The 72,089-nt window shown below is 43.3% G+C and overlaps 2 protein-coding genes and 2 pseudogenes across 4 annotated transcripts; 2 read left to right on the forward strand and 2 right to left on the reverse strand.

The window, feature by feature from the left end:
• Positions 1-7,801: 7,801 nt before the first annotated feature.
• Positions 7,802-42,886, reverse strand: TMEM185A (transmembrane protein 185A). Its single transcript, XM_081126117.1, has 7 exons — positions 42,834-42,886; positions 21,992-22,168; positions 19,650-19,857; positions 14,868-14,951; positions 11,261-11,437; positions 10,600-10,723; positions 7,802-9,457 (listed from the first exon to the last, which is right to left on the reverse strand). Exons 1-7 carry the CDS (start codon positions 42,869-42,871, stop codon positions 9,213-9,215), a joined length of 1,053 nt encoding a protein of 350 aa, XP_080982243.1. The 5' UTR covers positions 42,872-42,886; the 3' UTR covers positions 7,802-9,212.
• A 6,109-nt stretch (positions 42,887-48,995) lies between these two features.
• LOC308550984 (melanoma-associated antigen 10 pseudogene) lies at positions 48,996-49,622 on the reverse strand (annotated as a pseudogene). The gene has a single exon. The product of its transcript is annotated as a melanoma-associated antigen 10 pseudogene (transcript).
• A 1,788-nt stretch (positions 49,623-51,410) lies between these two features.
• On the forward strand, positions 51,411-52,037 carry LOC308550985 (melanoma-associated antigen 10 pseudogene; annotated as a pseudogene). Its single transcript has one exon. The product of its transcript is annotated as a melanoma-associated antigen 10 pseudogene (transcript).
• Positions 52,038-59,865: 7,828 nt separating this feature from the next.
• Positions 59,866-61,166, forward strand: LOC308550986 (heat shock transcription factor, X-linked member 3-like; the record flags this gene model as incomplete). Its single annotated transcript, XM_081125387.1, has 2 exons — positions 59,866-60,324; positions 60,696-61,166. The coding sequence occupies 2 exons, from the start codon at positions 59,866-59,868 to the stop codon at positions 61,164-61,166; spliced, it is 930 nt and encodes a 309-aa protein (XP_080981513.1).
• Between the last annotated feature and the right edge of the window lie 10,923 nt (positions 61,167-72,089).

Here is a 72,089-nt window from a genome sequence, read left to right on the forward strand (position 1 = left end):
AAATAAAAATAAAAATAAAAGAGAGAGAGAGAAAGAAAAATACATAAAGAGTAAAGGATATTACTGCTAATAAGTAACAAAAAATTAAAAAATGATAATAAAATAAAAGAAAAAGTTAAAAATAGAGAAGCTACTGGGAGATAAAATTGCCAGAGAAAAGATTCTGAAAGAAGGGTGAGCAAAAAACTAAGGATAGAGCATAGGAATAGGGAAAGTGTTGAAAAATAAAAAATATAAAATACAATAAAACGACAAACAGAAACAAACAAAAGGAAAGGAAATCAGAAGGGAGAAAAAGAAAGAAAGAAGAAAGAAAAAAAATGTTATGCCAATGGAATGAGAAGAGAGAGAGAGATAAAGCAGGGGCACAGAGGGAGTTCAATAAGAGATATTGAGGAAACTATAGAGAAAAGTGGTAAACTTATTGGTTATAATGACAATGTCCCAGCAATAAGCAGAGAATATCAATAAAATCTTGATAATAAAACAAAAGAGAAAACAAAGTAAAGCAAAAAAAAAAATCAAGCAAAATTAAAGAAATTAAAAAAATAATTTAAAAATTTAAAAATAATTTAAAAAGAAAAAAATCTTTTCTTTTTTTCTAAAAAAAAAAAATAGTCAATCAGGTCAGTTTCATCTGGGCAGCTTATGTAGTCTGAGGCTCACTGTTTTGTTTGCTGATTTTGGTTCTCCTGGGAGGTACTTGTGTATCAGCCAATGACAGGAGATGTCCAGATTTAGCTCTGGTGTCCTTAGGTAGTTGGATGATCTGAGACGCTCTGTGGACCATCTCCACTTGTCAGCTATTTTGCCTCCCACTTGTGGTTGCCTGATATTACTTCAGAGTCTTCTGAAGAGTCTTTAGGGTGCAGACCAGCTAGTGTAGCTTGGGATATTTCTCCCTTTAATTAGAGGTTTCACTGTCAGGCACTCACTGTGGGGAAGTTAGTCTCTGCTTCAAAGCCAGCTCCTCAGTCTCTACCCTATCCTCCAATTCTAGTTACCCACTCAATGGCCTGCTGCAGTTTCAGATTGACTTCAGTCTGCTACTTTTTCTGTATGGGCAATTTCAGCAGCCTGGGCTCAGTGGGTTGGATTCAAAAACATTCCAGTGAGCACTTTGTCTGCCCAGCCCCCAGAAGGTGTTTTAAGGTTTTATTCAAGTTCCCAAACAATAGTTCCTGAGAGATTTATTCTTGTATTGTCGTCCTGTGAGCTGTTCTCCCCTCCCCCTCAGGACTGTGCCCTGTGGGGGAATATCTGGGGTTTAAGTTAGCTGAACCAGCCCCTTTCCTGTTAGGATGGTGCTCCTAGTCTGCAGGAGAGGTAGGTGTGCTCCACTCCTCCTTTCCCAGATCTGGTTGGCTGATGTACGGGGTGGGGTGCTTATTTCAAACTCCCCACACTGCAGACACAAATCCCTGCTCTCGCTGGTCTGTCTCCCCAATGCAAGCCTGGAAGATGGATGCCCATTTGGCCATCAAAAACTCAAGAACACACAAAGCAGCACACAGGCAGAAACTCCAGCCTATTAGGTCCCGTTGCCCCTGCATCTTGGTACCATGCAGGATGGGTGTCAAAGCCAGCCCCCCACAGCTCCCTTGCATAGCTGATCTCAGTAAAGCTAAGAGCAGGCCAAACAGCTGCTCTGGTGGCTGAAGACCAAAACCTCCCCACTGGCAGCTCTGGTGGCTGCAGTCTTCATCTGCCCCACCAGCAGCTCTTGGGGCTGGAATCGGCCAATAGAAGCTTTGTTTCAGAGGGAAGCACAGTCCCGTCTTTGCAGGCACACTGTTACTCTGGCCTCCCCCTGCCCTGTGTGCACAGGTTCTCCTTCTCTTCTCCTCTGGGTTTGAGATCCCAGCTTTTGGTTGGCAGTCCACACTCCTAAGGGAGCTTTGCAGCCTCTAACCCTAGGTCTTCAGAACCCAGCACAGGCTCCAGTAGGGACCCCCCTTTCTATGCCCCCCCTTACCAGACTCTATGATGTTTCTTCTGGGCTCCCTACACAAAATATGACCACTCAGGTATATTTATCTGTTTTTTCCAAGCTGGTTACTCAGTATTTTAGTGGTAAATTGCATCCGTTGCTGGGAGCATGGATGTTCTGCTTCTTGTCACAGTGCTGCCACCTTTCCAGATCCCCAGAATCTTTTTCCGAAATTCTAACATGTCTGCCATCTTGATTTTTAAAATTCAGTTTGAGATATTTCTGTTTCTTGTTATGAATTCTCTTCATAATAAGACCATGGTTTGACATTTTGGATCTTGTACTCCAAAAGGAGAATGGGAGCATCACGTCATCACTGACAGGTAGGGAGTGGAAGAGTACATTCCTCCCTCAGCCTCCATTGACATCCAAGGGTGGTGGTATTCATTACTGTTGGATAGAGGTGGGAGTTCTGGTTCCATACTAGGCTTCCACTGATACCTATCTTCCTGGGAGTCATTGATTTTCTTCATTATTGCTGGGAAGTGGTGAAAGTTCTCACTTTCCACTAGGCCTCTTCTGACACCATCTCCACTGTGGAGAGGAGGTGGTGACTTGTTACCTGTGGGTAGCAGCTCAGGCTACCAACATGCAAAATTATCTCCACAGACTTCATGGGATGAGGGGGACCATGTTACCATGTTGTGAGGATGAACTCCTAGCTCCTTACTCAGTCTTCTCTGACACCATTCTGGTAGTGGCAGTAGTGGTGGTGGTACAATTGGAACACCTTGGTATAGCCTGGTGAGGGTGTAAATTAGGCTACCTACTTAGTGTTTGCTGGCATGAGTGAGAGTAGTCCACAGATGTTTCTGGTAGTATTTCGTGGGAGTAGAGCAGCTGTTGTCTATAAGTTTTCTATCTTGTTAGGTAATCCCTTTCCTAGTCCTTTGGCCAGAAACAGCAGACTTTTGTTAGAGTGGATTTTTTTTTTTTGCTTTTGTTGTTTTGTCTATGCCTATTGGCATTGCCATGTTGCCAGTTTCTTCAGGTACACATCTGGGACATATGAGACCGGGATATATGAGACATAAAAGTAAAACCCAGGGAACAAATTCACCATTGTCATTCCTTGCATCCAAGGTCCCTGCCTTCTTCTCTACACTGCTCAGAGCTTTCTTGTATTTGTTTTATATATTATATCCTGAGTATTTAGTTCTACTTAACAGGAGAAATAGGAGAATGCACATTTACTCCATTGTCCTAGAAGTGGCATTTGAATCTTTACAGAGAATTTTAAAACAGTAATAGAACTGAATTAAAGCCAGTCTTCATTTTTATCACCACTATACTCCAGCTAGCTATATATTTCCAGTGAAAAACTACTCTTCTCCCCAAATCCTTTATCTTTATTCTTTTCAAAAGCTATTTTTTTCCTTGTAGAGAATACAATTTAAAAAACAGCTTTATTGAAGTATAATTGGTATACAGCAAGCTTCCCAAAATGTACAAATTGATAAGTTTTCACATATGTATACACTAGCAAAACCACCACCACCATCAAGATCGTGAGCATAACCATCATCTCCATGACTTTCCTCATAGAACTTTGTATCTCCTCCTTCTTTCTTCCTCTCTCTATTTCCATTCCCAATAAACCACAGATTTGTTTTATGGCATGAGAAATTTATTTGCATTTAAAAATTTTATATGAATAGTAGTGATATGGCTGCATCATATGGTAGGTGCATATCTAAATATTTAAGAAACTCCCTGTTTTAGAAAGTGGTGTACTTTCACCATTAGGGTATAAGAGTTTCCATGATCTACATCCTAGCAGCATTTGGTATGGTCACTCAATTTTAACCATTCTAATAGGTGTGTAGTGGTATTTCACTGTGGTTTTTATTTGCATTTCCATAATGGCTAATGCTATTGAGTTTCTAGTTCTATGATTGTTATCCATACATCTATTTGGGAAAGTGTATATACAGATCTTTGCCCATTTTATTGATTTGTTTGATTTTCTTTTATGGAGATTTGAGAATTCTTTGTATATACTTGATACAAGACTTTTTATCAGATATGTGATTTGAAAATATATTCTCCCAGTGTGTGGCTCATCTTTTTACCTTTTAATACTATATTTTAAAGAAAAGAGGTTTTGAATTTGATGAAGTCCAATTTATCACTTTTGTTTTCATTAATGAATTTTTTGTTGTTGTATCTAAGGTAGTATTGACTGTTATATAAATATGTCAAAAAGCCCTGGCCACTGTGGCTCAGTTGGTTGAGCATCATTCTGTGTATGAAGAGGTCTCCAGTTAGATTCCTGGTCAGGGCACATGCCCAGGTTGCAGGCTCAAACCCCGGTAGGGGGTGTGTAGGAGGCAGCGGGTCGATGTTTCTCTCTCATCAAAGTTTCTCTCTCTCCCTCTCCCTTCCTCTCTCTCTAATATCAATAAAAACATATTTAAAAAAATAAATAAATAGGTCAAAGGTGGCCCCTATGTATCAGCCTAAAATGGCCCCTAATGTCATTTACTTCTTTGCAGAAGGCTTGGGTTGCTAGTCCAATATTCACTGATGTTAAACTCAAATTATTATATATCTAATTGCTGTACATATAGTTCAAGTAAACATATGTTAGCCATTCAGAGCCTGTCTACTTTGCATACCTCACCAAAACACACCCAACACTTGCTAAAAAGAGAGGTGATACAAGAGAATCTATAGATTTAGAAAGACTTAAGGCACCTGAATAGTCAAAATGTATAGAACATATTTTGAAATTGATTCAAAGAAACTGTACTTTAAAAGAAGTATACAGGTACCAGAAAAAATGTGAAAAAATAAGTGGACATTTCACTATATTAACAACTTGTTTAATGATAATCATGTTGGCTTTATGTTTCATAGAGGAGTACTTATGTTTAGAAATGCATACTGAAGTACTTAGAGGTGAAATGGTACGACGTTTTGTAGATGTTTTACAGTATGATATCTGAGATCTGGAACCAGATTGGCAATGTATGGAAGATTTTTGATGCTGGGTTTCAGGTATATGGGGTTTATAACATTATTCTCTACTGTTTACATGTTTGAGACTTTCTATAATAATTGACAAAACAGAAGCAACCAAGATGTCCTTCAGTAGGTGAATGGATAAATAAACTGTAGCAATCCAGATAAGGGAATATTACTCAGCACTAAAAGAAATAAGCTATCAAGCTGTGAGAGGACATGGAAAAATCTTAAATGCATATTACTAAGTGAAAAAAGATAATCTGAAAAAAGATAATCATACATACTGTATGATTCCAACTATATAACATTCTGTAAAGGCAATATTATGGAGACAGTAAAAATATCAGTGGTTGCCAGGGACTGTGGGAGGAAGAATGAATAGACAGAGCACAGAGGATTTTTAGGACAGTGAAAGTCCTCTGTACCACACTATAATAATGGATATATGCCATTATATATTTGTCCAAACTCACAGAATGTACACCAAGAGTGAACCCTAATGTAAACTATTGACTTTGGGTGAAGGTGATATATCAATGTAGGCTCATCTGTTGTTACAAAAGTACCACTCTTGTGGGGGACATTGATAATGGATGAAGCTAAGCATGGGTGGTGGCAAGGGGTTGCTGGGAAATCTCTGTACTGTTTTCTATTTTTCTGTGCACCTAAAAGTGCTCTAGAAAAGACGTCTTAAAAACACACACACAATATGAACAAAATCCAAACAACAAAACATAAAAAGCCCTGGAGGAGGCTGAAGGCTGTGGTGAGCTATGGGGTGGGGACATGGGGGAGAAGGCAAGTTTGGAGGGGCTACATGATGTGGATGACAGGATGGGCAGAAGATTTTAAACTTCTGTCCCTACTTTACCGCACAAATCTGAGGCCTTCAGACCACACATGTCAGTAGCCCTGGGGCAATATCTAGAAAGTAGGAAAGATGGGATGTTTGAGGCATGTGACTCAGAGTCTGTGCTAACAGCCTCGTGAAACAATCTTAATGGGTGACTGGCCTTTCAAAAATTATTATTCTAATAGACTATAAAGAATAGACTAGAAGAAGTATCAGAGTGAATCATGCAGAGTAAGAGTAGGTATTCTTAAATAAAATAACAGTATATTATATATAAATCCATATGACATGAACAAGCATGCCTAAATATTTATGTACATGGCATATACATATATGGGTATATAAGTACATCTAATCTACATTTATGTTATATATAAATAATGCACACATATACTAGGTAGAGATGTAAAATGTCCTATGAATGAGGATCAAAAAGTGAAAATCCCTGCCCTCTACAAGGCAAAGGTAGACAGATAACTGCAAACTCACAGGACCTCCCCGAATCCCTGCCACTGCTCAGCGTCTTTGGTAATAACTAAGCTTTAAAACAGTTTCTCAAGTGTCAGCTGAGCTGGTGAAGAAACACGATGAGAAGGGGGGGCTTCTTCTCTGCCCCTCCCCCACATCCTGGGCACTTCAGAGCCCCCCCTGGCATCTATACTGGTACTGCAGAGATCTCGCAAGGGTTGTGGGGACCCTCCTGAATGAGGACTGAGGAGTCCACACGCCTCAGAACAGAGGGCACTACAGAATTCAACTCCCGGTGTTACTGTCAGCTCTACGGGACCCTGGATGGAGCTCTCAGGCTGAGCAATTCCCCCTGCTTCCACATGCCTGGGGAAATCTGGGGGAGTCAAAGCCTTGGTCTGAGGGATACAGACTCAGATAGCAGAGGGCATGGGCCCAGGTCTTGCTGAGTCCAGGTGGAGACCACCAAGAGGACTTCACTGCCCCCCCAACCGAGCTCTGAGTCAGATTGTGCCCAGGATTTAGAGGGCTTTGCCCTCTCTTCTCTCCCACAGTTATCTCTTCCTTTTCCTCAAAGGAAACCACTAGGTGCCACAGGTGGCTAAGGGATGCGGGGGTGAGTGACCATCCTTAATGAGTCTTGGGGTACAGTCTGATATGCAGCATGCAGAAGGAAAAAGAGGTATCATGGAAATTCTACCATTGGCTGGAGAACAGAGGCATGTGGGGGGTAAGTGAACATCTCTAATGAGTCTTCAGGCACAGTATGAACATGCAGTATGCAAACAGAAAGAGGGGTGTCGTAGAGATACTGTTGACTAGGGAACACGGGCATCTCAGCTTTGACGTTTCCTAGTTGCATGACTCTGGTCCTGTTACTTGACCTCTCTGAGGCTACATTTACTCATGGGGATAATAGTAGTTGCACCTGCTTCATGGAGTCCTTAGGATTCAACAGGATGTACATTAGTAGCAAGGTACCGGACACTTAAATCATAGCTACTGTGGTTACCAAAAAGGGTGTTTTGTCTAACAGCAAGTCTGAAATCTAATGAGCTTTCAAAATGATACATCTGTGGCCTTTGGCTCCTGCAGGAAATAATCTGTCACCAGCAAATGGTGGACTTCCTTGTCAGTTGCTGAAAAGCATGGACTGAAATGCCACCTGATTTAAATGTCCATTAAACTGTACAGGCAGCTAGGGTGAGCTATACAGAGATCACAGACTATTTTATTTCTTCATAAGCAATACTCAGCTGCTGATGTGACCAGGCAATGCCTTGGGACCAGTGAACAGCCAATTTCAGCTTTAAAAGTGTCTTGGAACCCCAGAATACTTTTGTAAGGCCCCTAAGCTGTAACAATTGCAGAACTGCATTCACACTGTACCTGACGACTCATCAGGGATGTTCACCCATTCCCACATGCCACAGCCACCTGTGGCAGCTAGCAGTTTCCTTCCCCTCTAGCTCAGAACAATTCCAGTGCCCCAGACCATATCTAAAGCAAGACCCACACAGTGTGCATGGAAAATGAGGAACCAGTTTATTGAACAGCTAAAGGGAGCAAAAATAGTGGACTAATCTACATTTGTTACACACCAAGCAGGAAAGGCTACACCATTCCATAAGCATCCCTTTCCCCCAGACAGAACAGTCTGGCTGGAGGCCAGGGCCAGGCTGGGGTCAAGTATGTTGTGGACATCAGTAGAACTTGGTTTAGACAAGTTAGCAGATGCCCACCTTAAATCCTCTCTTTATGCCCACTCTTTTCCTGGATGAGAATGCCAGTATTCCCTTTACCTTCCATTTAAAAAATGGCCTATTTGTTCCCAGAGGCAGAAGGTTGTTACCTGTAGGATCTACTTTGACTCATGGGTTCTCCACCAGCTCTTGGAGGAACTGCCCTTCTAGTTAAAAGCACAGGCCCAGCCAGAAGTGTTTTTGTTGAGGCCAGACAAAAAGCCTCAGATCTTCTCAGATACACAATTCCACTGGCTGTTCCTAGACTCAGCAACTTCATCCAGTGTTCCAGTTTCAAGTGCTTTATAGTTTTCCAGCAAGCCAATATTCCCAGAATGTTAGAAAAGCACAGACCATTTCTTGCTTATTGTGGCTATTCTGGCAGTAGAAGCTACTATGTATGTGGAGAAATTCAAGGGGAAATGGTGATGTCCTGTTAAGGGGTGGCAACACAGTGGGTGGGACAGGTGTGCCACTGACTTCTACTTCGGCACCAGAACATGTATGTCTCCAGTACAATCTTGTAAAAAAATACTTTAACAGAATATACTGTACAGAACTAGGATTTAACATGGTATATTGCAATGTTAAAATATTCGTATAATTACTATACAAGCATGGAGTCACTCCATTAGAAAGGGCTCCCCAACAGGGCCATTAAAAAGTGCTGTCAGCATGCCCAAAGAGAAACTACTTCCACAGCAGGAACATGAACAGTAACAATTGTGTGGATACACACATGGTGCCAGAGAGGCCTATTTACAGTTCCTACTGACTACGCCACAACAGGAGAATCTGAGCTAAGTGGCAAGGCTGGCTAGGTTTAAAGAGGCATTTTCAAATAACACTTTTGATATGAATTTTAGCACTTTGAAAACCAGTTCTGTAGATGTTACTTCTCTGGCCTAATCAGCCATCACCAATGGGTCTGAACCAGCTTGATCTCCCCATCTCACACAAGCTCCCTCCATTGCATCCACATCTGTTGGCACACCCCAAACCACACCACATGTTCCAGTTACCTGCCACCTGTGTGACCCATTGTGGTGAGTCACTGGCAGGCATTGAGTGCAAACAAGGCATGAGATGGAAGTACCTGGAGCCCAACTCCAGTTCTGGTTCTAGGGGGTAAACAAAGGTAGAAGGGTGTATGCATCCCGGTGCACTTGCATTCTGCCCCAGGAAGTGGTGTCTAATCTGGCATTTCAATGTTTAATTTGGGAGGTGGAAGGATGTACTTCCCAGGGCTCTGGGTGATAACTACCCTGGTCTTCTTTCGAAACAGAGGAGCAATTTTAGGAGGTTCTGGAACTGGGGTTTCCTCTGTTTCCTCATTATCTTCATGATGAAGGTCATAGGAAATGTTTCCGTATTCTCTCAAAAATGGGAAGATTTCAAGAAGAAACTGACAGAAATCCTTGCGAATACCAAACCACCCTGAAAAAGAAGAATGTACTTTTTCAAATACTAGCCTGCACTGAATATCAAGTTACTTTTCCATCCTGAATGAGAAGTTTTATCCTGATGTCTTAAAAATGAAGACTAAAAACAAGAAGTAATATCTGAGCTCCATGGTTCTCCAAGTGGGGCTCCCAGACCAGCGTGATGGTGTCCCTGGGGTCTTGTTGGGGATACAATCTTGGCCCAGCCCAGAACTCATGAATCAGAATTGGAAGGTGGAACAGTCTGCTTGCACAGGCTCTCCCAGGGATTCTGATGGGTGCTGTAGTTTGAGTACTTGCTCTAGTGAGTCTCAAGTAGCTGTGGAGTCTAGACTTTGTAGACAACCTCTAATCTTCCCCACCCAGGATAAATTCATGTATGGCAAAGAGTGGTATCCATGAAAGCATTTTTGTCATCCTCTGTAATCCAGGAGGAGGAGAGCAGGCACATCTTGGTCTAGGCTAAGAGGCAGCCTGAGCTCATGGCGCCACCTCAAAGCTACTTCTCTGAGGCCCACTCTTCCTGACTCTGTACCACAGGACCATCAGAGCAGTGCTGGCTCTCCTGCGGCACACCTTCCCTCATTGGATTCCAGAAGGGCATGTTCAGGGGCTACACGCAAAGGAGCTCACAGTCTAGTGAGGAAGGGACCCTCTTCATAGATCACTTCAATCCTGGGTATCACAGCATACAGGTGAAGAGGAAGAGAAAGCAAGCGGGGCAACACTGAAAAGACCTAGTGACGTCAGGAATGACACTGGGAAAAGTGAGGAGGAAAAAGAATCTAGGAGGACTCCTGGGATTTGATGGGCATATGGATTTTCATCTAATCCTCAGGACACCCTGAGAAGGAGGTACCTTGATTATAATGTTGTAGTGGATGGGATGGGGCCCAGACAGGCTACCTGCTAGGGTCAGTCTTACCTCAAACTGTAGTGTACTGCTAGGGACGCCATGGTGCAGGGCAGGGGAAACAAGATTGACAGCACACCCTTCCCTTGGAAGATTCCAAACCTTCCTCAGTGCTAGATTTCCCATGAAAACTTCTTAATTGGTGCCCTCGGGCTCACTGTTTCATAGAGCAGGGCTGCAAACAAACACACATGTCAAGGATTTCTGAAACGTTGAGTACATACAGTGGTTTCCTCCCTTCTGTCCAAATGTGGTTGCCATCAGAGTGATCAAGGAAAGCCAAAGGGGGACAAATATTGGGATACAGGAGAATGCATTGTGGCCATCCAGTTTGTGAACCAGCAGGATCTAAGGAAAGAGAAACAATTGAGGTTCTTGGATACAGCATCTGAAAATGGACAATATCTGAAGCCAGAGAGCTCTTCCCTCACAAGGTCTCATGATGGGGAAGGAAGTTCCACAGGGGACCATAGAAACCCTCTACTTTGGGGGAAGCAAAATCCATCCACCTGCAAAGTATCCAACACCAGGATTATTATGGGGAACTCCTCCTAGTGTTGGTTTTGAGGAGTCAGCAGTGCCCATCCTATAACTTTCCACAAAACTCATATATGAACAACAACATCCAACTTTCTTTCTAGAAGTAGAAAAATTGATACATACAGATGCATCATACCAAGAAAGGTACATTTCTCACTGCCAGTCCCCAGCCCTTCCCAAAGAAACAACATTCTAATTTTACTGTCATTCTCTCTTGGCATGCTCTCCAAGAGTTAGCTCATGGTGATTTCCAGGGAGAGCGGACTGCCCTTATAATTATGCAGGATGCTGTTGTAGGAAAGGGTGGCCTTCATGGCCTCAGAAGTTATGCTATTGAAAGCTTACCTCAAATGTAAGGAGGGGAACGACAATGGTCATCCAGCTTAGTGCCATTGTTATGTGTGTTCTTCGCTGTTCTGCAATCACATCCATGGATCGCAGGAACAGGACAGACCACACAATATAATAGAGAACCACCAGGCACAGAAAGGACATGAGAATCCACAGGGGGACACACACAACCTGAGGAAAGGAGAAAAAAATGTCTTTACAGTATTCGAATTTCTCCCCTAGAATCTGAGGGGAGGCATAATCAACCCCTTACTGGGTCTCTGTAAGAGACAGTGTAAGCATGAACAAGGGCAACCTTACATGCTAGGAATGCTGTAAGGACACACAGTGTGCTCACTGTGGGACCTGCTGCCTGCCCTGGAAGTGTTCCACCTTGGATCAGTCTTGGGGTGAAGAACCTTGCAGCTGCTTTTCCTTAGGTATAATCTAACTCAGTCTGCATCTGCTCTGCCAGCATCACCCTCTTGCCACAAACCCCAGAGAAACAGGACAGTGTTGCCATCCCATGCACAATCACCTCACCTCACCCTAATGTACTCTCTTCACAGGCCATTTTTCCATCTTGCCTGAGGTACTTTGGCCAAAGACTGGGGAATGTGTGCCCTGGAAGCTTCAGCTGCCCAGGGTACACAGGCCCTCCACCAACTTGCACACTGATGCTGGGAGGGCTCTGTTACCTGGTCTCTGCTACCTCTCCCATGTGGGTTCTGTGTCTGTTGCTGTCATATCACAAAGACCTTGTTTAATGCCCATACAAGCCCACAGGCTAAGTCCTAGGGGCCTCATGATCTCTTCTCCACCTGTACTGCCCCCTTGGACATGTCTGTTAGCTCTCTGTCTTGTGTTATCAAACAGTACTCTTGTTTTCTTTGGTGTACAGTTCTATGACTTTTCAAGCATGTACTTGTAGATCTTCATAGCTCCGGGTAGGATACAGGATAGCCCCTTGACCCCACAAGACTCTCTCATGCTCTTCCTTCACTGTGTCACCTCTTTACCCCACCTATAACCCCTGGCAACCACTGATCTATTCTCTATCACTACACTTGTATCTTTTCAAGAATGCGCTGCAGATGATCATACAGCATGCCACCTTCTAAGACTCCTTCCCTTCGTTCAGTAGAATGTCTTTGAAAGTCATCCAAGTTGTTGCATGTATCAACAGGTCATTCCTTTTCATTGCTGAGTTGTATTCCACTGGATGGATGTATCACAGCCTGTTCATCCAGTCACCCATGGAAGATTTAGGTGTTTTCCGACTTTTAGCTATCACAAATACAGCTGCTATAAACATGTGTGCATGGGTGTTTGTGTGGTTGTACATTTTCACTTCTCTGGGGGAAATACCCAGGATTGGCACTGCTGAGTCACATGGTAACTCCATGTTTAACTTTGTAAGAAATTGTCAAACAATTTTCCAGAGTACCTATAAAATTTGGCAATCCCCCCAGTGATGTCCCTCTGCATCCTCCTCAGCACTTGGTATTGTGTTATCTTTGCCATTCTGATGTCTGTGTTGTTGTACCTCGTCCTGGTTTTTATTGCCTTTCCCTAACGGGTAACAGTGTCCTTTCTACATGCTCATTCAGTATATGCATATCCTTTTTGTGAATGTCAATTTTTAAATTAGGTTGTTTGGTTTTTATTTTTTAAGTTTTGAGAGTTCTTTAGATGTTTTGGATACAGGTTCTTAGTCAGACACATGCTTTGCAAATATTTTCTCCTAGCGTGCAGCTTGTCTTTTCATTAATTTCATTTCACTTTTGAGCTTCTTTTATAGACAGTGTTGTTGGTGTCATTTCCAGGAACTCTTCAACTAACTCCAAGTCCCAAAGATTTTCTCCTGTTTTCTCCTAATAGTTCTTTGGGCTTACATTTTATTTTATTTCATTTTATTTTTAAAATATATCTTTATTGATTTCAGAGAGAGGAAAGGAGAGGGAGAGAGAGAGACAGAAACATCAATGATGAGAGAGTCATTGATCGGCTGCAGCCTGCAACCTGGGCATGTGCCCTGACCGGGAATCGAACCCCGATCGCCTGGATACTAGGTTGACGCTCAACCGCTGAGCCACGCCTGGTCGGGCTACATTTTCTTTTTTAAACCAATGACTTGGGTTGGTGTATGATTTTTAGTCCTCCTGAGTAGCTTGGAGTTCCTGATCATAGGTTTTACTGTAGAGTCTATGCACAGTCTCTTCACTGTGATCAGACTCTCATTTAGTGGCATGCCCCCTGTGGGTGAAATGTTAGTGGTCCTAATGGCCTCATTTGGTCTCTCTCAATCATTGTGGGAAATGTGCAATCAGACTGTTTCATCTGCTGAGACCTGCACAGGATAGGGCCTAGAAAAATCCCTCTGTTTACCTACAGAAAACACTCACCGCTCCTATTCTTGTGTTTTGTTTTGTTTTTTTCTGATTTGCCTTACACTTAAATTTTGGTCTTACCAAGATTTGTTTCCTCCACGTCACAACAGGAAATCTGAAACCCAATTACTGTTCTCCAGATACAGCACCCTGAAGTTGTAGGATGGGTGCCTGGACAATAATTTCTATTATAAATATTTTATCAAAGACTTTGGGCAGAAGTGATGAGCCTTGTCTTTAGTCATTGTGAAAGCAACATATGTTCCCTTATTTTCTTCCCTGCTGCCAAATGAATATTTTCTTTTTTTTCTATATTTTTTACTTTCAATTTCTCTTTTAAAGTAAACCATGTAAATTACAGAAAATATCTTGTATGCAAAAATACATCAAGCAGCAAGGGGGAAAAAAACTGGCATGACCATTTCCCAGATGCAGTGGAGCCCTTCTACCTTATTCTCATCTTCTTTCTATGCATTAATAGTTGAAACCATACTGTATTCTCTAACTTGTAGCTTGCCATTTATATGTACGTATCTATAAATATATTCATCCATCCATCCATCCATCCATCAGTCCTTCTATCTATCTATGCACAGTTAATAATAATCAAAAACACATTAATTGAAGCCGCAGGTTACAAGCATGACTTAGACCTCACCCTTGGCAGGAGTATAAATGGGCACAGCTTTTTTGAAAAGCAAATTGGCAATGCAGTTTGTATTTCAAAATCTCAAAAAGTTCCCACCCTCTGGGCTTGTAATACTGTTTCTGGAAGTCTTTCCTAAGAAAACAATGAAAAAAATCAGGCAAAGGTTTTATGCACAAAAATATATGCTGCTGCATGATTTATAATAGTAAAACACTGGTAACAAACTCAATATTCAGAAATAAGGGGGTGGTTTGGTAAATGCATTGGAAGAATATTTTCCATCAATTAAACTTTAACAGTTATGTTTTTAAAGACCGTTTATTGACATGGGAAAATGTTTATGATACCTTAGAACAAAAAAGCAGGATATAAAATTATATATGTGGTATGCTCTCAACTATCTTTATGAAACAATAAGCCATAAAACAAGAAAACAAAATACTCTAAACATCTCATTTCCCAGTGGATTATGGGTGATTATTATCTATTACCTATGCTTATCTGTCTTTTCCAAGTTTTCTACAATGAACACAAATTACTTTTATAATAAAAAGTTTATTTAAGAATTTAAAAAGTTACATACAAGCCAGGGCCAGTGGATGATCTTGTCCAGTCTTAAGGCAATGAATATAAACTGGAGAATGTTGACAGAACACAGGATTTCTAACTAAAAATAAAGAGAAGACTCAGTTAAACAAAGTATAAGTTGTATTCAATACTGCAATTATTTGGCTAACATACTAAAAGGCAATGCAAATTACAATATGGTAAAAGTTTTATTAAGTTACACTGGGACTGCCAGATTTTCAGCACAATAGGAGCAAAGTAGTGCTGTGCCAAGGAGAAACCTGCTCCTGGCTTCTTGCCTCAACCCCTCTGCTCAGTGGCTGCACTGCCCTTTATGCTCGCCCAGGCAATGACCTTGTTTCCAGGCTTGCTGAGTACAGAGGCAATCTACAGGACTCCCTAAGCTTCCTTCCTGCTCCTATCCACAAACATCTCTATTCCTAACCATCCTTGTATTTCCTTCTTGTACCCAGGACTCAGCCCCGAATTCACCCCTTTCTTTCCGGCTCCTTGAGCACCTGTCACATCAAGACATCAATTATAAAGACTTTACTGCATCTTTAACCCTGCCTATTCCACTGATCTTTCCCAGAAACAAGTTTAACTCATTCCCATTACACACAAAAGAACCGAAGACCAAATGAGCTCACCCTTCCCTTGATCCAATATGCCCTCTTAGCTCTCGCTTTCTTTCTGTGACCATCAAGCTTTGTGACACATCATGGATACTTAAGCCCCATGGCCTCCCCTGCCATTCCAAGCTCTACACACTCTGATCCAGCATCCACCTCCATGACCACCCAGAAACTGCTTTCATCAAGGTCAGCAATAACCTCTGCAGCATCAGACCACTTCAGTTCACATCTTATTGGTTGTCTCTGCAACATCTGATATTGCTGACCACCCCTTCCTCCTTCTAAGGTCTCAGTACACAGTCTTGCCCACCTCTTGGTACTCTGACAGTTCTTTTCAGCCTCCTTTTCCTCTCCTTAAATGATGATGCTTCCCAGAGCCTTAAACTTGGTCTTCCCTCCCCTCTAGAGACAGAGACACAAACACATTTTTCACTCACTTGCTCTGCCCTGGGGGAGAAGAAATGTCATCCACACCCCTGGTTTGCATTCGTTGGTTCTCTAATCTGTTTTCAATATAGCCTCTATGCTGTGGCATAGGCCCAGCTCTCCTCAAGGCACCTCGGATGAAGTCCCAAATTGAGTTCATTGTTCCCCATACCTCTACCTTTTTACCCTGTCCCACCCCTTTTGATAGCCTCCCATCTCGCTGTAAGGTACCACAGTGGTCTAATTACCCAAACCTTGATGCCAGAAAGCACCCTATATTCCTTTTTCCACATTCTCCTCTTCACTCACCACATCCTGTCTTCTCTCCCATCCAGACTATTCTTGAATCCCCTGCCTGCTTTCCATCCCAATTGCTATTGCTTAGTTAGGCCCTTCTCATCCCTAACCCACTAAAGTACTCCAATAGCCCTCTGACAAGCTTCCCAGCCTCTAGTCCTGAAGGCCCTCAAGTTCCCAATGCCCTCTAGACTGCCTGCCTTCTGCCTGCAGTGCTCACTGCTCTTCAATGGCTCACCAGTGCCTACAGAAGTAAAATCATATGAGGCCACTGGATCTGGGTCAGAGCTTCTCAAAAGTTCTCAGTTCATAGGGCATTTAGTGACTCAGAAATTCTTCTGTAGGCCTCTGGGCTAAAAAAAAGTACCTAATAGTTTCATTTAGTTAAGTAATTAGATCTAAACTTTGTATTTGTGTACTAAGTAGCCATAAAAAAACTCACATAAATCGAAAGAAAAATATTTTTATTTCATTCTTAAATAAGCACAACTAATTGCCAAAGGGATAGGTGTACCTGTTGGGTACTAAATGATTTCTCAAGACATTTCCACCCTCGTTACCTGTTCTTCATACCAATTTTTGTACAGTACTACCTTCTCATCACAGAAACTGCCAACAATCCAGCTTCTTCTGTGACGTTATCAAAAGGAATGTAATGTGAATAATAAAACCATAAACTACTTGGAGTTAGTAGTTCATATGGTGTCCCCACTGATAATCAGCTATCACTGGTTTTCTCTCAAAAATGTCCACTACCTCATGGTTCCCCTGTGAGTTCACTATGGAACCTGGGGTAACTCTGCACATGCTTTGAGGACTGAGGATCTGGCCCCTACTCAGCCCAACCCCTCTACACAGTTTCCCTTTTTCCCAACTGCCACAATGTCTTCCTTTCCACTTTAAGCTCCAGGCACATACTTTTTCTTATGCTAAAATACATAAAACATAAAACTTGCCATCTTAGCCATCTTTGCACAGTTCAGTGGTATTAAGTACATTCATATTGTTGTGCAAATACGACCACTGTTCATCTCCAAAAACTTTGTAACTTGCAAAACTGTACTCCAGTCATATTGGAACCACCACAGTTCACTCAACATGACATGCTTTCTCCTGCCTCTGCCTTTCTATGTGTTGTTATTCCCTCTGCCTGGAAAATAACATCTCCTCCTTTATATGCATAGGGTAATGCTGACCATCCCTGACTCCTCCTTCACATTTCTGTGTGAGCCTATCCCCAAATACCCCTTAGCAGATGTAAGTACTCCTTCTGGGACACAAGAACCAAGGGGGAGTTCAACTCCCCACATCGTATTTCTTCTTGTAGGTAGAAATGCCAAGAGTGTGACTATATGAATGACTGACTTTCTATAACTCTGCATTAGGAAAATACCGTTTCATGCTTAATGTGGTCCTAGCCCTCATATATGCTTTTACCAAAAAAATAAATAAAATAAAAATAAATGAAGCAACAAATTTTTAGTTTTCTTAAACCTCCTCCTCAGCCCCTATCTAACTTAGTACTTTTCAACCTGGGTGACAGCTGCTGCTTTGGGGAAGAGTTAGGCACATGCAGGGGCACTACTGGGTGTCACGAAGACTAGGGGGAGAAGTCCTGCAATATATAGGACAGTCCTGTTCAACAAAATATTTCCTATCCAGAAGGCCAACTGCATCCCCCATCCCCTACTGAGAAATGCTGAACCAAATAGGCAATATCTAGAATGTTTCAGCTCAATGATTTTGTTTAATGTAAACTTTTGCAAATGATTTTTAAAGCTTGGTTTTACTTTGTTTGCTCAGGTAAGCGTGCAAAGCAAGAGAAGCATAAAGTTGAAAGGTAGGATGACTAGGTAGGAATGGTGCTTTTAACTAATTTGGGAATACAGATTTGAATGAAGCTGGATATGAAGTCTGGAGCTAGAGGAGAAATCTGAGTTTAGAAATATGAATTTAGGAGGTGACAGCACATAAGCGGCAGTGGAAACAGGAAGCATACACACTATTTTCAGAGGAAGTATGCACAGTGAAGAGAGAAAATGCCCAAGATTAGAACCCTAAGAAACAGCAATGGAGCAGAAGACAGAGGTGGCAGAATGGTCAAAGGACCAGGGGCGTCTGGAGATGCAGAGTGGCCGGTAGCCAGGAAAAAGTCAGAAAATGGCCCACTGGATTTGGCCAGAGGGTGCTCAGTGCCAGTTCAGGGTGTGCAGGAGCTGAGTAGAGAGCACAAGGTTAGAACAGCACTATTTCAGGGAGCCTTTTTGTGAATGGAAGGAAAAGGCACAACAGCCAGAGGACTGAGAGGGTTTTGGTGTCATTTTGTTTTCTCATTTAGATGAGAGAGACCAAAGCTACCAGAGAGAGAGTGTGGATAAGTTCGGGAGCACATGCTTAGAGGAACAAGAGGGGGAGAAGGGCTGAAGCACAAACATGACTGGCCTGCCTCAGGAGGGAGGATGGACAGGCAGGGATGAGAGAGAACAGACAAAGGTCCTCCTGGGGAACAGGGGGCAGGGAGGGGCACCATGTAGAGATGGCCAGATAGCAGGTTGCAGGGGAGAAAGGAGGCTCTAACTCAGAGCTTCTCAACCTTGCTCAATTACTGTCCCTTCAGGAGTCTTTTTAGACATTTTTGTCTTAATCATACTCCGTCATGAAATTTTAATACCACTGGCAAGCAGCCAAAGGGGGCAGTGCAGAGAAGTGGCTGGATTGTTCAATCTTGGGAAAGTGAGGCAGAGAGTAAAAGTGGGCCTCAGGGGTACTCTGCCTCCACAGTCCACCCAGCACCAGAGGAATCACTCTCCCTGTTCAAGGTCAAGCTCTTCCTGGTGCTTAGGGTCCTGTTCCCTCTATTTCTCATAGGTCCTCACTCCATCACCCTCCCTCTCCATAGGCACCTTCTTCTCAAGGTTCACACACCCTAAGCAAGCCACTTTCCAGCTTCCTTCCAACCCAACTCCCATCTCCTTCTTCCACTTTTACCCATGAAACTCAAAACAGTTTCCATAGTGTCCAATTCTCCCCTGAACCAATCTGTATAGGGCTGCAAACCCACCGCTTCTGTGTGGTTCAGTGAACATGAACTGAAATGTGATCCAGGTCTTCCCCTGAATGAGCCAGGTCCTTAAAATAAATCTCCTTATATCTATACTTATATCTATATCTACACCTACATTTACATCTATCCTATTGATTCTGTTTCTCATGAGAATCTTGACTGAAACAGGTGGATAGGCAAAGATGTGAAGCTGGAACAAGGCTGATGGCCTGGTGAAAAAACAGTGTTTTAATTCAAGAAAGTGCAGTGTGATTATTTCCATGGTCTTTTGTTTCCCTATATACCTTGACCTAGAGTTAATGATCAATCTCTCCCTAACAAAGGGCAAAAGTCTACATTACAATAACTAATCATTCTTAAATATATGAAATCTTACCTCCAGTGACCTGTCATGTCGAAAGCCCCAAACACAAGCTGCAACAGACACTGGGGAAACAAAGAACAGTGGCATGAAGACCAGAAGCCAGAAATGGCTGCCTCGCTCGATCCTGTCACAGACCAGCACTTCAAACATCAACAGGAGTAAGTGGATGCCCACTGCAATTAGCATGGCTTTAAACTCCACACATGTTTCTCCTTCTGCTCTAAAAAAGGACAGAAAAAGAAAAACACCCTCAGTTCAGAGTCTCCATAATAAGCAAGCAGTCCAGGGAAAATACCAACTTACGTTGATAATGTGAGTCATGTTTGTAAATTTGACAAAAAGCAAAGGAAATATCAGGCAGAAAGCTAACTTAAACTTAATATTTAATAGGTGATCTTTCAAACATAGAAGAACTACTACATGACAAGAAGCAAACATTACAACCAAATCAGACTTAAAGTTTTAACTATATAGGGATAGTCCTAGAAGTAATAGCAGTTATTATTTCTCCGATAGTGTACAAAACACCTGTTCATAACTTTAAATTAAACTACTTCCAAGATTATTCAAGCTGATTGTTTCTATTGCTAAAAACTGACAAATATCCCTTAAATCTTATGATCCTCATTTCTTAACAAATTAAAAACCATGTAAACCACATTTCATGCAATGTTATAAAACAACTCTAGCTTTATTAACAAGTGTGGGTTATATTTCAAGAAAATACAGTAACTATGGTTAGGTGATATTTTAAAATGCAAGTAAAAAGTATTAATGCCTTTTTTCCCCTTTCTATTCCATTAGGATGAATTAACACTTGCAGATGAAAGAGAGAAGAAGAAAAGAGCTAAAACTGTTCTTCAACAAAATCAGTTTAATTAGCTGTCTACATATCATGCATGAACTTACCAGATGAACAATAGAAAAAGAATAAGGCCACTAATCAGGAAAATGCTTCATAATATATTTGGAAGGCCTACAATGTTTCATTCAAAATATGGATGAACATTTATGGTGTGTCTTGATGATGATAAATACAACTGAGTTTAGGACATAGAGAAAATAAGGTCAGTGGTTATTTCTGTAAGACTCAACAACGTTTCCTTGACTACTGTTGGCAGTAGAACAACCATAACTGTATACTCAGTACATTAAACTACACACATACAGGTTCCTTTCCTTGTTCTAAAAATCTTAAATTGAACGAAGACAGAAAAGTTCAAATACCTTCTAAATATCAATTAGCGGAACCCAACACATTCAGTGATTTAACTTTTTCATTTTTGGAGTAGTAAATGTTAGATATCTGAAAGTAGCTCATTAAAAAAGATTTGTAGCCACACAGATAATCTGAAAAAAAAAAAATCTAATAACTTTAAAGCAACTACACATGAGTGTCCCCCATCTTCCAAAGTTCTTTGTATGGCTATTTTAAAGTTCTTAGACATGTATGTGGTAATGTGTTTTACACAATCTAAATATTATTTTAATGTAAATAACCAAGAATTAAACAAGCTGAGGTGTGACAATGTCTACACTTTTCTCACAGGAGCAGCTGCATGTGTTCCTCTTTTTTGCCCCCATCTGCCTACATGGCATTCCATCACTTCCCACCATCCAGGTGAAGTTCAGAATAGCTCCCCTCTCATTTCTCCTTTTCATCCTTTCTGAAGTTCCAGTCTCTGAAAGGGAGAAAAGAGAGATTTTCACAGGCCTCAGCAGCTCCAGATTACACACTGGAGTGAGTCAATTCCAGGCACTTGGACTAGCTGAGCCATCCAATAAGAAAGGCACAGAGGAACTGAAGGTAAAGGTCACAGTCTGCCCAACTCCCAAAGGCTCTGCTCTCCTGCACAGCCTCTGGACCTCATCTCTCCCCATTTCAGGGATTCACTGTTTCCTTGCCAAGCTACTTCTCCCATACTGATAACAATCTTAAGTCCCTGAACAAGGAGAGCCTCAGTTCCAGGACTGAACTGGAGAAGGATATATTCCTGATGATCAGAGCTAGAACTTTGGTCTGTAGAACTGCTCCTACAAATATGGTGGTTTCATACTTCCTAGTCTAGCATGGCTATAACACTTATATATTTGGCATGAAGTTTAGATTACATAGACTTTTGTGGCCTGGCTAGGAAATGAATCACCCCAAATAACACTGCTTTTGCAAGAAAAATGCATGTTGAACACCTAATTTTTAATATCTTGGACTAGAACTCAATTTGCCTATATAATAATTCTAATAAAACCCTGGATAAGTAGAGGAGAAAAAAATTCTTTACTTTATTCAAAGTGAAAAACAAGACATTGATCTCTTGGGATAGAGACCAATGGGTTTTATAAAGCAGTATTACCGATACTGGGGATTTCGTGCCCAGATTCCAGTTCCAATGGAGGCTCCAACAATGACCATTAACTTCCACAGCCATATTGGTGCAAAGACAGCCCAGTAACTCCACTGAATGATGCCATCCAGACGAAGAGCCAGCAGCACAGAGAACAGCAGCAGACAGGCATAGATGAGGAATTTACTAGGAGAAAAGTAAAATGATTAAATAGGATTCACATTTACAAATATGTGATACTGAAATGGGGAGTAATAACAGCAGTATTTTTCAGCACATGAAAAGAACCGCTAATTCAACAATCATTTATTGAAAAGTTCTATGTAGAAGACATACTGTGTTAGGGGATAAGAGAAACATAAAGAAGACTAAAATCAGGTCCCTGCTTTCCAGGGCTTCCTGTAGGAGGGAGTCCACAGAGAAACATATAATTGTAATACAGCATGACATGTACCATAATGGTGCTATGGAGGAGGGTGTGATGGGAGCCCACAAGAGAAAATATGGGGCACTGGGAAGCAGAGGTGATGACCCTGGAACTGGTTCCAGAGGATACTTAGAAAGCTGCCAGGCAGGAAAGAATGTGAGATGAGGAAGCATTCCAAGCAGAAGGAACTGGCCATACCAAGACATGGAGACTGGAAAAGGTTGACATATTCAGGAATGGTCAAGTTCTGTCACTGACTAATTATTTGATTTGATTTTTAAAAAGGCTACTATCTGTCATGTTCATATATGCTAGCATTTTAGTACATGTATTATACTTTTCTCAACTGAATACATTCTCTCTCTCCACACACACACACACACACACACACACACACACACACACACACGGAACTTTCTGAAAAGTATATCCATAAAATATTAATTAGAAATTACATTGTTGAGGACTTCTACTTCTATTTTTTTTTTTTAATGTAATAAGAGGAATGGGGTTTTCCTTCCTACCTTAAACAAGAAACTAGGCAAAACATATGAAACAACAGTTTTCAGATCTGGACAACAGGCACTGAAGGACCGTTATGGCAGAAGGAAAAAAAGAAAACAAAGAAAGTAAACTCTATTATTGTCCTAGCTTACTGCCTAGAGGCAGTTTCCAGGCTGTAGCAAGAAAGTGGTAATTAAAACCCATCCTATTGGCAATTACATTAAATGTAAATGATGTAAATACTAATTAAAAGTCAAAGATTGTCAGATTGGCTTTATCAAGCAAGACAACAGTATGCTATCAATAAGAAACCCACTTTATCTATGTATAAAGTCACAGATAGAATAAAAGTAAAAGGACAGAAAAAATTATACAAAGCAAACACTAACCAAAAGATAGAGTGATGGCATTAATATCTGTTTTAGTCTTCTATTGATACCACAAACTTAGAAGCTTAAAATAATACAAATTTATTATCTCACAGTTGTGTATGTCAGAAGTCCAGACAGACTTAGTTGGTTGCTCTGCTCTGAGTCTCATAAGGCTGAGATCAAGATGTCAGTTAGGCCCTGGCAGGTGTGCAAGATGGTTAGAGTATCAGCCCGAGCACCAAAGGGTTGCAAGTTCGATAGCCAGCCAAGGGCAAGTACCTGGGTTGCAGGTTCAATCCCTGGCCACAGTTGGGGCACGTGCGGGAGGCAACCAATGTGTCTCTCACATCAACGTTTCTCTTTCACCTCATCCCTCTCCTTCCTCCTTCCTACCCTCTCTAAAAATGAATGGAAAAAAAAAATCCTCGGGTGAGGATTAACAACAGAAAGATGTCAGTTGGCTGGGCTCTTATCAGGGGACTCTGGAAAGGATTTCCTTCATTTGGACGGTTGGCAATCTGGTTTCTTGTGGTTGTAGTACTGAGATCCCAAATTCTTTGCTGGCTGTCAGGTGGGGGCCACCCTTAGATCCTAGAGGTCTCTCTCTCTCTGATCTCTGCACATAGGCCTTTACATCTTAAAATCAGCAACAACATATCAAATCTTTCTCATGCTTGGAATTCTTCTGACATTTCCTTCTGTCATATTGCTCCTGCTTCCTGAGAATGTTCTTTGCTTTTAAGAGCTCATATGATTAGATTGAGTCCACCTGAATAATCCATGATACTATTCCTATCATAAAGTCTGTAACTGTGGTAGGCAGAGAATTTTAAAAATGTTCCCCAAGATTCCTGTCTCTGATTATTCAATCAAACACAAATCTAGTTACTACCATGAAATAACTCTGCAGATGGAATTATGGTTACTAATCAGCTCACCTTAAAATAGGGAGATTATTCCAGATTATCCAGGTGGGTCCAATGTAATTATATGTGTACTTAAGAGCATAAGGCTGCATATAAGTCAGAGAGATGTGGCAGAAGAGGAGAGATGAGGCAGAAGGTGAAGCCAAAGATTTCAAACGTGAGAAGGACTTGACTTGCCTTGGCTAGCTTTGAAGTCAGAGGAAGGGATCCATAAACCAAGGAATGCAGGCAGACTCTAGAAGCTGAGAATGATTTCTGGTTGACAGTTACCAAGGAAATAGGATCCTAAGCCCTACAACAGCAAGGAACTAAATTCTGACAACAACTTGAATAAGTCCAGAAACAGATCAATCCCCAGAGACTCCAGAAAGGAATACAGTAAATTCTCAGTTAATGTTGATATGTTCTGCGACTTTAAGCAAAAAGACATAAAACAAAACCAATTTTACCATAGGCTAATTGATATAAACAAGAGTTAAGTTCTTATGGCATCTCATCAATATTATAATGAAATGATGTTATTCAAGGACCTGCTGTACAGCCCTTCCAACACCTTGATTTCGACCTTGTAAGACTCTAAGCAGAAGACCTGAGCCATGCTATACTGTACTTCTCACTACAGAACTGTGAGATAATAAGTTTGTGTACTTTTAAGACACTAGATCTGTGGTAAATTGTTCTAGAAACTAATACTGTAAAATTAAATACATCTGCAAAGTTCCCTTTACCATGTAACATAACATATTCACAGGTTCTAAGGCTTAGGGCCTAGATATCTTTGGGGGGACATTTTGCCTACCACAATATAAGACAAGGTATATTTTCGAACTAGGAAAATTACCAGAGACAATTGGGGCAGTTCATAATGATAAAAAGGTCAATTTGTCAAAGAGGACCCAACAACTGTAAATATTTATATACCTAATAACAAAACTTCAAAATACATGTATAAAATATTAATATTTAAAATATTAAGGAGAAATAGAAAAATCCACAATTATTGGAAATTAATACTTCTCTCTCAGTAACAGATAGAACACACAGACAATTATTAAGGCTATACAAGATGGTAATAACACTATCAACCAACATGCCCTAATCAATATTGATAAAGCATTCCTACCAATACCAACAGAATACAAATTCCTTTCAAGTATACATGGAATATTCACCAAGACAGACTGAATTCTGGGCTATAAAACAAGCCTCTATAAAGTTAAAAGGATTGAAATCATACAAAGTAAATATCTAAATACAATGAAATTAAACTAAAAATTAAAAAAAGACATATGGAAAATTTTCATAAAACTTGTAAATTATACAACCCTCTTCTAATAATTCATAGGTGGAAGAAAAAACACACAAGGAAAATCCAAAAAATTCTGGACTAAATGAAAGTGAAAATACAATATACCAAAATTTGTAAGATGCAGATAAAACAATATTAAAGAAAATGTATAGCATCAAATGCTTACATTAGAAAAGATCTCAAGTCAATGATCTAAGATTCACTTTAAGAAACTAGGAAGAAAAGGCAATTTCAAAGAAGTAAACAGAAGGAAGGAAATTATAAATATAAGCACAGAAATCAATAAAATATAGTAGGAAGACATTAGAGAAAAATCAATGAAACTAAAAGCCGGGTCTTTTAAAAGATCAAGAAAATTGGTAAACCTATAGCCAGAATGATCAAGAAAAGATAGTAGACACAAATTAACAATATCATTGATGAAAGCAAACATTACAGAGATTAGAAGGGGATATTATGAACAAGTTTATAAAGTAAATTCCTTGAAAAAAGACATTATCAAAGTTCACACAAGAAGAAATAGATGTTTTCATATCCCTATAGCTATTAAAGAAATTAAAATTATAATTAAAATCATTTTAATAAAGAAAATGTCAGGCTCTGATAAAATCTACCAAACACATAAGGAAGAAATAGCATAATTTTTTCACTAACTCTTGCAAAAAATAGATGAGGGGAAAACATTTCACAATTTATTTCATGAAGCCAGCATGACTCTGACACCAAAATCTGACCAAGACAGAAAACTATAAGCCAGTATCCTTCATGAACATAGATGTAAAAACCCTTTAAAATTTAGCAAATTGAATTCAGCAATATATAAAAAAAAAGATGTTACATTATGATCAAGTATGGTTTTAGCCAAGATTGCAACCTTGGCTTAACATTTGAGATCAATTAATAAAATTCACAGTATTAACAGACTGAAAAAGAAAAAAACCAACATATGATTATCTCAATAGCTCTAGAAAAAGCACTTGACATAATTCACTACACATTCAAGTTAAAAGCTCTAAACAAATTAGGAATAGAAGGGTATCTATTAAAAAACCCCCACAGCTATAATGCTTAATAGTGAAAGACTTAATACCTCCTCCCCTAAGACTGTAAACAAGGCAAGTGTGTCCACTTCAATAGACCTATTCAACATTGTACTGGAGGTCCTAGCCACAATGATAGCATAATAAAAAGAAATAAAAGGAATAAATATTTGAAAGGAAGGAGTAAATTTGTTATTTGCAGACAATATGACTGTGTATGCAGAAAATCTCAAATCATCTACCAAATCAGCTACTAAATCTAATAAGTGAATTAGGCAAAGTTGCAGAGTACAGAGTAAATGTACCAAAAATATTATTGCATTTTTATATGCTAGCAATGAAACACTGAATACCAAAAAATTTTAAACTATCATTTACTGCAACTTTCCTATAAATCTAAAACTATTCTAAAAATAAAAGTTTATGAAAATACTACCATTTACAACAACATCAAAATATCAAATACTAATAGATAAATGTAACAAAATATGTGCAAGACTTGTACACTGAAACCTACCAAACACTACCAAGAAAAATTAAAGATCTAAATAAATGGAAAGATATACCATGTTTATAGGTTTAAAAATTCATCACTGTTAAGATTTACAACTTCTGTGTATTAGTTTCCTATGGTTGTATAACAAATTACCACCATTCTGGTGGCTCAGAACAACACATTTATTCTCTTATAGTTTGGGGGTCCAAAATGGGTTTCACTCAGTTATAACTAAGGTGTTAGCAGGGCCCTGATTCCTCCAGAGACTAGGGGAGAATAAATTATTTGCTTTTTTCCAGTTTCTAGAGCTGCATTCCTTGCACTCCTTCAGCCCCTTCATCCATTATCAAAACCAGCAGTGCAGCATCTTCAAAGCTTCCATCACATTGCCTTCTCTTTTTAATATCTCCTTCTGCCTCTTTCTTATATGAAAACCTATGACTGCATTTAGGGTCCACCTGCATAATACAGGATACTGTTCCATTAAAATATCTTTAATTTAATTACATCTTTTGGCATATAAGGTAATTAACACCTTTTGCCATAGAAGGTAATATGCACAGGTTTCATGGACTACGAAGTGGGTATTTTTGAGGGCCAAATTATTCTAAAGAGTCAGTGCAATTCCAATGAAAATTCCAGCAGCCTCTTCTTTAGAAACTGGCATAGTGATTCTAAAAGTTACATGAAAATGCAAAGGACTAAGAATGGGCAAAACAATTGTAAGAAAGAACAAAGTTGGAGAACCTATACTACATGCTTTCAAGGCTTACTCTAAAGCTACAATAATCAAGACAATGGGTATTAAAATCAGGAGCAACACAGAGAACAGAATAGAGTCCAAAACAGACCCATATATACATGGTCAGTTAACTTCTGTCAAAGGTACCAAGGCAACTCAATGGAAAAAAAAATTATGTTTTAACAAATAGTGCTGAAACAACTGGATAGATGGGAAAAATACACCTAGGCCCTTAACCTCACAGCATATAAAAATTTTATATGAAATGGATCACAGACATAAAAGTAATCACAAAAACTACAAAATGTCTAGAAAACATAGGGGGGAAAATAATTGCCACCTAGGATTAGGCAAAGATTTATCAGGTGGGATACAAAATTGGACTTCTTCAAAATTAAAAACTCTTACTCTCCAAAAGACACAATTTAAAAAATGAAAAACCAAACCACAAACTGGGAGAACATATTCTAAAAACATATATTTGACAGGGTACCCATATCCAGCATACATAAAGAGCTTTTACAATTAAAAAATTTTTTGATTAAAAATAGCAGAGGAGGAGGGAAGATGGCAGAACTGTGAGAAGAAGCAGAGTGCCCCTGTTCCCAGCTACAGACTCGATTTATTCGTAAAATACTAGGTAACCAGCTTGGAAAAACCAGAGACATATACCTGAGTGACATATTGCGAGTAGGGAGCACTGAAGAAACATCATAGAGTCTGGTAAGGGGGGGGGGGCGTAGAAAGGGGGAGTCCCTCCTGAAGCCTGTGCTGGACTCTGAGACCCCAAGGCTTAGAGGCTGCAAAGCTCCCTCCCCTTGAGAGTGTGGACTGGCATCCAAAAGCGGGATCTCAAACTCAGAGCAGAGGAGACGGGAAGCAGTGCCCTGCAGGGAGGGCAGAGGGACCCAGGGGAACAGTGTGCCTGCTAGGAGGGAACAGTGCCCTCCTAGTGAAACAAAGCTTCTAATAGTGGCCCCGACCAGCTTCTTATACTCAGGGTGCTGACCATAGGAAAGGCAGTCCAAAAGTGTGTGGCACCCGAGTATTAAGGGACCAGAGGTCTGCACTGAGCGGCCACATACAAGGACTTTCTGCCTTCCTGTAAGGCACTGTGTTGAGCACCAGAAAGCATTTAATCAGTGTGGGGTGGGAAAGGGGAAGAGAGGCCTCCTGCCCTGAGCTCCCAGTGGGGAGATTCTGGGATTTTTGACCAGCCCTGAGGGGTGCCCTGGTGGCACATGTGGAGCTGCCCCAGCTTTATAGAGATCAGCAGAGCAGGGGAGCCAACTTTGTGTCCCCTCTTGCTGGGTGCCTTGATGTGGGGGGCGATAGGACCTTGCAGGGCTGATTCTCTACTTGTGTGTTGCTTTGTGCATTTTTGAGTTTTTGATCCCTGAAGTGGCTCCCACCCTCCTGGCTTGTATTGGGCGGACAGATCAGTGGAAGCTGGGATTTAGGTCTGCATAGTAGACTGTTTGAGGGGCGTGCCTGGTGCAACCGGCCAACCAGATCTGGGAAGGGAGGGGCAGATATTCCTGCCTCTCCTGCAGCCTAGGAGCACTACCCCCAACAGGAAAGAGGCTGGTTCAGCTCACTGAAGCCCCAGATATACCCCTCTGGGCACAGTCTTGAGGGGGAAGGGAGAACAGCTAAACAGGAGGACACTACAAGAATAAGACACTAAGGGACAGTTGTTTGGGAACTGGAAGAAAAGCTGAAAACCTCTGCTGGGGGATGGGCAGGCAAAGGGTCATTGGAATGTTTTTTAATTTAACCTACTGAGCCCAGACTGCTGAAACTGCTCATACAGAAAAGGGAACAGACTGAAGTCAATCTGAAACTGCAGCAGGCTAGTGTATGGGGAACTAGAATTGGAGCATAGGGTAGAGACTGAGGAGTCGGCTGTGGAGCAGAGACTAACACCCTCACAGTGAGTGCTTGACAGTGAAACCGCTAAGTAAGGGGAGTGATATCCCGAACTACAGTAGCCATCCTGCACCCTAAAGACTCTACAGAAGACTTTGGAGTAAGACCAGGCAACTACAAGGTTGCAAAATAGCTGACAAAAGGAGTGGTCCACAGAGAGCCTCAGATCAACCAACTACCTAAGGTCACTAGAGCAAAACCTAGACAGCTCCTGTACTGGCTGATACACAAGTACCTTCCAGGAGAACTGAAATCAGCATACAAAACAGTGAGCCTCAGACAACATAAGCTTCCAGAAGAAACTCACCTGATTGACTTCCCCCCACCCCTAGGAAAGAGAGAAAGGGAAACTCCCCCTTTTTTTTTCTTTTTAAATTTTAGAATTTTTTTTAATTAAAATTTTTTTTTAAATATTATTATTATTTAAAAATTTTGTTTGGCTTAGCTTGTTTTTTTTATTTTGTTTCTTTGTTTTGTTTATTTCCTTTGTTTTGTTTTATCTTTACTTCTACTATCAAGATTTTCTTGATATTCCCTGCTTAATTGCTGGGACTTTATCTTTATAACCAAGAAGTTTACTGCTTTTCCCTATAGTTTCACCCATATCTCTTATTTGACTCCCTTTACTGCCCTGGCTTTCTCTCTCTCTCTCTCTCTCTTTCTCTCTCTCTCTCTCCTCTCAATCCATTGGCATAACTTTTTTTCCTCTTCTTTTCTTTCTTTTGTTTTTCTCCTTTCTGTCTTTTTTTCTTCTTGTTTATTAGTTTTTGTTATTCTCTTTATTGTATTTTTATTTTTTTCATTTTCAACTATTATCCTATTCTTATTCTCTCCCTTAAATTTTTACTTGCCCTTCTTTCAGAATCTTTTCTCTGCCCTTTTTATCTCTAAGTAGCTTCTTTATTTTTATATTTTAGTTTGGTTTACTGTTATTATTTTCTAAATTTTTGTGACTATTAACAAAAATATACTTTTCTCTCTAGACCTTTACTTTTCTTTCTCCTTTTTTTAACTTTTTTTTTCCTTTAGAATTTGTGTTCTCCCTTCACTCTCCCAGTTCTATTTTCACCTGGGTTGTTTTCATTGTGATTGCCAAGATATTTTGTAAGATACACCTTGTTTACTGGAAGTTTAGTTGTGTATTGTGCTGCTTTGCCAGCACCCGTACAACAGTTTACACGACGAGGCTGAGACACACAGCCAACCTGAGAGGAGAATCCTCCCAAGGACTGGTCAACAACAATCTAGATGAAATCACAACAGGAGAGCCCAAAGAACCCACAAAAGGGACACCTCTAGAGCAAAGAGCTCAGAAGTATAAGGAAAACACAACTCTGGGCTCCACTGAACTCAAACTACAAAATTCCTCCCCATAAGACTGGGAGTCAGCAAACATATCTAATATATAGATACAAACAATAAAAGGCACCAAAATGGGGAGACAAAAAAAACCCAAATTAAAGAAAAGGAAAATTGAGAGGAAAAGACTTCAATGAGATGGAGTTAAACAAGTTATCAGAAATAGAGTTCAGAGTAACGATTATAAAGATCCTCAAGGAAATTAATGAGAACAACAGGGACTTGAGGGTAAGGTGAAGGAACTTAGTGAAAATATGAAAATAGACATAGATATCATAAACAAGATTCAGGCAGAAATAAAGAATACTATATCTGAGATCAAGAATATACTGGAAGAAATGAAAAGCAGACTCAATGAAGCAGAGGATAGAATAAGTACTTAGAAGATAAGGTAGAAAAAATCACTCAATCAGAGCAACAAAGAGAAAAAACACTTCAAAAGCATGAGGACAGTCTAAGGGAGCTTTGGGACAATGTGAAGTGAAACATTCGCATTATAGGAATGCCAGAGGGGGAGGAAAGAGAGCAAGGGATAGAGAACTTGGTGGAGGAAATTATGACAGAAAACTTCCCTATGCTGCTGAGGGAGAAAGCCACACAAGTTCAGAAAGCACAGAGGGTTCCAAACAAGAGGGACCCAAAAAGACTCTCTCCAAGACACATCATAATTAAAATGGCAAATGTCAAGGACAAAGAGAGAATATTAAGGGCTGCAAGAGAGAGACAAGCAGTGACCTACAAGGGAATCCCCATAAGGCTGACATCGGATCTCTCAACAGAAACTCTTCAGGCCAGAAAGGAGTGGCATGAAGTTCTCAAAGTAATGAAAAGCAAGAACCTGCAACCAAAATTGTATTATCCAGCAAGGCTATCATTTAAAATTGAAAGTGAAAGAAAAAGCCTCCCAGACATAAAAAGGCTAAAGGAGTTCAGTACCACCCTACCAGCATTGCAAGAAAGGCTAAAAGGACTGCTCTAAGAAAAGGAAGGAAAGTGAGAGAAAGGTACACCAGCATAAAGGGGAAGAAAGGCATTAAATAAGTATCTATCAATAGTAACCTTAAATGTAAATGGAATAAATGGTCCAATCAAAAGAAATAGAGTAGCTGAATGGATAAGAAAACAGGACCCAGATATCTGCTATTTACAAGAGAACAGCTTGAGAGTGAAAGACTCACACAGGCTAAAAGAGAAGGGATGGAATAAAATATTCCATACAAACGGAAAAGAAAAAAAGGTGGAGTAGCAATATTTATTTCTGACAAAATAGACTTCAAAATAAAGACCATAACAAGAGACAAAGATGGTCACTACATAATCCAACTGGAGGAAATAGCCCTTATAAACATATATGAACCTAATATAGGAGCAACTAAATACATAAAAAATTTCTTGATGGAATTTAAGGGGGAGATTGGCAACACAATCATAGCGGGGGACGTTAACACCCCACTGTCAGCCTTGGACAGATCATCAAGACAAAAAGTTAACAGGGAAATACAGACCTTAAATGACTCACTAGACCTAATGGATTTAATTGAAATTTACAGAACATTTCATCCCAAAGCAGCAGAGTACACATTCTTCTCAAGTGCACATGGAACATCCTCAAAAAAAGACCACATGTTAGGGCACAAGGCAAGTCTCTACAAATTCAAGGGGACTGAAATCATATCAAGCATTTTCTCAGGTCACAATGTCATAAAACTAGAAATCAACCATTATAAAAAACTAAAAAATATTCAAACACACAGAGGCTAAAGAGCATGTTATTAAACAATGAATGGGTTACCAACGAGATCAAGGAAGAAATCAAACACATCCTGGAAAATAACGAAAAGAACAGACAACAACCCAAAATCTATGGGACACAGGGAAAGCAGTCCTGAGAGAGAGTTCTTAGCATTACAGGCCTAGCTCAAGAAACAAGAAAAAACTCTAATGAACCATCTAACACAAGAACTAAAAGAACTAGAACTAGAACAGCAAGAAAAGCCCCAAGGAAGTAGAAGGAAATATTAAATATCAGAGCAAAAATTAATGATATAGAGACTAAAAAAAACCATACAAAAAATCAATGATACCAAGAGATGGTTCTTTGAAAAAATAAATAAGATTGATGTACCTTTAGCCAGACTCAGTAAGAAACAAAGAGAGAAGACACAAATAAATAAAATCAGAAATGAGAGAGGAGATATAACAACAGACTGAACAGAAATACAAAGGATTGTAAGAAAATACTACGAGCAACTATATGCCAACAAACTGGACAATATGGATGAAATGGACAAATTCCTAGAAGCATACAATCTTCCAAAGCTGAATCAGGAAGAGGAAGAAAACCTGAATAGGCCAACAACAAGTAATGAAATTGAAGCAGTAATCAAAAACTCCCAGCAAATAGAAGTCCTGGACCAGATGGATTTACTGGCAACATTTACCAAACATTCAAAGGAGAATTAACACATATTACTAAAACTATTTCAGAAAATTCAAGAGGAGGGAAAACTCCCAAACTCTTTTTATGAGGCCATCATCATCCTGATCCCAAGACCAGATAAAGGCACTAGAAAGAAAGAAAATTACAGGCCAATATCTCTGATGAACACAGACGCTAAAATCCTCAATGAAATACTAGCAAACTGGATCCAGTGATACATAAAAAGATCACACACCACAACCATGTTGAATTTATTCCAGGGATGCAAGTCTGGTATAACATCCGCAAATCAATGAATGTGATACATCACATAAACAAAATGAAGGACAAAAATCAGACAATCAGATCAATAGATGCAGAAAAAGCATTCGACAAAATCCAGCACCCATTTCTGACAAAAACTCTCAGCAAAGTGGGAATAGAGGGATCATACCTCAGCATAATAAAGGCTAAGTATGAGAAACCTACGGCCAACACCATATTCAGTGGTCAAAACTAAAACCATTTCCCTTAAAAACAGGAAGAAGACAGATATCCACTTTCACCACACTTATTCAACATAGTACTGGAAGTCCTTGCCACAGCCATGCGACAGGAAGAAAACATAAGAGGTATCCAAATTGGAAAGTTGGAAAACAAAACTGTCATTATTTGCAGTTGACATATTGTACGTAGAAAACCCTAAAGACTCCATCAAAGTACTACTAGATTTGATAAGCAAATTTGGCAAGGTAACTGGATACAAAATCAACATCCGGAAATTGATGGTATTCTTATACACCAACAATGAACTTTCAGAGAGAGAAACTAAAAAAACAATACCATTCAACACCGCAACTAAAAAAATAGGATACCTAGTGATAAACTTAACCAAGGATGTAAAAGACCTGTACTCAGAAAACTATACAACACTGAAAAAAGAAATAGAGGAAGATATAAACAAGTGAAGGAATATACCATGTTCAGGGATTGGAAGAATTAATATCAATACAATGTCCATACTACCCAAAGCAATTTATAGATTCAATGCAAGTCCTAATAAAATACCATCAGCATATTTCACATACCTAAAACAAACATTTCGAAAATTTATATAGAACCAAAAAAGACCCTGAATAGCTGCAGCCATCTTGAGAAAAAAGAACAGAGTGGGAGGGATTACATTACCGAATATCAAACTGTACTACAAAGCCATTGTATACAGAACAGCCTGGTAGTGGTACAACAACAGACATATAGACCAATGGAACAGAACAGAGACCCCAGAAATAGACACAAGCTGTTATGGTCAGTTAATATTTGTTAGAGGGTAGAGCATACAATGGAGAAAAGAGAGCCTCTTTAATAAACGGTGCTGGAAAATTGGACAGGTACATGCAAAAAAAAAAAAAATGAAACTAGACCACCAACTTTCACCATACTAAAAAATAAACTCAAAATGGCTATAAGAATTAAATGTAAGTCACGAAACTATAAAAATCCTGGAAGAAAGCATAGGCAGTAAAGTCACAGACATCTCAGGTAGTGGAATTTTCACTGATACATCTCCTAGGACTAGAGAAACAAAAGAAAAAAGAAACATAATGGACTACATCAAACTATAATGCTTCTGCACAGCAAAAGAAAACAGCCTCAAAATACAAAGGAACTCCAAGGTCTGGGAAAACATATTTGCCATGGATGTACCTGATAAGGTGCTAATTTCCAAAGTGTACAAAGAACTCATACTACTCAGCAAGAGGAAGACAAACAACCCAATTAAAAAATTGGCAAAGGACCTGAATACACAGTTTTCCTAAGAGGACATATAAATGGCCAAGAGACATGAAAAAATGCTCAAAGTCGTTAATCATCAGAGAGATGCAAATTAAAACCACAATGAGGTATCATTTCACACTTGTCAGAAGGGCTACCATCAACAAATCAACAAAGGACAAGTGCTGGCGGGAATGTGGAGAAAGGGGAACCCTAATACACTGCTGGTTGGAATGCAGACTGGTTTAGCCACTATGGAAAATAGTACAGAGGTTCCTCAAAAGATTAAAAATGGAGCTGCCTTTTGACCCAGTGATCCCACTTCTAGGAATATATCCAAGAATCCTGAAACACTAATCAGAAAGAATAATATGCACCCCTACGTTCACAGCAGCACAATTTACAATAGCTAAGATCTGGAAACAGCTCAAGTGCCCATCAGAAGATGAGTGGATAAATAAGCTGTGGAACATTTACACCATGGAATACTACGCAGCTATAAAGAAAAAGGATCGCATTCCCTTTGGGACGGTATGGATGGACCTGGAGAATATTATGCTAAGCAAAATAAGCCAGGTGGAGAAAGACAAACATAACATGATCTCATTTATGTTTGGAATCTAAAGAACTTAATAAACTGATGAACAGAAATGATTCAGTGACATGGAAACATGGATCAGATTGACAAATCTCAGCATGATGGAGGAGGGCAAGTGGGTGGAGGGGGAGAAATTAACCAAAGAATTTACATGGATATATGCATAACCCATGGACACAGACAATAGTGTGGTGAAGGCCTGGGGTGTGGAGTTGGTGGGGGGTGGAGAGGGCAAAGGGACATATGTAATATTTTCAACAATAAAGATAAAGTAAAAAAATAAATAAATAAAGAAGGCAACGGGACTCTTTTTAGACCATTCGGTATTCTCCATTGAAAGCTGCTGGCACCCTAGCCATTTTGGCTCAGTGGTTAGAGTGTCAGCTCTCGGACTGAAGCGTCCTGCGTTCGATTCCAGCCAAGGGCACGTACCTCAGTTGCAGGCTGGATCCCCGGCCCCACAGGAAGCAACCAATCAATTTGTCTCTCTCACATTGATATTTCTCTCTCTCTCCCTTCCACTGTCTCTGAAAAGCAATGGAAAAAATATCCTCAGGTGAGGATAAAAAAAAAAGAAAAAAGTAAGTTGCTGGTTTAATTGAAGCAGGCACACATGCACACATGTTACCTACGGTGACACATCCCCGTAGGTGCCTCTGTTAACACTTCAGACAACGACCCCAACTGATGATCAACTGACACTGTCCCAAACTGTTAAAGGGACTGCACCTCTCACACTAAGCAGAGCCTTATTGACAAAATTTAATGTGTTTTAGTGGCAATTTTAACTGTTTTTTATTAAGATAAAAATGTTTAAGAGCATCTAACCAATAGATATAAGGAAGCACAAAAGCCAAATAAAAACAAATCATTTTTTAAAAATATATCTTTATTGATTTCAGAGAGAGGAAAGGAGAGGGAGAGAGAGAGATAGAAACATCAATGATGAGAGAGTCATTGATCAAGCCCGCAACCCGGGCATGTGCCCTGACCGGGAATCGAACCCTGATCGCCTGGATCCTAGGTCGACGCTCAACCACTGAGCCACGCCCGGCCAGGAAAAAACAAATCATTTTTAAAGAGGAGTATAAAGAGCCCAGGCTGGCACAAAACTGTGCAGTCGTGGTTAGATCACTCTCGACCTAAGCCTGTCTCCTCATCAGGTTGCTCATATATCAATATATTAAGAAAAGGAAAGTGAAAGCCCTGTGCCAATAATCAATTTTACCTAGTTTCGTTGCTACTACTATTATAAAAGAGAACAGTTATAACAATCTCATTTAGTAATCATTTTTCTCACTATTAGGTCTTAGTATAACCAAGAGACTTTTCTCCCTATTGGGACACAGTACAAATCATCAGTTATCTCCATAGTTCAAGTCAAGGCTTTCATCTTAAATTCTATTCACCTTTTACGGATATGGACTATAATCAGTCAAGGCAATTAGAAACTCCAAGCTCAATATTGGCAAACTTAATCCCAGGAGTCCTAGGAAACTATCTAAAACACCTCCAACCCACTCCCTCTCCCCTGCAACAAAGTCTCCAGTGGTACATGTCTATTTATACTCAACATTACTTATCAGCACGTTTATTGAATGCCTCAACATCTTGGCCTTCAAAGAACTCACAGCCAAGAAAAATATGTGTGTAATTGCCAAGTAATGAGAAAAATGTTTTTAAAACCAGAAATTATGCATTCAAATGAGACTTGTCTCCTTTAAACAGTTCCCCTGGGAGGCAATGCACTAATTCCACTTCATTGCTTAAACCATCTTTAGAGCTTGCCTCCTGGAATCACTTGAGAGCATGCAGTCTGTTCTTCTGAATATCTTCAATGCTGTCAAAACTTCACCAAGAGGGCATTCAATTTTTGGAAACAGCCAAAAGTCAGTCAGAATCAAGTTTAGTGAATAAGATATGTGATGAAACTAGGTGGCATTATTTGGGTTCAAAATGATATATGATTATAGAACAACAAAACTTATTTCCTTATATGATTTGTAATCTGACTCCAAAGGAAATTTCAGATATGCAAAAAGGAATGTGAGCAATGGAATATATATATATATATGTATACATATATATACACATATATATATACACACATACACATATATACACACATGCACACACACACACATACATACAGGGTGGGGCAAAAGTAAGTTTACAGTTGTGAGGATGTAAAAAAATAATTCATTCTTATATTATTTATTATCAATCCCATGCCTTTGCATACTTTGTGCCTCTGAAATCAAAGTTAAAAATGTTTCTAAAAATATTAATTATTGTATTATTTCCCATATGAACAACTGTAAATCTACTTTTGCCCCACTCTGTATATATTTCTCTTTTCCCTACATAACTTCTTTGAAGGATAATATACATTTGGATGTGTAAACTCTGAATAAGGTTCCCTTTGTTTAATCACTTACAACTCATAAATAGAAGGCTCCTTAGTATATTGGACATACTATGTCATGGGGTGGGGGTGGGGCCTGTCACTAAATTAGAGAGATAGCATGACATTCAGGAAAGAGCACAGGCTTCAGAAGGAGACCTACTTGTTTTAGAATCCTGGCTTGGCCCCTTCCTGCCTGTGTGACTTTATGGAAGTCACAAGCTCTCTAAGACTGCAAAATAAGGCTAATATCTAACTTGCAGGGCTGTTGTAAAGATTTGAGATAATAGACACAAAGTACTGACATTGTGCCTGGCATGTGATAGGTGCCCCATAAGTCACAGCTATTATTAATAACCTCAGTATAATCAAGGGACTTCTTACTATAGATGCTTTGAGATGGCAGAATGACAGGTAAACAGACATTTGGGGGGCAAGTAGCTCATTAACAGTACCAACATACACTCAGTGCTGTAGTTTCTAAAATAATATGTTAAGTAATTGTTAACACTACATACAGTATTTTTAAATTACATGACATGTGTCACCAGCAGTGTTCCCAGCACACTGACCTTTCACCACTGTCTGAACATACCACACCCTCCCTTTGCATACTTTGTGTCTTTCCTTGCTCTCTGGGCTGACAAAACCTTACAATTATATCCTTCAAGACCAAGCTGTGGAACTTTCCCTGCCTGCTCTAGACAGAATTAGTGGCTCTGCCTCCTGCATTTCCACAGCATTTGGTTCCTGCCTGTGGAATACCTCATCCTGTGTTGAACTGTAATTTCTCTTTCCATTTCTGTTTCTTCAGCTGGGCTTGAACATGGAGAGGAACTATATCCCATTTGTTTCTGTACTTAGAGCACATAGCACATCTCTTGGCACACAGTAGGAACTCGGGAGATATTTGAGTAATGAATGTTTTAAATATAAGTAGTTTACAGACTGTTAAAGGCAAGGTAGCTGCCTTTTGTTAATAATTGCAGCAATCACATTTCATTTTTTCCTGACTTCAAATAAGAGACAAGATAAGTTAGACTCCAGAATAACTTTAGAAGTTGTAGCACATGGAAGTTTCTAAACACTACCAACCTCCTCAGTACTCCATGCCCATTGGAAGGAATCCCTAGGGCAGGGTTCCTCAGCCTTTTTCTCAGTCCAGCACACCTGTAGGATACACCACACTCTGTCAGGAGCACACTGCAGGCTACTCAGAAGGCCTAGCAGAGTCCTCACAGCTTTCAAGCACTGCTTGGCTACCAGGGCTGAAAGTCCTTCCCTGAGCCAGCAACTCCACCAAGATAGCAGAAAATCCCAATGTTCCATGGGGAGGGCAGGGTACCAGCTTAATGCCACCTACGCCCAGATCTCTACCTCCTAGGAACACCTTGGAGTCAGAGTTTGCCAATTCTGTATACTTCTAATAGTTTGCCAATTCAATGAATAGGGCTCCCTAGATGTTAGGAAGCCTGGGGCATGCAAGGAAAGACTTGGTGGGTCCAGTAAATCTGTTTCAGCAAGTCCTAACCTGTGTAATTAAAAAGAAGTTCATGACCAACCAGTTCTATGCCAGATGGAAATAGGGAGAGGGTCAACTGGCAGTCTTATGCAACTGAGTGTTGTGTTGACACTTTTTTCAGAGTGTTGGCAATATAGCAACCGGTTGAGATGGACCAAGATTAAAAGGTCGGAAAGGAGATCTGGAGCCATGGCCCATGAATTGGGACCCACCAAACTATGATAGTGACTATTTCTCTGACACACATAATCCACAAAGCAAAGACAACCACATTCTACCTTAGTGTCACGGCCTTTCCTGTCTCTGCAATGGAATGGCTGCATTCTGAAGGATGGAAAAGGATGAGAGGAAAGAGAACCTGGCCACAGACCACCAGAAAAGCAGTGGCTGAAAGAAGCAGCTCTAGATTTCTCTCATAGGCCATGGAGAGTAATTCATTCATTAATTCCACAACTATTTTTTGAGCCAAGTACTATCCCAGGTATGCATGGTACCATAATGAACAGAGTCCTGGCCCTGGCCCCATGGAGATTATAGGAGGAAAGTATAGTAGGAGAGCATTTAGTAGGGAAGACAGGCATTAATCAAATAAACATACAGACAAATATAAGGGTACAAATAAGTGCTACAATGGAGGAGAACAGCATGCTACACAGATCATAAAAGCAGGAATCAGTGGACCTGGTTGGGGAAGTCAGAAGAGCTTCCCTTAGCAAGTAACAAATGACCTGAGATCTCAAGGACAAACAGGAGTTAATTAGGTCAGGAGGATAGGAGAAAAGAGGAGAGGGAAACATTCCCAGCAAAGAGTAGAGCATGTGCCAAAATCCTGAGGTAGGAAGCAAATGTTCAACTGACTCTGAATTAGACGCATGGAGCAAGGCAGCAGCAGTAAGACTTGAGGTCCTGGCACAAGATATCTCTTCTCTAAATCCCTCAGTTTGCTTTCCAGCTGTCTGGAGGGTTATCTTCCTCATGGAACAAGACTAAAGAACAATGTCAAAAACTAGGCATGCCCACAAGACATGACATACCACCAGCTAAAAAAAGTCAGACTTGCCAATGTTCCCTGTCTTAGCAGGTACCACTGTGGGGTAACACCTATCACTCCCACTGATTCAGGAAAATGACACTTTATAAAAATTTCTAAACTTTTCAGGTAGAATTAAAGTATTGATAAATATGTTGACGATCACTATAAATCTATTTAGATATATAATATTTCATTGTAATTTTCATGTACCAATTTTTTGGGGGGGAGGAGAAGCTATAGGAAAAAATTATTAAAGATGTTATCTGTGCAGCACTATTTTGATTTGGCAACCTGACAGCCAGTTAGATCACTCCTTGAAGTTCTTTGTGGCTTCTGAATTATCTATCACCTTACAAAATAGTCCTAGATCTTTCTATTTGTAAAGCACTTTGTAGTCAATCATTAATTTGGCCTCTCTATCTTGCTGAGGGATTATACTCATTCTACAGATAAAATGGACAGATAAATGAGTGGTTCAAGGATGCAAAACAATTCAGATTTGACTTATCTTTCTTATCACCCTCACCAAACAATGCAAACACATAAGGCCTGTCCAACTCCAGCACCAATCTGGCTACCCTGAAAACCAGCCCTAACTCCTACAAGCAGCAGAGGAAGACACTGAAGTTTGTTTTCCATTATCTGCTTTCAACAAGATCCTCTTTGCAGAGTGCCTTCAAGGCCAACATGACCATGACTACACTGATTGGAACATTGGCACTCCAGACCCAAATATGAACTCAGTTGTGCTCAAAGTGGAACAAAATCACCTAGGAAGTCACAATGGCTCATAGCTTAAAATGTCACTGTCTCTCAGGAGACTGCCCTCCCAACACTCTCTCTCTTTCTTCCCCCACCCCCATCTTCCTTTCATCCCCTACAAGTGACCCAGAAGTGGGCTCCACTAGGCTCCCACAGTACAATACTGCACAGTGTTGTAAACCGTCTATTTACATGCCTTTCTCCACCCCCAAACTGGAACCTCTTAGCATCTGAAGCACCTGGCATAAAACCTAGCATACAACAGGTTTATTGAATGTATGGCAAATAAGGAAAATAGATACACCCTTCATAGAGTAGTAGGCTTAAGAGATCAGTTAGGCCAACTCCTTATTTTTCAGATGAACAGAGAATAACCTAATTATATATGGCCTGGTCTCCAATCCAGGTCTGCTGGCCTGGTTTAGTTCCCTAATATTTCATAAGTGTTAATTTGTGAGACACAGTGGGAGGTGCTGAGGATAGTGAGATGAGCAAGAGATAGTCTCTGCTTCAGGGGGCTCATAACTTGGCCGAGGGAACAGTTACAGAACATTTGGGCAAGTGCAAGGACAGATGCTTGATTCCTTAGCCAGCGTTCTCTCCACACTGTCCACTGATATTCCCCCTCTGGGATACAGGACAGCAATATCTACTTCCTGCAAAAAAACTTACAGTGAACATATGAGAAAACGCGGATGGAAAACTGTCAGGTTCACCCCCAAAGGCATTACGTAAGGTATAGCCATACTCTGACAGTAACTCCAAGGATTCAACGTTTCAGATATCGGCCCAACAAAGAAGCAAACAAGGGAGGAATGGGCTTACCTCTAAAGGAAAATCTCAAGGACCTGAGAAGACCTGGGGGTAGGGGTGTGTGGGGAAGTGAAATGGCCCTGGCGCGGGGAATGGGGGGCAGGCAGCGGGGTGCAAGAAGCTGGAACGGAGAGGGGGAAGTTGGGACAGCAACGAGGGAGGACATGATGAGAAGAACGGAATTCCCTCTGGGCTGGGCGGAGGCCCTGGCCAGGTGACTCTAGACTGTGCCGTGGGCCAGAAGGACTGAAGGCACCAGGCGCGGGAGGAGGAAGCGGGCCTGTACCTAGACCAACAGTTTTCCCAGTCTCTCACACCCGCAGGGAAGCTCAGGCAGGCGCCCGGGGCTGCAGGTGCCTGGCCATCCACTGCAGCATAGAGCCCTATGCGCCTCCCTAGAGCCCCGCCTGCAGCGCCTCACCTCGGGTTGAAGTCCTGGAAGAGGCCCCTCAGGTTCATGGCGGAGAATTTCACCGCGGCGGCTCTCTCCCCCCCACCCCCCCACCCCGCGCAGCCTGCGCGTTACCACGGGTTCCTGGTGCCCATGCCAGTTGCGTCCCCGCTGCTGCTGCCGCCGCCACCCGGAGAAACTTGAGCCACCACCTCCTGCCCCTCCTTCCGGGCTGCCGTACAGAACTCGCGCATGCGCCCTAGGCCCTGCCTGCCGGCCCTGGGAAGCGCCGGTGACTGAGGGCTGTGCCAAGCCTCGGCCCACTCTCCTCGAAGTGGGCTGAGGAGACTGTTGGATCTAGAGGCAGATTGAGACCACGGTCCTGAGGAAGGGGCAGAGAGCCTAGCGAGGACGCTGACTAGGTGCAGGCTTGCGGGAAAGGAGGAGGTAGTCTAGGGAGCTTGGAGTGAAGTCTTCGAGGACACATGTCACTTTGGCCCATGCTGCCTTCTAGACATTTCCCTTAGTGAGTACTAAGCCTCCTGGGGGAAGGGAGGTAGTGATCAAGGGTGACACCTTGCATTTTGGCGATCTTATCTCAGGCTTCACCTGTCAGATGTGTCAGTGATTCCAGCCGGCTTCTCAGCTTTCCTCCCAAGGCCCAGTTCAGCTCAAGGAGATATGCTGTCTGACCCAAACTCATTTACCCTGCACCAAAGCCATCTTCCCTCCCCAAGGCCTACCCCTCCTGGGTTGCCTCTCTGGCAGCAGACCTGTTCACGAGTTGGGGTGGGTGATGCCCAAACTGGAAATCTTGGAATTATCCTTGCTTTGCTAACCTAATTCAGAGACTCATTGGCTCCTGCTTAGATTTTTTGGTCACCTCACATCTGGCCTCTTCCACCACTCCAGACCATCGTATTTAAACTCCCAGGTTCATCTTCATTGGACAAGTCAACATCTTTGAGCCTCAATTTACCTCCTCTGCAGAGATGATAAAACCTACATTCTAAACGTGTTGGGAAGATTTCATGACATAGCTTTCATATCATACTGCCTGATACACACTTGGTGCTCAAAGATTGCTGTTGCTTTCTGGTGCTCTTACAGTTGCCTACCTCTTCAAGGAGTCTATTTACTTTTGGAATTGGAGAGCAGGACAAGCTCACAGCAAGTGACTTAGTCTACCTTCTTCACCCCCTTCCGGATGATTTAAGAGTTTGCCATGAACACAATATCTTAAACATTAGTTTGGTATCATGGGTAATAGTTGTTACAATACTAGAGTTTCATGAATGGCAATTTTATGCAGGTTAGACCTAGGAGCAGCTTGACATGATCACAATTATGATAATCATACTTTGCCATGATGTATCACATTTTTTTCTGAGAACTTGAAAACATTTCACAAGTAGTGAACCCACTGGAAAATGGATATTATTATATGAGCTGGTTTTAAGGGTGAGTAACCTGAATCAAGTTTATCAGCTGCTGAAGCACCTTGTCCAAAGTTTTTGGTCCACTTCCCCTGCCCAGTCTTCACATGGAGTCAAGTGTCTACCCCTGAGGAGGTTTCCAATGAACATTTAAATATAGGAGAGAATGCTGAGGCACAGAGAAGCTTGTAGAATGTGCCCTGAGCCACCCAGCTAGGTAAGAGTGTAGGAGCAAATATGCAACTTGGGGTCTGGTTGAACCTGCAACCCACATGCTGCTAGAAAGAGGTACTTGACAGTGGCCAGATTGGCCAGCACCATCTTAATTACTGTTGGACTCACTCCAAAAAGGCATTAAGGAGTAAAATTGTTTGTCCGTTAAGACACTTGAATAACGGGAATTATTGCCCTTTCAAGAGTTTCACAGAGACCAGGCAGACTCTCAGTGCCCAGGGCCTCAAGGGCAGGTACTACTTTGGTGAGGTCCCAAGGAGTCCCAGAGTTGAACCCACTGATCTGCAGGACCACAGTCAGTCCAGAGATGAAGAAGTTGGGGCGTACTGTTTAGCTTAGGGAATAGGACACGAATACACAGCAAATTGCCAATGTATTCTTTTGCTCTGACAAACCAAATTGCCAAGGGGAGCATATAGGGCTGTCCATGAGGATATATTAAAAGAATAAGACTATACCAAGGTCTCACATCCCCAATATTCCAGAAGTATATGTACCTGCACTGCTTCAAATTCGCTGCTCTCATGGAAAGCAAAGTTGTCCTACAGCAAGCTTCCCTGGGCAGGCTGGACATCAGGCACATGGCAGGCCAACAGTTTCCTGCAGAGCTCCCACAGGGCCGGTACTCTCATGCATCCACACTGAGGTCTCTATGGGGCCCTTTTGGATAGACCCTCTGGGTGCTGAGCAAACATGGCTTTGCCCCTGATTCTATCTTGTGGATGTCCACTGACATCACATCTTATATCCGGCCACCAGCCCACCCCTATCCCTATGCCCACCGCTAGCTCAGGGGCCCAAAACAGGCTGAGACCTGGGAGTAATTACCTGCTAACCAAGGTTTAAGAACAGCTGCCAGGCATAGTTTCCACAGAGGAGGGTAGGTGAGAGCCAGGCAGTAGGTCAGCCCCTTGCCCAGGAGGCTGGAGTTCAGAGCAGACTATACCCTAGTTGGGAAACGGCAGCTTCTCAAGGGAGCAGGACCATGACTGAGACCTGTCACACCAGTCACTCATGGAGTAGGCTCAGGGCATCTAGAGAATGTGAGAATATTCCTGCTGATGGGTAGTAGAGCTCCTGTGTGCTCTGCCCCACCTTGATCAGGACTGGCTAGACACTTGGGTGGTGTGCACTTGTACAGAGCTTCTATACAGTATGCTGCACTCTGAAAAAGCCTTCCTGAAGGGCCTGGAGGATGCTTGGGACATCCCACTTGCTACTATCCTCAAGTTCATAACCTCCCTGGGCAAACAGTGTCCAACACCAGTCAGTTTCTTCCAAGAAAGAACACTCAAAGTCTCTGCTTCAGTTCTGCAGTGCCCCACAAGGTTCTAGTCCTGCGACTTCTCCCAAGGGCACTCATTTTCAGGATGTTCTCCAGGACTGAAGCTCATCTCCTGCTGCATCTGCCATGAAGATCCTCCGCAGGCCATCCCAGGGCAATTCAGGTGGGATCTGGCAGGTCTCCTCCCTACAACTCTTCAGGAACTGCTGAACCTCTTCACAGCTTGCACCTTGGGACCCCAAAGCCTGCATCTATCCAGGTCTTTTTTAAATCCTCACTTGACTCTGGGGATGTCTGGGGCCTAGGGGAGCATCCTGGTGACTACTCCTGCCATCTGCTAAACCTTTCATCTGCCCAAATTGCCTGTTTGGAACACCAAGGTACCAGCTGGTTTTGTGGGTGACTGACAAGGCACCCCTTCCGCCCTCTGTGCCTCAGCCTCAGATAACAGCACCCCATAATCACCTGAACAAGGCCATCACTTTAATCAAGCATTTGGGAATTACAAAGGGAATTATTTGAAAATATTTTTTAGTCACAGTGATTAGTCACATGTTCTCAAGGCAATAATTATTATTTATCAATCACTAAGGGACTCATGAAGAAAATACATCACTTCCTTCCAGCTTTGCCTGAACCACACTGTGCTAAAAGTAGATGCTCTTCTGAGGGCTGTCATGTGAAGATAATTGTACATGTACATCATAAATGGGGACTGAGCGGTTGTCTGTGGGGACACAGGCAGAGCAAAGCCCCAAGCTGTGCAAACTGGGGCGAGGGTGGAGAGAAAATGGGTTGTGTGGGCAGCAGTGGAGATGGGGGCAATGGGCTGGGCCCCAGAAGGAGGACACCACCATTCCAACAGGGCCAGCTGGCTGCTGGCTTCCTTATCATGACTAATTACAGCACTGAGGGGAATGATGGGAACAGCTCAGGGGCCTAGGGGTGCAGGAGGAATGAAGGAATTGCTGCAGCCAGCTTCCAGTGGGCCAGCTCCTCTTTTGAACACCCTCACCCTTGCCCAAGTCCTTAAAGGCACACAATCTGGCATCTCATGTCTCAGGGGAAATGTACATGACTTAAGTCCTTGGGTGAGCAAACAGAGTGCTTTGTGTCTGCATTCTCAGAGCTTGAGAATGAATCCACGGACCCTGTGCCGCCTTCTATAGAAATGGCTGTGACAAGCAGTGCTTCTGCTCAACATTCAGTGGCAAAGGGTCATCATGCAATACTCCCTAAGTACAAGAGGACTTGCAATGTCCCCATTCATTCAGGGAAGGGGAAGACAAGGTGAAGATGAACACTTGACATCTCTCAATCGACAGTTGCATAGTAGAAGCTCCAAAATGCTATAATCTGTTGTGACAAAATTCCCTGCCTTTCTGGGAGGACTTTCCCAGAAAATCATCTCCCTAGAATTTCTCCACCTTTTCCCAGTGCCCCATACTGTGTAGCAGGCATTTCAAATCCAAACTCACATCTAATTTTCAAAACATTCTATACATTTCAGAAGGAGGCATCACACTCTTCACTCCAGGGCACATTTCTGCACTTACCATGGCACTAGTCCCTCAAAACTCATGGGGCTGTGAATTTTCTCCTTGCTTCCCATGCAAGGTCACAATATTCACCTGTGAGTCCCGGCTGCCTTCCACATTTCTGAGCATGCATGAACAAGGAAACTGGTGTATATTGGGCCTACAGTAGTTAGTAGTTATTTCTGGTATAATTTTGACCCCAGGCCCTACCATTCTCTCCTCTGAAAATGTGTTTCTCTGATCAAAGATCTTGAAGCTCAATTGGGAACTAAATAGGAAATCAGCCCAAATATCTGCTTGGTGAAATTCCCTCCTAGAAGACAGATTATTCTTCTTGGGTGTGGACTATGAACAACAGGATGCAACTTACCTAAAGCCCCCAGAATTTGAGTCCAAGAACAACTGCATTCCTCTTTGCAGCTATCCTTCCATTAAAACCACATATTGTCCTTCATTTCATCTCACTAATATCTAGTGCTTGTTTACAGTTGGCCAAGGTAAACTAAAGGTAACTAATAAATTGTCAATTCAATGGAGTCAGCCATGGCTTTCCCAGGCCAGGGAGAAGAGTGCCTGTCCAGTAACTTAGGGGCATTGTTTCAAGGAGCAAAACCCTTATTTCTCAGGAAACTCTTGCCGATAATGGGGATAAAACACCTATCACTTCACTGTCTTATCCTGCAATGTGACTGAAACACAGGACAGACACCTTCTCTTCCTTACTGGAGTGGACTTTTCTCTCTGGTTTATCCATGATCCAAAATGAACTTCAGAGCAATTCTCGATTTCAGACATTCACTTGCAAGATGCACCATCTGCAAAGTCGGGCCACTGATACCACCCAGCTTCATTGCAATCAACCCCCAAAGAAGGAATCACAGTTTCCCAAAACCCCAAACCTCCCTGGCTCAGATCATGTACATTTGACTGCGCCCCTGGAGCTCCACCCCCCCTTCTTTTACTTGTTCTGTAGGACTTAGGGGACACCTCAACACCTTCTTTATATGAATGTGGCTCCCACACTGTCATTCTGTGGGTGGGTACATCCTGCTTATGTTAGTGTCCACGCTACTAACACAGGGCCTTCCAGAGGAAAGAGGCTCAGTGAATGTCTAGGGAATAAATGAACCACTGAGCAGGGGTCATCTTTATTCAGATGAAATGCCTCCACTTTCTTGAATGAACCAAGCAAATCCAAGGATACTTACATAATTTATCTCATAGAATGACAGACGAGAAGGGATGTTTCTTGACCCCATTGATTGTACTGCTGAGTTCTTTCACATTTCCAAGGAAATCCTGTCCTAATGCCATGTTATCTAGTTCAGAATCACAAACCAAGCTGAAAGATGTCCCAATTTCTTTCACACAGTAGCAAAACTCTTACTCTTGACCCGGGTAATGCAAATACATGTATGCTCAATGTCATTCACAAACTTAGATGCTGAGGCTTATGAAAACTTCTATGAAAAGGAACAGCATTTGAAAAATTCCTACAGAAAACAAGAATAAATTTCCAAATCATCACAGAAGCCCAAAGATGCAGCAGCCCATATTCCCCCAACTCACCCTGGGCCTCACTATCTAGAACACTGTCTGCTCTCTCCTCAAACACAGAGTGGAAAATGGGCCTCACTTCATGCCCAGCAAATGAAGCTGATGAACATGAGCCTGAAATGTGCCTGGATGCAACTATGGCTCAGGCATAGTGGTCCTCATTGCACTCAGGCCCTTCAGGCAAGGATGGGAGGAACCTGGGATCCCTGTCATTAACCTGAAGCAAAAACTTGAGGTCTTTCAACATGGTGGTCTCGGCGTGGCCCCTGGGACCCCACAGGAACTCATAAAATGCAAGATCACTATTGGGCACCTGCCCATACACCAGGTACTGTTCCTGCACCCAAACTTTGGTGGTGAGCTCCCTGGGCTCCCCGTAGAACCAATCCTCCTTCCTGTCATGCATCCCTATGACATTCAGTGCTCGCCAGACTTTCTCTTCAAGGGCACAATCACCCTTTGCAGCAATCACCCACAGAAGTGTGACCAGGGGGCCAGTGTTGGGAAATCTGTGCCCATCGCTCACTATCCCATCATAGGTGAGGCCCAAGGACGTAGGTGGGGTGGTGACCAGGACATAGGTGTGGTCACTGGGGTCTACTTCGTTCACATCAATGCCAAAGAGGACTTGCATGCACTCAGAGGCTGCGCTGAAGATCTTAGGGAAGTGGTCCTGGGACCCTTTGATGATGCTACTCAGCATTTCTGCCTTTGTGGTTGGCTCCCTGGCGCAATACTTCAGGAGCAGGAACTCCACCATTTCTGTCATCTTCAAACGCAGAGCTTTTCTGAGCAAGGAATGGGCATCATCTTCCAGGACCCCCTGAGTTCTTGGCCCTTCCTCATGTTGGCTGCTGGCGCCCTCATCTTCAGATTGGCTCCAGTGGCTGCCATGGCATGGGGTGGGGGGCAGGTACCTTGAGAGCTCTGGGGGGGATTTGGTGTCTCAGCAACAGACACCTCCTCTAAGCTGTCTAAAAACAGGACTGAGAGGGAGGAAGATACAGAGGAGAAAAGAAGCCAGCCTCCTCCTCCTCCTGCATAACCCAGAACAGTTCTGCCTCTACCAGGTGCTGGTTCTCCATTGGTTCCTGATGGTCTTCCTCAGGCTTGCAGAGCTCACTCATCTGATCTCGAGGCCTGATGACTTGTGGGCAATGGGGACCCATGGGCCAGGGGGAGAGAGGGAGTGTGAGGGGCCTCAGCTCGGAAATGCACCCTAGGCGGCTCTCACAAAGGAGACTTACAGGTCTTCCCCTTAGGGGTGCTCTCAGACCTCACAGGGGTCACTCCTGATCAGCCTGTCCTCTAGGAACCTGAAGTAGGAAGTGACATGAACGCTCAAGGTGCAGAAGGCACAGCCCAAGGTTCTGCCTTTTGCTGGCCTGAGGATAAACTCTCAGCAAATGAAGCTGATGAACATGAGCCAGGATAGATGGACCCAAAACTTCGGTCACTCCTTCTTGATCCCCTGGGAGGCTCTGGGCACGTGTGACCAGATATGGAGCCCCCTCACTTTCCTCTCTTCAGTGTCAGGGGTGTGTAGTCTTGTTCTGAGAGTTTATCCTCAGGCCAGCAAAAGGCAGGTGAGGGGCCAGGCCCTGGCAGGGGAAAGGTGAAGACCCTGAGTGCGCAAGGGGAGGGGGCACCTCCCACTCACAACAGAGGGGACCTCACAGAGTCCCGCCCCTGCTGTCAACACTGTGGTCCCAGGGCAGTGCTTGCTGTTTGCATGCTGAGGTGCCCCTTCGTTTCCTCTAGCAGGAGCTCCGCATTCCAAGAGGTGAAGGCCTTGGTCTGAGCTACATATTCTCAGGTCACAGAGCAGCGGAAGGCCAGGAGTGCCAGGAGTTAAGGTGAAGTGCCCACCATGAATATGTACCCAGAGTCTACCCCACCCAGGTCAAAGGGGACCCCACATTGCCCAACACCTCCACACCCTACCATCAGCCATGGAACCTTGGGCTGTGCCTTCTGCACCTTGAGCGTTCATGTCACTTCCTACTTCAGGTTCCTAGAGGACAGGCTGATCAGGAGTGACCCCTGTGAGGTCTGAGAGCACCCCTAAGGGGAAGACCTGTAAGTCTCCTTTGTGAGAGCCGCCTAGGGTGCATTTCCGAGCTGAGGCCCCTCACACTCCCTCTCTCCCCCTGGCCCATGGGTCCCCATTGCCCACAAGTCATCAGGCCTCGAGATCAGATGAGTGAGCTCTGCAAGCCTGAGGAAGACCATCAGGAACCAATGGAGAACCAGCACCTGGTAGAGGCAGAACTGTTCTGGGTTATGCAGGAGGAGGAGGAGGCTGGCTTCTTTTCTCCTCTGTATCTTCCTCCCTCTCAGTCCTGTTTTTAGACAGCTTAGAGGAGGTGTCTGTTGCTGAGACACCAAATCCCCCCCAGAGCTCTCAAGGTACCTGCCCCCCACCCCATGCCATGGCAGCCACTGGAGCCAATCTGAAGATGAGGGCTCCAGCAGCCAACATGAGGAAGGGCCAAGAACTCAGGGGGTCCTGGAAGATGATGCCCATTCCTTGCTCAGAAAAGCTCTGCGTTTGAAGATGACAGAAATGGTGGAGTTCCTGCTCCTGAAGTATTGCGCCAGGGAGCCAACCACAAAGGCAGAAATGCTGAGTAGCATCATCAAAGGGTCCCAGGACCACTTCCCTAAGATCTTCAGCGCAGCCTCTGAGTGCATGCAAGTCCTCTTTGGCATTGATGTGAACGAAGTAGACCCCAGTGACCACACCTATGTCCTGGTCACCACCCCACCTACGTCCTTGGGCCTCACCTATGATGGGATAGTGAGCGATGGGCACAGATTTCCCAACACTGGCCCCCTGGTCACACTTCTGTGGGTGATTGCTGCAAAGGGTGATTGTGCCCTTGAAGAGAAAGTCTGGCGAGCACTGAATGTCATAGGGATGCATGACAGGAAGGAGGATTGGTTCTACGGGGAGCCCAGGGAGCTCACCACCAAAGTTTGGGTGCAGGAACAGTACCTGGTGTATGGGCAGGTGCCCAATAGTGATCTTGCATTTTATGAGTTCCTGTGGGGTCCCAGGGGCCACGCCGAGACCACCATGTTGAAAGACCTCAAGTTTTTGCTTCAGGTTAATGACAGGGATCCCAGGTTCCTCCCATCCTTGCCTGAAGGGCCTGAGTGCAATGAGGACCACTATGCCTGAGCCATAGTTGCATCCAGGCACATTTCAGGCTCATGTTCATCAGCTTCATTTGCTGGGCATGAAGTGAGGCCCATTTTCCACTCTGTGTTTGAGGAGAGAGCAGACAGTGTTCTAGATAGTGAGGCCCAGGGTGAGTTGGGGGAATATGGGCTGCTGCATCTTTGGGCTTCTGTGATGATTTGGAAATTTATTCTTGTTTTCTGTAGGAATTTTTCAAATGCTGTTCCTTTTCATAGAAGTTTTCATAAGCCTCAGCATCTAAGTTTGTGAATGACATTGAGCATACATGTATTTGCATTACCCGGGTCAAGAGTAAGAGTTTTGCTACTGTGTGAAAGAAATTGGGACATCTTTCAGCTTGGTTTGTGATTCTGAACTAGATAACATGGCATTAGGACAGGATTTCCTTGGAAATGTGAAAGAACTCAGCAGTACAATCAATGGGGTCAAGAAACATCCCTTCTCGTCTGTCATTCTATGAGATAAATTATGTAAGTATCCTTGGATTTGCTTGGTTCATTCAAGAAAGTGGAGGCATTTCATCTGAATAAAGATGACCCCTGCTCAGTGGTTCATTTATTCCCTAGACATTCACTGAGCCTCTTTCCTCTGGAAGGCCCTGTGTTAGTAGCGTGGACACTAACATAAGCAGGATGTACCCACCCACAGAATGACAGTGTGGGAGCCACATTCATATAAAGAAGGTGTTGAGGTGTCCCCTAAGTCCTACAGAACAAGTAAAAGAAGGGGGGGTGGAGCTCCAGGGGCGCAGTCAAATGTACATGATCTGAGCCAGGGAGGTTTGGGGTTTTGGGAAACTGTGATTCCTTCTTTGGGGGTTGATTGCAATGAAGCTGGTGTCAGCAGCATATGGTGTGTCTTGGGTGTGAGAGCAAAGTCTGAAATGGAAAATTGTCCTGAGAAGTTCCCTTTGGATCATGGATATACCAGAGGGAAATCTCCGCCTGTTTAGGAAGGGTGGTTTCCTGCATGCCATGTCAGTGCCAGTTGGACAATATGCCCATCATCTGCACGGATTTCTGCAGAAATATGGTTACTGGGCCATGAGTAATATGATCAACACTCTTCTCCTGGCCTGGGAGAGCCAGAGCCCACAACAGAATTAGGTTTGAATGTTAATAATCTTGAGTGTAATTTTGCCCATTATTATCAAGGGCCAGGTTTTGGGTAGGGGTGAGATGAATAAAAGCATTTGTTTGCATGAAAGAGTAGCTTTGATGGAGGGAAATAGTTGTTCCTACACTCTTTTTAGATCAGCTTTGTGTTGTGTCCAGCTGGGAAGGCTCCCCTACACCTGAATTTGAGCATACATCTTTGAATTGGGAAGATTTATTGAGTTTTATTTGTGGAACATCCTTTTTGGCCGATTGGGTGTTCTATGCCCTACTGAGCTGCATATTCTCTAATATGACCCGGATAGTAACTAATCATGGTGCCAGAAGAGAGAGTGGAAGGGTCTGAGATCAAAACAATATTAGAAATAACTGCCATTTATCACAGTTCCAATCTACACCAGGCACTGTGTAAGGTGCTTTACAAACACTCCATACATTCCCTGTCTTACAAAGCAAGGCTTATCAAACCCACCTTCTTCACAGAGGAAAAACCTGATGCTCATTGAGCCAGCTAATTTTCCCAGGATCAAATGGCTAGTAAGTGGCAGGGTGGAGACTGGACCCCTTGCCTGAATTTATCTAGAGTCCATTATATTTCCACCCTTCCCAACCCATGGCCCACCTTCTACCTTGCAATTCATTTCTCTTCTCAATACTATGCATGCCATCTCTCAGAAGACAAATAGTAGGATCCTGAGGCCCAGGCAATAAAAGCAGGCCTAAGGAAGGAAGGTGACAATGAGAGTCAAATGCATTTTGGGGATTGTTTGAGGTTTGTTGAGAGCTGACTCTGCTAGGTGCCGGCATTTCTGCCCTGCCCCAGCACTTTCCTGCATAACAGCACCTGTTCTCCCCCTGAGTGCCCTCCTGTCCATCTCTGGAACATTGTTTGCTGACCTGCTCATCACTGCTAACACCTCCTCTGAAGGTGGCCAGAATATCCTACCCTTGTCCTGACACAGAGGCTTCCTAATTCCTGCAGAAGTCTCCTGCTCTTCCATAGCTCACCCTGGATCCTGTCTGAGAGCAACAGACATTTATCATCTATTATCTATCTATCTATCTATCTATCTATCTATCTATCTATCTATCATCTAATCATCTATCTATCATCTATCTATCTATCATCTATCATCTATATCTATCTATCTATCATCTATCTATCATCTATCTATCTATCATCATCTATCTATCTATCTATCTATCATCTATCTATCTATCTATCTATCTATCTATCATCATCATCTATCTATATCTATCTATCATCTATCATCTATCATCATCTATCTATCTATTATCTATCTATCTATCATCTATCTATCTATCTATCTATCTAATCATCTATCTATCATCTATCATCTATATCTATCTATCTATCTATCTATCTATCTATCTATCTATCTATCATCATCTATCTATCATCTATCTATCATCATCATCTATCTATCTATCATCTATCTATCTATCTATCTATCTATCATCTATCATCATCTATATCTATCTATCTATCTATCTATCTATCATCTATCATCTATCATCATCTATCTATCTATTATCTATCTATCTATCATCTATCTATCATCTATCTATCTATCTATCTATCTATCTATCTATCTATCTATCTATCTATCTATCTATCATCTATCTATCATCTATCTATCATCTATCTATCTATCTATCTATCTATCTATCTATCTATCTATCTATCTATCTATCATCATCTATCTATCTATCATCTATCTATCTATCTATCTATATCTATCTATCTATCATCTATCTATTTTTCATCTATCTATCTATCATCTATCTATCTGTCATCTATCATCTATCTATCTATCTATCATCTATCTATCTATCTATCTATCATCTATCTATCTATATCATCTATCTATCATCATCTATCTATCTATCTATCATCTATCTATCTATCTATCATCTATCTATCTATCATCTATCTATCTATCTATCTATCTATCTATCTATCTATCTATCTATCATCTATCTATCTATATCATCTATCTATCATCATCTATCTATCTATCATCTATCTATCTATCTATCTATCTATCTATCTATCTATCTATCATCTATTATCTATCTATCTATCTATCTATCTATCTATCTATCTATCTATCATCTATCTATCTATCATCTATCTATCATCTATCATCTATCATCATCTATCTATCTATCTATCTATCATCTATCTATCTATCTATCTATCTATCTATCTATCTATCTATCTATCATCTATCATCATCTATCATCTATCATCTATCTATCTATCATCTATCTATCTATCATCTATCTATCTATCTATCTATCTATCTATCTATCTATCTATCTATCTATCTATCATCATCTATCATCTATCATCATCTATCTATCATCTATCATCTATCTATCTATCTATCTATCTATCTATCTATCTATCTATCATCTATCATCTTTCTATCATCTATCATCTATCTATATCATCTATCTGTCTAATCTATCATCTATCTACCTATCTATTTATCATCTATCATCTATCTATCTATCTATCTATCTATCTATCTATCTATCTATCATCTATCTATCATCATCTACCATCATCTATCTATCTATCTATCTATCTATCATCTATCATCTATCTATCTTTCATTTATCTATCTATCATTTATCTATCTGTCATCTATCATCTATCTATCATCTATCATTTTTCTATGAAGATGTAACTGTAAATAGCAATATACTTTTAAATTAAAAAATTTATTGCTGACATTATTACAGATGTCCCCATTTTCCCCTCTTTTGCCCCTCTCCGCCCAGCATCCACCCCCCTTCCCTCTGGCCATCACCACATTGTTGTCTGTGTCCATGGATTATGCATATATGCTCTTTAGCTAATCCCTTCACTTTCTTTCATCCAGTCCCCATCTTCCCCTCCCCTCTGACAGCTGTCAGAATGTTCCATGTCTTTATGCCTCTGTTTCTATTTTGTTCATCAGTTTATGTTGTTCATTAGATTCCACATATAAATGAAATTATATTGTATTTATCTTTCTCTAACTGGTTTATTTCACAGACCATAATAATCTCCAGGTCCATCCAGGCTGTCCCAAAAGGTAAGATTTCTTTCCTTTTTACAGTCACATCCTGTGCCGTTGTGTAAATGTACCACAGTTTTCTTATCCACTCTTCTACTGATGCGCATTTGCACTGTTACCAGCCCTTGGCTATTGTAAATAATGCTTCTATGAACATAGGGGTGCATATATTCTTTTGAATTGGTGTTTTGAGGTTCTAATTTTTTAGGGAAACTCATACTGTTTTCCACAGTTGCTGCACTACATTGCATTCCCACCAACAGTGGACTAAGGTTCCCTTCCCTTCACATCCTCACCAGTACTTGTTGTTTGTTGATTTATTGATGATAGCCAACCTGGCAGGTGTGAGGGGATATCTCATTGTGGTTTTAATTTGCATTTCTCTGCTAATTAGTGATGTTGAGCATTTTTTGATATGTCTATTGGCCATCTGTATGTCCTCTTTGGAGAAGTGTCTATTCAGGTCCTTTGCCCATTTTTCAATTGTATTGTTTGTCTTCCTGGTGTTGAGTTGTATAAGTTCTTTCTTTATATGTTTTGGAGATTAACCCCTTACCAGATGTATCATTGGAGAATGTGTTCTCCTGTGCAGTGGGTTCCCTTTTCATTTTGCTTTTATTATTTATTTATTTATTTATTTATTTATTTATTTATTTATTTATTATCTATTTTTATGGCTGTGCAAAAACTTTTTAGTGTGATGTAGTCCCATTTGCTTATTTTGTGCTGTATTTCTCTTGCCCTAGGAGACATATTGGCAAAAACATTGCTGAGAGATGGCTGAGGTTTTACTGCCTATGTTTTGTTCTACAATTTTATTGATTCATGACTTACATTTAAGTCTTTTACCCATTTTGAGTTTATTCTTGTGTATGGTGTAAGTTGGTGGTCTAGTTGCATATTTTGCATGTACCTGTCTAATTTTCACAACACCATTTATTGATGAGACCATCTTTACCCCATGGTATGCTCTTGCGTCCTTTGTCAAATATCAATTCATAATATAGACATGGATTGACTCCTGGGCTCTCTATTCTGTTCCATTGATCTTTATGCCTGTTCTTATGCCAGTACCAGGCTGTTTTTATTAGAATGGATTATAGTACAGTTTGATATAAGGTATTGGGATTCCTCCAAATATCAGGTATTTGTTCTTTCTCAAAAGGTCCTGAGTGTGGTGCCTAATAAAGAATGTTTGACAGGTGGCCACAGGACTCAGGGTTGAATTTCTGGGACTGAGCAGGCTTAGCGGGGAGAGGCCAGTTCCATATGCCTTTCTTTAACTCCAATGAAGTCAGCAGTGTGAATATTTCATCTCCAGAGTACAAGGTGAGCTTGATGTCATAAATTCTTCACCACAGTGGAACTTTGGTGGCTCTTGAATCAAAGAACATTAACAAATGGCCTTGACCCAAGAGCAAACAAAATGATCCAGTGTACCTATCTTCTGGAGTGACTCAAGAATGTCTAAAACATATTAAATAAATAATTTTTCCTTACAAAATGTCAGACTGTGGTTTCCAGAGCTTTCTCTCCAATTTCCCTCCCATAAAAAGGGCAAATCCCTTCAAATCAGTAATCAGCAGAGTCATGAGTTAGCAAAGGCCACAAAGAAACCTCATGCCCACCCTTTAAATAACTCTCTAAAGAAACAATACTTTGGTAAGCAACTGAAGGGAGCTGGCTGTTTAACCAGAGACACTAGGAGCCTCCTTCTGAAAAGCCACCAATTTTTACCCTCTAGGGCATGTCCTCCCAGAATAAACTGAGTTCTTGAATGAATGGTTTGTAAGCCTATCTTGAAACACAAAGACCATGGAATGAGCCCATATCTAGGCCTGGGGGATCAGTTAAAGATGCAGTCCTTAGGTTGAGGAGTACCTTGGGGAATTCTCCTCCTAACTGCATTGCACTTCCCTTTCAAAAACAAAGGATTGTCCCTCAAGGAGGACAAATGACCCCACTTTGTGGCAGAGCTGGGACAAGGACCTAAAACCTGTGCAGGTGGGGCCTTTCCATAGTACCACTCTATCTCCCTATACAGAGTGAGTGTTAAGACTAAAGTTGTCCACAACAGCTAGAGATCATAGATCACCAAAACCACTGTGGTATCCACTCCTCTATAGTGAAGATGGCTTGGATTTGGCTTTTGTCTCATCCCACACCCAGACTCTCATCTATGTTCAAGTATATATTTATGATTATCTTCATATTGGCTTCCTTCAGTCATGGCTAAACAAGTCCTAATTTTCCTTGGTAGAGAGTCCTGTTAAGTAGGGTCTTTGAAAACTATCTAGCCCAGGAGCAAACAAAATGATCCAATGTACCTATCTTCAAGGCAATGGCAGGAGAGGGACACACAAGTGGGGGTGTGGTGGGCTTCAGGCAAGGAGAACAGGGCTGGCATGAGAGTGAGTCAGTGGAATGCTTTGTTTCAATAGAGTTGAATATATGCTTAAACCTCAAATCAGCAATGAAAAGGGGAAGTACCAAAGGGGATCCAGTTTGGAAACGGGAGGCCAGAAATCTGAGAAAGCAAAAACCCACCCACCTCACTGAAGAAAGGAAATGGGGTATAGAGGAGGCCTCAAGGGAGGCTAATTTGAGAAGTCAAATGCGGATGTCCCAAAGTGAGCCCACCTTGGGTAGTGAGAAGCGTTCCTATGGAGAAGAAATGGAAACTAAAACCAATCTTGTTGTGATCTGAGAGGGGTGAGATTTGGGGACAAATGGAGATCAAGAGGGGACTCCCCAGCACAGTGGAGGGTGCAACTGTCCACTCACATGCCAACACTGTGGGCAACACAGTGTTGCTTTGAGTAGGTGCTTTGAGTAGCACCGAAGTTGAGGAACAAGAGGAATGCTCTCACCTGTGCTTGAGCACGGCCCTACTCTAGGGGCAACTTGTACCAGGGGTAAGAAAATAGGACCCTCTTTTTGTGGCCCATCTGAGCAGGACCCACCAACCAGCAGAAACAGCTGGAAGAGACCAAAGGAGGAAACTTGTTGTGGGGAGGTGGCATTGAAGAGGGAAGCTACCAACTGAAACTAGGCCAACCACTATCTTCTGGGAGGTACAGTCCCCTAGGGGCCCATCTGACCCAAGGAGTCTTGATGGTAGCCAAGTTAGGAGTAACCAGGGCCTTGCCCTTGAGCAATCAAAGAGGCCATCAACAGGCCTCTGCATTCTGTAAGAGTGGGAGTGGAGATAGGGTCATGACTTCTCAACACACTCAGTGCCTAGCAACAAGAAACAATGTGCCTGGCATCAGGTGCAAACCCTTTCTGGTATACTGAACCTCATTTTTCTGTACTTTCTGAAAAGACAGAAGCCGGGAGCCTTACACCTGTATACCCCACACACACTTGACCCGGGCCCACTCTCCAGAGCAGCTGTGAGCCAGCTTTGTGACATCACATGACCAATAAACAGGACTGTGATTTAAGCAGCTGGTTACCCCACAACCGAGACTCTAGAATTTTGAGGATAGTATATATTGGGATCCCTGCTGTGACCAAAGGCATTTCTGACCCCAGCATTCAGTGATAGGATCCTGGGTAACAAATGCTTTTTGATGTAGAGCTAGTCAGAATAACAGTGAGATGCCCAAAGCCAAGCTGGCCCCATCAGGGGATGGACAGCCAACAATCAGAGTCCAATCGGATACACCCTGGGATGGACCCCAGAGAGGCTTTGGAGAGGCATGGGGACCAAGTCAGGAGCCAAATCCAAGCCATCAAGAAAACCCACAACCACAGGATCCAAACCAAGGTGCATACAATGTGGAAGGAAACAACATTCTTCTTGGACTGTTCTTCCCAAGAAAGTTTTGGAGGATAGTGGAGGATGACACCTTCATGTCAGTGCACTGGAATGATCATGGAGATACCTTGATCATCGAGGAAGACCTTTTCCAGATGGAGGCTTTTTGCCGAAAGGACAAGCAGCAAATCTTTGAATCAGACAGCCTGAAGACTTTCATCTGCCTGCTGAACCTCCTTGGATTCAGCAAAATACACCCAAGTGACTCTTCAGTTTGCTCTCCAGGGAGCAAAGGGATGGTAAGATAGAAAGTCCTCCCATTTCCCACATTCTCTGTTACTTGAGCATCTTCCTAGTAGACTGAGAAGAACGATATACTGAAAGGGTTTCATTTCAGGGGATAACTCTTTTTCACATGAGACAGTATTTATCCAAAGATGAGAAAGTATAGATTTCCAAATGAAACTATAACCCCATTATATATAACCTGCAAGGATCACTAAAGACTCTGAGAGGCCAGTTAATGTGAAATAGATATGTTTTCTCCCAGAATGACTAAAATAATTACGTTTCTTTCAGATCTACAGAAACTGCAATTTACAGAGAGACAAGTTTTGGCTGGTCGAGAACATTAAGACAAAAGGCAACCTGATGACTCCCGCTTGTCCAGGGACAAGCAACACTTCCAAAGAGAAAGAAGAAGCTAGCCCTTACAAGAGACACTCTGCAAGAATTCACCACAAGGAAGTCACTAAAGAAGCTAAGGGAAAGGTCCAGAAAAAAGCCCAGAGGCACCCTGTCATTCAAGTTCTTGGGTCTGCAGTCCATGAGCAGTGCCATGAAAGTCCAGAGTCCAAGTGAAAAAGGTGGCTCAAGTGGAGAGGGCACATCTGGGAATGCCATGTCTTTGCCCATGGCTACTGCTGGAACCAATGACACAGGGGATTTGCTCACCAGCCCCCCAAATGACCCACTATATGGTTCGATGATGTATTTGTACAACACCTGTTATTCCATCCTGATGGCTGACCTTTCAGTCATGGCCCCACCCAAAGACCCTGAGGACAACGAGGAGGAAGAAAACTCCTCAGATAACAAGTGTTCACTCTGTGAGCAGTTCAAGGACAATGCAGGCCCCTAAGCTCACAAGTGACAGAAAACAATCACCACTTTGCAGCCACTAATCCATTTTGGCTTTAATAAAGAAAAGCAAAACTACATGGTAGTAAATAAACAATCCAATGAGGATTGTGTGTCCATGTTCTTCTGTTTCCATGCCACAGACCTCATCAGATGAGCCCGAGGAGGCTAGAAATTTTGACCCAAGACAGGCCTTTGTTCCCATTGTCCTCTTTCATTTTCACACACTCAGCCAAGGATCTGGAAAGGGAGTCCTGAGGTAAGGCCAGGAAGATCGGGTCCCTGGGCTCTGCCTGGCTCCTGACCTTGGGGAGATGACTTTACATTTGTCATGCATCTTGAAACAGGAGAGTCTTTCCTCATGGGTCTCTCTGTGATGCCAGGAAGTTCCTGATCAAGATCTGAGTGTCTCTAACCCAAATTCCAGGGGCCTCCAGGGAGACCCACCTAAAACTTGGACCACCCCATCTGGTAAGCAGTGTAAGACCATTCTAGTCAATGCCTGGGAGAAAGCCCATCATCCTCACATCTAACCACCATTAGGAACTCTGCTAGAAGGGACCTAAATAAATAAAAGATTGCCCACAAAGAAAAACAAAAACCTCTACTCAACACTTTCCCACCCAAGCTGTATTTCAGATTCTTTCTTTGGTCACTAAGTAGCTATGTGACATGTATAACGCTCAGCTTCATGACCCAAGGGACACTTTTACAAGAGACAAGAGTCACTTGCCAGGACAGACAGGTGGTTTGTTTCAAAGTCTGATGTCCCCTTCATGGTGAATGAAGCCATCCCTGGCTGGTCAGCCTCTGGCAATCATTCAGTGCCTGCTCATGGCCCTCCACAATGTCCCCTGGATGATGCTATGAGTTTAACCAGAACCAAGAGAGGGGAAAACCTGTAAGGGAGCCCCAAACACTAACCAGTTTTCTTAAAACATATTTCTTTGTACAACCCAGGAATGGGCAGGACCAAAATGAGTGACAGCACCAAGATATTTCATGGCAGCTTCCCCTTTTCCCTAAAAGTGAAAGTCCTCGATACTGTCAATGAGCCCAGAGAGGCATTTCATGAGGAAAGTCCCCTGCATCTGAGAGCAGAAATCTATTTACAAGAATAGCAGTGGTGGGTAGCTCTCTCTCCACAATGGTGCCAATTCAGCTTGAACCTAATTTCTACGTCTGGGGCATGATGGCCAGTTGATGGTCATGATTCAGCTGGTTTCTTGGTAACTTTCCTGTGAGGAGTCCTCTTGCCCCAAGGGGGTCAGGTGCTCTGGAATGTCTACCTGGAAAATAACCTTTCCCCCTTTCCTGGCTATGGACTCCAGTAACCATCTGAAAGTTTGAAAGTGCAGTCAGGTACTTCTGTTTGTTCAGCACAGCTTGATTTCCACTTCCACAATCTCATTGGGAGCTATATTTTCCAGGCACTGCAAAGTTTCCCCAATGTCAGCAAGCCCTGTGCACCAGAGAGAAGCATAGAGATGTTTTTCCTTCCATTAGCCAAGGCCTACCTGTAAGAGAAAACGATTATTCAAAGTTACAACCACTAGAGACTAAGCTGATTTCGCCAAACAGCAGAGTGAGCTGGGGCTCTCTGAATGAGCACTTCCAATGTGTCACACTGTGTTCAGGGAATTCTGGCTGAGGCCAGGGGAGAGGGAGAAATGAAGAGAACAGGGCCTGGTCCTCAACAACTCCACCCAGTAATGGGCACATCCCAGTCAGACTTCTGAGGGCAGCATGTACAGGTCAGAAGATCCCCAGAGGCTGTCGAGAACTCACAGTCAGGTCCCAAACACTTCACCAGGTGAAAGAAGCTGATGTGGGATCTCAACCACCGAGGGGTGAGGGAACTTGCTCAGGATGCCATTGGCAGTGGGGGTGGGCAGGTGTGTGAAGTCAGGCAGACAACCCGAATCTAGATGCCACATGACCCTCTCTGTGTGCTGTGTAGCCTCTTGTGGTCTGTCAAATGCACGTACACAGATAAACACACATGCCAACACACAGGCAACATCACATGCAGACATGGACCTGTTCCTGCTTCTCAGATCATCAAGGGGAACTGAGGCCTAGAGTGGACAAAAGGGTTCACCCAAGGTCGTAGAAACTTGGCCCACAGAACCCCAGCCCAGGGCCCTTTGCTGCCTCTTTGAGGGTGTGCTGCTTACAGAAACCACAGCCCCACCCCAACAGGTTCAAAAGAAAACAAGCCCCAAACCCTTGAGCAAGGTTCTGGGAGTACTCTTTGAGGGGTCTGAGCAGCCCAGGGTTATGGCCACTTGCCAGCGATCAGTGGAAATTCAGAAGCATGAATGTCAATAAGCATCATGCACCAGCCCTCCAAGCTCATGGCCTGTGGACTTGCCTCTCCCTAGTGTCCCCTGGGGGTTCTGGAATTACACTGCCAGGGATGGTGGGAGAGCACAGAATGTTGGTTCCTTCTTCTTATCACCACACAGTCAGTCAGCTGCCAGGTGCAAAGGAAAGAGCTGGTGATGCGGATGCCTCATTGGTCAGATGGAGTCTTTGGGGAGCTCAAGGAAGAAGGTGGAGAGAGCTACAGAAAGGCAGTCAGGACAGGGTGTCATCAGCTCTACAAAGGAGGTCACTGAAGCTAGGGGAGCACAGGGGAGGGAGGACCCTTTAGCTTCACACCCTGTGGGTGGGTTGTGGTCCTCTCCCAGCACAGACCATCCTAGGCTTTGTTTCTTCTCCCCATCCCCAATGACACCAACATTATCAGCTCCTTGGTTCTTTCACTCCAAAGTGCTGCAGGTCCGGAGTACCCTGGCCTCTCCCCTAGAGCTGCTGATTGTTAATGCTTTGAATCCAACCTCAGCTGGGCCCTGGGACACCATGCAATCTCAGACAATCCTGTCAGGTGTGTCCTCCTGAACCCTTTGGGTGCCACCCCCTTCCATCTCCTGGCTGCACCACTGCTATCCACTATCAGGAGATACCCCTGGCCCCCACTCGAGCCTAGAGAAATGAATAACAGGAGCAGGAACAACTAGCACCAGTACCCACACACCATCCCCACGCCAAGCCCTGGGATGGGCATGATTCACAGATCCTAGAATTCAATCCTCAAATAACTGGGTAGGGGCAGTGCCACTGTCACCTCATTCTACAGTTCAAAAGGTGGCACTGAGGGATGAATAGACAGACCACAATCACGAGGGCTCTGACTGCATCACCCCCTGTCCTTGCCTCCTTTCCTTGTACCTGGGGAAGGGGGCCTTTTCTCCTCATTGGAGGACAGAGCTGTGCAGTGGCAGGAGCAGAAACCTGAGAGAAAGACGGCCAGGTCATAGTACCTGGTGAAGCTCAGTCCCCATGGGGCTGTGAGTACCTGGCATCTAACAGGACAGTCGCAACTGGTGGATACCCATCATCATAATGGGTCCTGAGGCTTGGCTCTGCCCTCCACATGATCACCCCCACACTGGTTGTCTCTCCCATCCTGTCTTTAAAGGACATAAACATCACCTCAGCTATTATGTCCTCATGTTTATGAAAACACACCCACTCTCATAGAGAAGGCCTGGAGAAAGAAATTTGCCTTGTGTTCACTCCCTTCCCAACCCACTGTCCTGCCAGTCCCTGTGCCCAGCTCCTCTCCATGCCCTCCCTTCCTCTGGCTGGATCACCTTTTTTCATGTTCTGAACCCCACCCCTCTTGCTCACCTAAGTACCTTATCCATAAAGAAAAGGGCTTTGTAGAGGTAATCAAGTTAAAATGAGACCCTCATCCAACGACTGGTGCCCTCACCTAAAGGGGGGATTTACAGACAGACATGCACGCAGGAGAATACCTTGTGAAGATAAGGCCGAGATTTATAAACCAAGGGATGACAAAGCTTGACTGCAAACCACCAGAAGCTTGGGGACAGGGATAGACAGATTCTCTCTCAGTCTTCAGTAAAAGCCAACTAGGCCAACACCTTGATCTCTGACCTCCAGCCTCCGCAACTGTGAGACAAGACGTGTCTGTTGTCTAAGCCGCTGTGGTGATTTAATGTGATTATCTCGGCAAGTGACTACAGAGGCATAGCTCTTTCCCACACATCTTCACAGGACAGAGAATGATTTTGCCATCGACAGCCCATCAAGCACATTCCTTCATGTCTGTACATTTTCTTCAGGCCTATATTTTGCTGCCTGCATGCTATCTCACTGTCAGCTGCCCCAGGATTGACTGACTTTCCCCTACTGATGAAGAGTCACAGGTTGCTTTGCACTTTCTGCCACTATAAAGGATACTACCACAAACACTCGTTGACTGTAGACTTGTTAGGAGGAGGCTTGGGTCACATGCATGTACATCCGAGATGCTGATACATGCCAGCAAACAGCCTTCCACAGAAGATCACCAATGAATGCTCTGCCAACCATGGGCGAGGATGCCATTTCCTCATTCTCTTGTCAACCCTGAGCATCATCACTGTGCTTAACCTTTGCCCACCTCACGGGTCACCCTAGTCATTAGGTTTGGATTATTTATGATGGAGGCTGGGTGTCCCCCTGTGGCCTGACCATTTGTATTTGTTCTACTGGGGTATATGCCTAGTTTCTGCCATTGAGTTTCTTGGCCACAAAATCACAAGGAGACCTGAACTGCATGGGTGGCATTCCTAGGGAGAACTGAGGTAACTGTAAAGGCACGAAGGGGGCTGAGTGCCCTCCTGCTTCACGATGCAGAGTACCTGTTTTGTAGCCTGAGGAAGAAACACTCTTTCACTTGTCGCTGCTTCTTCACCTGCATGAGGACAAGGTGAATAATGAGACAAGGTCATTAGGGACAAGACAGCAATGTTGGCTAACATACCAGAACAGTCTTCTACTCAGCAAGGATGAGAAATCACCAGGACTGAGGAGGTTCCAACTGGTGGGAAACACACATGGTCCCTCACTCAGGGTTTGGTCTGCTAATCATTGCAGTGGCTCTCTCTTCCTCTACCTGGTCAGAGACCGTATGATGACCTAGCCAGCAGCACAGAAAACCATTTCCTCTAAGTGGGTCGTGTTCTTACAGCCCAGCAGACCCCGTAACCAGAGGGAGAAAAATCTCACCTTCCCTCACATCATCAAATGGGAAGGATTAGGGGACCCTACAGTCCCATTCCCCTCAATGTATTCCTGGGTAGGTCCCATTGGGAGGGGTGCCATGGGCAACCAGCTGAGTATCACACAGCCTAGGGTCTGGGTGAGGTTGTGAGAGCCTAAGGGCCAAGTAAGTAGAGGGGAGAACAGACCTGTGCATGTGGACTAGTACACTAGTTTCTATGAGCAGAGGCCACAGAGGCACACACAGACACTTACAAGGATGGTGGGCAAGTGATGGTAGCCAGTGGGGGAGACAGAAAAGTGCTGCCTGGTCTGAGGTGGGAGTGCTTCCAGCCCCACAGCACAGTAAACCCCATCCCTGAAGTACTATCCTTTGGAGGGTCCAGCAAGCCTGAAGCTGCATTGAGTGTCCTTGCTCCCTTCTGGTGACTCAGGTCTCCTGGCGTCACTGGCCGTGCAAGCCGTTATGGTCTGGGTTGACCCAGATGAGGCCACCACACAGGACAGTCCTCCGCCTCCCTGCAGCCCTGAGAGACTGCCAGTGCAGAGAAGACTGCCTTCCAGGCTCTGAGGAGGAGAGGGCTCTGGGACCAGGAGAGACCACAGAGCACCAGGGCGGCAACCTGGCTGCGCATCAGCTGTGTTGGGACCGTGGACAGGTGACTGGTGACCGGATGCAGCGGTGGTTAACCACCTCACACAGGCAGATACAAAAAACCCTTTTTTGCTGGCTTACAAAGGCACATACACACATACACACATAAGTAGCACACTCAGACACAGCAGCACGCATGCCTGGATTCTGCAAGCACGTAGCTGGCACGCAGATAAGCAGCCAGGCAGCGACTTAAACAATCAAGTAAGTATACACGTAGACATGCATTCAGGCCACGGTTGCTAGGAGACATTGATGGACTCACGGGACCCTGAGGCTCACAGGATGACCAAGGAAGGTTGGGGCCTCAAACCAGTGGCCAGAAAGGAAAGGACAAAAAAGGATGTGGGATGGGGAGGGGGAGGGGCATGGCTAGGCAAACCTAAGGGCTGGGCTTGGGTAGAAGGCGGAACTAGGGGAGGAGTATCTGGGTGTGACCTGTGGAAAGGCCAGGGGGAGTAGTTGGGGGTAGAACTGTGAGAAAGCTGGGGGAGGATCTGCGGGAGAGGTTGGAGAAGGCGGAGCTGTGGGGAAGCTAGGGAGGATGAGCTGGGGGGGGGGTGGAACCGTGAGGAGAGTGGGGCGGAGCTGGCAGGGATGTACCTTTGGGCACTGGGAACTGTGTGGCAGGTGGTTCAGGTGGCTTTGCCCACTCAATGGCCAAGGCCAGGCAGTGCCCCCCCTTTTTAATATCTTTATTAATTTCAGAGAGAGGAAGGGAGAGAGAGAGAGGGAGAGAGAGAGAGAAACATCAATGATAAGAGAATCATTGATCTGCTGCCTCCTGCATGCCCCTCACTGGGGATGGAGCCCGCAACAGGGCATGTGCCCTGACCAGGAATTGAACCAGGATCTCCTGGATCATAGGTCGATGCACAACTACTGAGCCACACAGCCCGGGCTAGGCAGTGCCCTTTTGATTACCATGACATCTGCCCTCAGTCTGTGCTGCACCCATAGGCATGAGTCAAAGTGGCAGTCCAGGTCCTCAATGACCTCAGAATGGACCCAGAGGTCCTGAGGGACAGGGAGGTCTCAGATGCCAGGACAACTAGACTGAGCCCTGCCCTTAAGGGCTGAACACCCAGGCCAGCTCTGCTTTCTGCGAGCTCCTCCACCCTCCCACCTACCCCACCCTGCCCCCTGGTAGTGCCAGTAGGGTCTTGAGGTAAGATCTTCATATTGCATTTTTTGTTGCAGGTGAGAAGAAAAATCCCCACTCTGTTTCCTGCTGCCCCTCAGAGATGACATGTCTCAAACAAAGCCATCTTCCCTATCAGCTGTTTCTTCTCGTCTAGCTCTCAGTTACGGGCTCAACTCTCTCAGTGCCACCACACTGGATCCCTCGTGTCCACTGACCCTTGCTCTTCCTCGCTTTTATGAGACCAAGTAAGTCCCATGTTCTTTCCTCTAAAATGCCTGATCAGAGTAAGTGCTACTCTTTCTCATCCCCACTGCTAACTCCCTGAGTTCAGGCTTCTTGCTCTGGTGCCAGTGCTATTACTGGAGTCTCCCCACAGGCCTGGACAACCTTGTCTTTCTTCCTCCAGTGGGTCTTCCAAGGTGCCATCAAACTTCACACCTGTCTTCATCGACCCCTGACTGGAAATCCTGTAGAGTTCTCTCTTATTTAAGCCCAAACACCTGGTGACCGTGAAAGGGCCTTCCAGTTGTCCCGGCTATCTCTCACCACCCAACACTCTGGGTCACCATGCTTCAGAGTCCTTGCACCCTGGGCACCCACACGCCTTCTACCAGGGCTCCACCTTTGGCTCCTGTGCTTCCTGAGGCCTGGAATGTCTGCCTCCTCCTGTCCTGGCAAACTCCTTTCCTTCCAGGTGCCACTTTAACATTCCCTTCTTTACCTCACACCCAAGCATCAAGTACTCTCATGTCCCAGTTCTGGTAGCACCCTATACTTTCCCACTTACCTTCCTCCCAGGGTTGTAACTCTTGCCTCTGAGAGTCTGGGCCTCCTCATGGGCTCCAAGTTCTTTGAAGACAAGACCTGTCTTACTGGTAATTCTGTAAACTGAGTGCTTGAGCCACAATAGTTGCTTAGTAAATGTTGAGTCAATAGAGGACTTCTTTCTCTTCCAGTGAGCTACTCTATTCCTGCAGAAGCTGGAGGTAACAAGAATGCTGGCCATGAGGTGAGGGGCAGAGGGTACCTTCACAGGATTTAGGCCTCAGAGCTGCAAGGGGTTTTAATAATCACCAAGTCCAACTCCACCTACGCTGGCCTCTCTTCCTTAGATCCTCACCCCAAGAATGGTTTCCAGCTGCTGCTGAGCACCCCAGAACCTCATGTAGGGGTTTCAAGACATGAAGGAGGGTGCCCTGAATGGCCAACTTGTGGTGTTCCTCCCAAATCTTGTTTGAAGAAATAGAACTTTCCCAAAGAGCTAGAGACTTACACTCTAAGGCTGCTGGTGGGGTACAGTGATGGCACTACAGAAAGATTCCCTTTTCTGACACTCAAGTGTATGCTGAGAACAGAGTGTATGATATCTCCCTAGGAGAGCAAAATAGTAAAGGTGAGGAGTGTGGTCTGATGAAGGGGAAGTCCAAGGGTAGTGGCCACAAGGTCAATTCCATGTTGGGTGGGTAGGCCCAGGAAGAGTCGCCTGGCCATGTTGCAGGTAGGGGTGTGATGGTACTTGGCTGCCCCTGTAAAAGGTACCCAGTTGCAACTCAATCTTGATTTTCAGTACAAATAAAAAGTTGGCACAGAACTTCAAAATCTGATTTTTGACCGACAGGTGACATTCTTTTCACCAGCTGCTACCCATTCCCCCTCATGAACAAATCCTGGCAGGGACAGGCCTTCACTCCCTTCATCTCTGGTCATCTTGGCAGGCAGGTCAGCCTTCACCTCCCAGAGCCATCCCCCTCCTGCTTTCCACTGCTTGGCCTTCCACAGGTGCTCTGGAGAGGACATCAGGGCCTTCTTGGGACTTCTCCTGCTCCCTCCCAGTCACCGTGCCTCTGTTGCCCCCCACTGCCCCTACTACAAAGCTCCCTGCCTCCCAGAGCAGGATAGAGGCTCTTCCTCAAGCTCCGCTTCTTCCCCAGACTGCAATTCCATCCCCATAACTCACCCCGTCTTCCTTTTAGGAAGTCCTTGCCATTTCTACCATTGCTCTTTGAAGGGAATGTGCCCATGAACACAGCCACCTCTTTAGAGCTCAGGGTACCTTTCAAAAGTCAACCTTCCTTTCTTGTCCCCCCGGTGGCACCCTGCAGAAATCCCTGTCCCCCATGGCCCTCTGAGCACTTTACTTTGCAGTTTGCTGTTCCTCTTCACCCCATTGTGTGTGATTCTTTGACTCTGAAGCCCTGAGAGGGTTCCAGTTTGCTCTTTCCACAGGTTTATGTGGCACCACCAGGCTCGGATCTGCTTGACCCAAATTCCTGGTTTCCTTCCTCTACTTCTCAGCATGTCCTATTTCTTCTGAGAACTGCCTGTTGGCCCATCCTTCTATTGAGCTGCTTGTCCTTTTTGTGTCAAGTTATGGACACACATTGTGAAATTAAGGTGTTAATCTCACCTTGGTGGGTTCTGTCAGATTCCTCCTCCTGCCCCTCGGGGACTTATTTCCTTCTCCTTGGCGGCCTGCTTTGGACCCAGTATTCACCTAGACTCTCCAAATTGTAAGCGACCCCACAGGTCAGAGTCTGTTCCACTGCCCCTCCCTCTGGAGGCTGCCTGTCACCTTGGGTAAAAGGTCCCCTGAGAGAAGGTGCCCTTGGGTCCAGTACTCTGCCTGTGAGAAAGAGATCTTTGTCTCTAATTCACTTGATCACTGCTTGGCCTTAGGTTGGGGCCCTGGACTGATGCAGAAAGGCCCGGGGCAGCCTTGCCACTGTGGGAAGACAGCAAGCCTCATTTCTTCCTCCCCAACTCTCCCATTTGGACTCCCCAGCCTTCTGCCTGTTTCCAATATGCACACTTCCTGCCTCCGCCTTCCTCTCTTTCCCTTAGGCAGCTCTGGTTGGCTGTGTCTCTCTCTGCACAGCCCAGAATGAGTGGTCCAAACTGACAGCAGTACTTAATTCTGGTTTTGTCTTCCTGGCACTCCGAGGCCATGGAAAGAAACTACACTACAGGGATTCTGCAGATATAGACGGTGAGTTGGACTCCCTGGTTAGGTGTGGGGCCTGCTCATAGAACATGGCACAACAGAGTTGGAACCTTGGGAGTTTCTGTGAACTTCTGCCCTCCCCCTTACATTCATATTACAAATTGTTATATTAACTTTAATTGGGGGGGGGGGGGACACACTTGTTTCCATCATTCCTGGTCTCTAGGTCTACATGTTCTTTACTGTCCTCAATCTCTGAGCAAATAAACCATGACCTTCACTCCAGGCCCTCTTTATCTTGTGGGTGGGCTTACAAACATGCTGTGGCCCAGCAGATGTGCTGTCCAGTTGCTGTGTTTATGAGATTCCAGTACAGGGGACCTGGATCGTGTGTTGCCATCCCATAACCATGGTTATGGGTCGCTAACAGGTAGACTAATGGGCCCTGTGCAGAAGACTTATTCAGCTGACTCTTGACTATCTGCATGCTCACTGTGGCCACTATGGAAAGGACAGAAAGTGCATGAAGAATCAGGTCAAAGGATGCGCGTGGGGCCTTACCCAGAGGCAAGAATATTCACAATCTAGGTGTATTCTCCCAGATCTTTTTCTATGCATTTTCTCTTTACCCAGTTGAGTTCATGCAGCATTACCATTTTGCCTTATTTCTGAAAGATTCTTCAGAAGGCATCTCACTAAGCTCAGCACCTCATTCTGAAGTATATTGGATGCAAGGCTCTCCCTGCACAAGCACTGAAATTCTCAGGACTGGCCCAGTATACCTTGGACCCAGTGACATCCTCTGCTCAGAAACTTCCTTAAGCATACATGAAGACAGTTTATTGAGTCTCCCAACTCAATGTCAGGTTGGGCACTGAGTTTCCCCAACCTCCAACTGTCTGGGTTGCTCATTTCCCAGTGTTCAGTCGCCTAGTACATAGCTGGAGGTCCCTTTGGGAAGGGCTGGGAGATTATTCCAGTGTCTTCCTGCCACGGTGCTGCAGGGTCCTCCCTGGAGTCCCAGGCACCCTGGTTCCAGGTCTGAAAGCTGGCTCAATGGCAGAAACTTGGCAAGGCATCATGGCTTGTTTTGTGGGGTAGCTGCCCT

Source organism: Miniopterus schreibersii (assembly GCF_964146895.1).
Source record: "Miniopterus schreibersii genome assembly, chromosome: X".
Lineage (NCBI taxonomy): Eukaryota > Metazoa > Chordata > Mammalia > Chiroptera > Miniopteridae > Miniopterus > Miniopterus schreibersii.

What these genes read in the sequence shown, in the direction of transcription:
- TMEM185A (XM_081126117.1), bottom strand. Translation starts at nt 42,871, where the DNA reads ATGAACCTGAGGGGCCTCTTCCAGGACTTCAACCCGAG. An exon ending in TTCCAGGACTTCAACCCGAG is followed by an intron (nt 22,169 to 42,833) that starts GTGAGGCGCTGC and finishes CTTTTCTCCTAG; the next exon opens with TAAATTCCTCATCTATGCCT. An exon ending in GCACGAAATCCCCAGTATCG is followed by an intron (nt 19,858 to 21,991) that starts GTAATACTGCTT and finishes GTCCTTTTTTAG; the next exon opens with AGCAGAAGGAGAAACATGTG.